The 72,089-nt window shown below is 37.3% G+C and overlaps 1 protein-coding gene and 2 pseudogenes across 1 annotated transcript; 2 read left to right on the top strand and 1 right to left on the bottom strand.

Annotated features, from left to right (window-relative positions):
- Positions 1 to 17,510: 17,510 nt before the first annotated feature.
- Positions 17,511 to 36,920, top strand: Slc10a2 (solute carrier family 10 member 2). The gene is made up of 6 exons (XM_052162789.1): positions 17,511 to 17,887; positions 24,333 to 24,451; positions 30,208 to 30,296; positions 31,432 to 31,607; positions 33,931 to 34,088; positions 36,793 to 36,920. Exons 1-6 carry the CDS (start codon positions 17,511 to 17,513, stop codon positions 36,918 to 36,920), a joined length of 1,047 nt encoding a protein of 348 aa, XP_052018749.1.
- Positions 36,921 to 38,165: 1,245 nt separating this feature from the next.
- Positions 38,166 to 39,215, top strand: LOC127668952 (40S ribosomal protein S2-like; annotated as a pseudogene).
- Positions 39,216 to 51,623: 12,408 nt separating this feature from the next.
- LOC127668767 (ezrin-like) lies at positions 51,624 to 53,363 on the bottom strand (annotated as a pseudogene).
- Positions 53,364 to 72,089: the final 18,726 nt, after the last annotated feature.

Genomic DNA, 72,089 nt, shown 5'->3' with positions numbered 1-72,089 from the left:
AAATATCTTATTCCCTAATTCTTGATGGACAAGATTTCAAGAAACTATTTCATGATATAGATGTCTATTCTCACAATGAAAAAAATGAAGGAACAGTGACCAAATATATTTGCTCAATCAAGAAATAAAAGTCTTGCCCTTGCTGTCGGATGTGGGAGACCTGTGCCACATCTGGCATGGAGAAGACACCACTTTCTGATACTCTCTAGAGAGCCGACAGGAGCAGGGGTATTAGAGAACCTACAGAGGCAGGGCATTTGAGAATTCCAGGACCAGGGCATTCGACCCTTGCCAAATCTGCCACAGGGGAGACCCCATCGCCTGATACTTCCTGGAGAATCAGCTGTTTGCAGGGCATTGGACAGAGAGAGAATCCCAGGAATACAGAAACACAGGTCTGTAGGATAGAGAAGATAGTGTCAGCAAGACCAGCTAACACCAGAAATAACGAGCTGGCCAAAGGCAAATGCAAGATCATTACCAACAGAAACCAAGGCAACATGGCACCATCAGAACCCAGCTCTCCCACAACAGTAAATCTTGCATACTCCATCACATCAGAAAAACAAGAACCAGATTTAAAATCACATCTCATATTGCTGATGAAGGACTCCAAGAAGGAAAATATAACTCCCTTAAAGAAATACAAGAGAACATGGGTCAACAGGTAGAAACACAAAAATCCCTTAAAGAAAGACAAGAGAATATGGATCAAAAGGTAGAAGCTCTTAAAGAGGAAACAGAAAAATCTCTTAAAGAAATACGGGAGAATATGGGTCAACAGGCTGAAGCCCTTAAAGAGGCAATACAAAAATCCCATAGGGAATTATGGGAGAACATGGGTCATCATGCAGAAACGCTTAAAGAGGAATCACAAAAATCCCTAAAAGAAACACAGGAGAATAAGGATCAACAGGTAGAAGCCCTTAAAAAGGACACACAAAAAATCCTTAAGGAATTTCAGGAAAAAACAAACAAGTGAAGGAACTAAACAAAACTATCCAGAATCTAAACCTGGAAATAGAATCAACAAAGAAATCACAAAGTGAGACATCTCTGAAAATAGAAAACCTTGGAAAGAATTCATGAGTCATAGATGCAGGCATCAACAACAGAATACAAGAGATAGAAGAAAGAATCTTGGATGCTGAAGATTCCATAGAAATCATTGACTCAACAGTCAAGGAAAATGCAAAATGCAAAAAGCTTGTGACCCAAAAATCCAGGAACTCCAGGACACCATGAAAAGACCAAACCTAAGGATTATAGGAATAGAAGAAAGTGAGGATTTATATCTTAAAGGCCCAATAAATATCTTCAACAAAATTATAGAAGAAAACTTCCCTAACCTAAAGAAAGAAATGCCCGTGAACATACGGGAAGCCTACAGAACTCCAAACAAATTGGACCAGAGTAGAAATTGCTCCTGTCACGTAATAACCAAAACACCTAATGCACTAAACAAAGAAAGAATATTAAAAGCAGTGAGAGAAAAAGGTCAAGTAACATACAAAGGCAGACCTATCAGAATTACATCAGACTTCTCACCAGAGACTATGAAAGCCAGAGAGCCTGGGCAGATATATACAGACCCTAAGAAAACATAAATGTCCGCCCAGACTACTATACCCAGCAAAACTTTCAATTACCATAGATGGTGAAAACAAGACATTCCATGACAAAAGCAAATTTACACAGTATCTTTCTACAAATCCAGCTCTGCAAAGGATAATGGGTAGAAAATACCAACACAAGACAGCAAACCACACTGTAGAAAAATTAATAAGGTAATCTTTCATCAACCCCAATAGAAGATAGCAGCTACACAACCAGAATGTCACCTTTAACTTAGAAGATAACAGTAAGCAACAATCACTTTTCCTTAATATCTCTTAATATCAACGGTCTCAAATCCCTTATAAAAAGACATAGACTAATGGGCTGGATACATAAACAGGACCCAATGTTTTGCTGCATACAAGAAACCCACCTCAGTGACAAAGACAGGCACTATTTAAGAGTCAAAAGATGGTTTCCAGAGTGGTTGTACCAATTTGCAACCCCACCAGCAGTGGAGGAGTGTTCCTCTTTCTCCACACCCTCTCCAACACCTGCTGTCTCCTGAATTTTTAATCTTAGCCATTCTGACTGGTGTAAGGTGAAATCTTAGGGTTGTTTTGATTTGCATTTCCCTAATGATTAATGAAGTTGAGCATTTTTTAAGATGCTTCTCCGCCATCCGAATTTCTTCAGGTGAGAATTCCTTGTTTAACTCTGTACCCCATTTTTTAATAGGGTTGTTCGGTTTTCTGGAGTCTAACTTCTTCAGTTCTTTATATATATTGGATATTAGCCCTCTATCTGATGTAGGATTGGTGAAGATCCAGAAGATCCTGCTATACCACTCCTGGGCATATACCCAGAGGATTCCCCACCATGTAATAAGGATACATGCTCTACTATGTTCATAGTAGCCCTATTTATAATTGCCAGATGCTGGAAAGAACCCAGGTATCCCTCAACAGAAGAGTGGATGCAAAAAATGTGGTATATCTACACAATGGAGTACTATTCAGCAATTAGAAACAATGAATTCATGAAATTCTTAGGCAAATGGATGGAGCTAGAGAACATCATACTAAGTGAGGTAACCCAGACTCAAAAGGTGAATCATGGTATGCACTCACTAATAAATGGTTATTAACCTAGAAAACTGGAATACCCAAAACATAATCCACACATCAAATGAGGTACAAGAAGAAAGGAGGAGTGGCCCCTGGTTTTGGAAAGACTCAGTGAAACAGTATTCGGCAAAACCAGAACGGGGAAGTGGGAAGGGGTGGGTGGGAGGACAGGGGAAGAGAAGGGGGCTTACAGGACTTTTGGGGAGTGGGGGGATAGAAAAGGGGAAATCATTTGAAATGTAAATAAATTATATCGAATAAAAAAAAAAGAAAGAAAGAAAAGAAAAGAAATAGGGAGAAAGCCAGAGTTCTATTGGCCAGCTAATGTAGATTCTTTTTTCTTATGTTGACCATAAGGAAAATGACTATATTGAATTTGTCATGAATAATCTGTTATTATAATACTCAGTAAACAAACCCAAATTTGCTAAAAAAAAAAAAAAAAAAAAAAAAAAAAAAAAAAAAAAGAGTCAAAAGATGGAAAACAAATTTCCAAGAAAATGGTCCCAAGAAACAAGCTGGAGTGGCCATTCTTATATTGGATAAAATTGACTTTCAACCAAAAGTTGTCAAAAAAGATAAGGAGGGACAATTCATACTAGTCAAAGGAAAAGTCTACCAAGATGAACTCTCAATTCTGAACATCTATGCTCTGAACACAAGGGCACCCACATTCATAAAAGAAACGTTACTAAAGCTCAAAGCACACATTGCACCCCACACAATAATAGTGGGAGACTTCAACACCCCACTGTCAAAAATGGGCAAGCCATGGAACCAGAAACTAAACAGAGATACAGTGAAACTAACTGAAATTATGGACCAACTGGGTCTAACAGATATTTATAGGACATTCCACTCTAAAGCAAAAGAATATACCTTCTTCTCAGCACCTCACAGTACCTTCTCCAAAACTGACCATATAATTGGTCACAAAACAGGCCTCAACAGATATAGAAATATTGAAATTATTCCATGTATCTTAAGAGATCACCATGGTCTAAGGCTGGTCTTAAGCTCAAACAAAAGCAATGGAAAACACAAATACACATGGACTTTGAACAATGCTCTTCTCAATGATAGCTTGGTCAAGGAAGAAATAAAGAAAGAAATTAAAGACTTTTTAGAATTCAATGAAAATGAAGACACATCATACCAAAAGTTATGGGACACAATGAAAGCAGTGCTAAGAGGAAAACTCATAGCTCTGTGTGCCTCCAAAAAGAGAATGGAGAGAGCTTACATTAACAGCTTGACAGTGCACTTGAAAGCTCTAGAACAAAAGGAAGCAAATACCCCCAAGAGGAGAAGACGGCAGGAAATAATAAAACTTAGAGCCAAAATCAACCAAGCATAAACAAAAAGAGCTATACAAAGAATCAACAAAACAAAGAGCTGGTTCTTTGAAAAAATCAACAAGACAGATAAACCCTTAGCCAGACTAACCAGGAGGCACAGGGACAGTATCCAAATTAATAAAATCAAAAATGAAAAGGAAGACATAACAGAAACTGTGGAAATTGAAAAAAATAATCAGATACTACTACACGAGTTTATACTCAACAAAGTTTGAAAACCTGGATGAAATGGATAACTTTCTAGATACATACCAGGTGCCAATGTTAAAACAGGATGAGATAAACCATCTAAATAGTCCCATAAGCCCTGAGGAAATAGAACCAGTCATTAAAAGTCTCCCTTCAAAAAAAAAAAAAAAAAAAAAGCCCAGGACCAGATGGGTTTAGCAGGAATTCTATCAGATCTTCAAAGAAGAGTTAATGCTGATACTCTTCAAACTTTTCCACAAAATGGAAACTCAAGGAATACTACCCAATTCATTCTATGAAGCCACAATCATACTTATACCTAAACCAAACAAAGACCAAACTAGGAAGGAAAACTTCAGACCAATCTCCCTCATGAACATTGATGCAAAAATACTGAACAAAATCCTGGCCAACCGAATCCAAGAATGCATCAGAACTATAATTTACCACGATCAGGTAGGCTTCATCCCAGGGATGCAGGGATGGTTCAATATACAGAAATCCGTCAATGTAATTCACTACATAAACAAACTAAAGGAAAAAAACCACATGGTCATTTCATTAGATGCTGAAAAGGCTTTTGACAAAATTCAGCATCCCTTCATGATAAAAGTCTTGGAGAAATCGGGAATCCAAAGCCCATACATAAACATAGTGAAAGCAATTTACTGCAAACCAGTAGCCAACATCAAACTAAATGGAGAGAAACTAGAGGCAATCCCACTAAAATCTGGGACCAGACAAGGCTGCCCACTCTCTCCCTATCTATTCAATATAATACTTGAAGCCCTAGCCAGAGCAATCAGGCAGCAAAAAGAGATCAAAGGTATATAAATTGGAAATGAAGAAGTCAAACTATCACTATTTGCAGATGATACGATAGTATACTTAAGCAACCCCAAGACTTCCACCAAAGAACTTTGAAAACTGATAAACAACTTAAGCAAAGTGACTGGATATAAAATTAACTCGAGCAAATCAGTAGCCTTCCTCTACTCAAAGGATAAACAAGATGAGAAGGAAATTAGGGAAATGACACTCTTCACAATAGTCCCAAATAATATTTCATACATAGGTGTGACCCTGACGAAGCAAGTGAAGGGTCTATATGACAAGAACTTTCAGCCTCAGAAGAAACAAATCGAAGAAAGTCTCAGAAGATGAAAAGATCTCCCATGTCGTGTCAATCCCAATCATGGATTGGCAGGATCAATATAGTAAAAATGGCCATCTTGCCAAAAGCAATCTCCAGATTCAATGCAATCCCCATCAGAATTCCAAATCAATTCTTCATAGATCTAGAAAGAGCAATTCTCAAATTCATCTGGAATAACAAAAAACCCAGGATAGCAAAAACTATTCTCCACAACAAAAGATATTCTGGGGGAATCACCATCCCTGACCTCAAGCTCTACTACAGAGCAATAGTGATAAAAACTGTTTGGTATTGGTATGCAGACAGGAAGGAAGATCAATGGAATAGAATTGAAGACCCAGAAAAGAACCCACACACGTATGGTCATTTGATATTTGACAAAGTAGCTAAAAACATCCAGTGGAAAAAAGACAACATTTTTAACAAATGGTGCTGGATCAACTGGAGGTCTGGGTGAGAAAATACAAATCAACCCATTCTTATCTCCTTGTACAAAGCTCAAGTCCATGGGGATCAAAGATCTATACACAAAATCAGACACACTGAAGCTTACAGAGGAGAAAGTGGGGACAAACCTTGAACACATGGGCACAGGGGAAGTATCTGAACAGAACACCAATGGCTTATGCTCTAAGAACAAGAATCAACAAATGGGACCTCATAAAACTGAAAAAGCTTCTGTAAGGCAAAGGACATAGTCAATAAGACAAAACAGCAACCAACAAATTGGGAAAAGATCTTTACTAACCCTATATCCTATAGATGGCTAATATCCAATGTATACAAAGAACTCAAGAAGTTAGTCTCCAGAGAATCAAATAACACTATTAAAAATGGGGTACAGAGCTAAACAGGGAATTCTCAAGTGAGGAAGCTCAAATGGCTCTAAAGCACCTAAAGAAATGGTCAGTATCCTTAGTTATCAGGGAAATGCAAATCAAAACAACACTGAGATTCCACCTTACACCAGTCAGAATGGCTAAGATGAAAAACTCAGGGGACAGCACATGCTGGAGAGAATGTGGGGAAAGAGGAACACTTCTCCATTGTTGGTGGGAGTGCAAGCTGGTAAAACCACTCTGGAAATCAGTTTGGCGATTCCTCAGAAAATTAGAAGTAGTATTTCCTGTGAACCCAGCTATACCACTCCTGGGCATATACCCAGAAAGTGTTCCTACATGTAATAAGGACACATGCTCCACTATGTTCATAGCTGCCTTATTTATAATAGCCAGAAGCTGGAAAAAACCCAGATGTCCCTCAACAGAGGAATGGATACAGAAACTGTGGTATATATACACAATGGAGTACTATTCAGCTATTACAAACAATGAATTCCTGAAATTCTTAGGCAAATGGATGGAACTAGAAAGTGTCATTCAGAGCAAGGTAACCCAGTCACAAAAGAACATACATGGTATGCACTCATTACTAAGCGGATGCTAGTCCAAAAACTCAAAATAAACAAGTTACAATTCACCCAGCACAGGAAGCTCAAGAAGAAGAAGGACTTAAGTGAGGGTGCTATGGTTCCTCTGAGAAAGAGAACATAATACTCACAGGAGCAATAAGGGAGGCAATGTGTGGAGCAGAGTCTGAAGTAAAGGCCACCCAGTGACTGCCCTACCTGGGGATTCATCCTGTGAACAGTCACCAAACCCCAACACTATGACAAGAAGCATGTACCAAAAGGAGCATGCCATGGCTGTCTCCAGAGGGGCCCTGCCAGAGCCTTACAAATACAGAGGCAGAAACTAGCAACCAACTATTAGACTGAGCTTGGGGTCCCCAACGAAAGATCTGGAGGGTAGTCCGAAGGAGCTGAAGGAGTTTATAGCCCCATGGTAAGAACAATGACTTTGAACACCCAGACACCTCAAGACTCCCAGGGACTGAACCATCAACCAAGGGGTACCCATGGTTCCAGCCAAAAATGTGGCAGAGGAATGCCTTTTTGGGCATCAGTGGGAGGAGTGGTCTTTGGTCAGGTAAAGGCTCAATAGAGGCAACAACAAAGGGAAATGGACGAAGGGGGGGGGGAGTTGGGACTGTGTCAGGTAGAGGGGCATATACATGGAGGCAGGGGGTGGGAGGAGGGGCAGGGAATCTTTGGGGAGGGGGACTTTTTGAAGGGGGAAATTGGGAAAGGTTTTACCATTGGCAATGTAAATGAAGAAGATACTCAATAAAAAAAGAGAAAGAAACTTTAAAATAAGATATAACATAAAAAAAAAGAAAGAAAGAAAAGTCTTCAGGGTTTAGTCTCCATGTTCACACCCTTCTTTGCTGCATTACAAAGAAAAAAAAGAGCATTTTAGTGTAGACTTAGTGGTTAAGATACAAAGAAAATCCATTCATCCCTAAAAAGAATATTGACATCAAAGTAAAATCACTATTAGTATTTTCTAAATACTCTTAACTGTAAAATATAATTTATGTTCTTCTACTTTCAGAGTCAGAAGATAAATACAGAAATTGAAAGTAAGTTGTGTTTATTGTCTTTATAAATCAAAAGTTTCTAAATAACCCAAACCTTCTTGTTTAGTTTAAATTGTTCTACATATAATTTAATAAAAACATAATATATATAATTGGTAAATGTATGATATTTAGAAAAGTATAAAGTGTCAACCAAAATATCAACATGCCACAAAAGTCTATGCTTCTAATAAGGGTATAAGGACTCTGTGGAGTAGCAGAGTTCAGAAACTGAAACTAGCCAACTAGTTTATTGAAACATTTTCTGTAATATTTTCAGAATCTGACCTACACCTGGGTGAGGATAAAAGTGGATACAAGACCTCTAAGAATCCAATAGATGATCCCTACACAAGACTCATCAGTAGGACTGACTTATTAACAAAGAAGGAAAAAATATGACTAATTATGAGGTTTTGTAAAACCTATCCTGCAATAAGAAAAGCCCTCTCTTCATTCTTATTTTTTAAAAACTTTTCAGCCCTTATTCAATACTTATGGAAACAAAACTTTTTGAATTGAGAACTAGGACAAGGTAATTCATGGAGGTCAGAGCAATGTCAGGAAGAGATGTGTGAGTCAGTGAAACAGTGCCATATTCTTAAGGAGTGACCAGCGTTTCTATTTTATAGTTCTACAGCTGTAGAGCTGTGAAAAAGCTATATGACCAATAATTTGTTTTGAAAAATATATAAAATATACCACTATATCTTTGTGCAATTCATTCATGTTAATGATATCTATATGTCTTTGCTACCAATCTCAATAATTGCCCCAAATTATAACACTGAAACTCCTTGCCTTGAGAATAGTAACCCTTTGCTTCCACTCCCTCAAATCTTGATAACTATCATTTAACTTTATGTCTCAAGTTTGATTACTTTGAAAGTTTATTGCAAATGAAGCACATAACACTTGTTTTTATACCTCAGTTATTTCACTCAGCACAGTGTCCTCAGGACCCATCTACATTGTTGTGTGTGACAAGTTTTTCCGTGTTTGAAGAATGATATCCAGAATTTATATATGTATAATATTTCTTCATCAATTAATCTGCCAATGGACCTTCAGGTTGATCCTACTTCTGGATGATTGTGAATAAAAAGCTTAGGCATGCAAATGTCTAGATAATTTGTGTTCAGTTTGGGGAATAAATACATAGGATCACAGAGTTCTATTTCTTCTTTTTCCTTTCCTTCTTTCTTTTTAACTTATGACTTAAAGTTTATTGCTATCATTTTTTCACCTGTTTGTTGTTTTACTCTAGATTCACAGATAAGAGCTATTAATCTCTGTGGCCTTTTGGGAACAACCTCATGTTCCTTCCTGCTGGGCAGTTAACAAACCATACTGTTCTATGCTTCCTTTTCCACAATCCCCAGAGATGAGACCAATTCTGTTTAATTTTCTCTTAGTTCCTTGGGACAAGTAATAATGCTGTTCACTCCTGATCATTATTTCATTTTTGTTTCAACAATTTAATAAAAGTTGCCAAGGACATGAACACAAATTATTCTTTTCATATGAGACAAGAACATGTATTTAAAGAAAAACTAATTTGGTGATATTTAATATGAAATAGCTATAAAATTTTTATTTTTGTATAAATTTGTAAGTATTACTCATAAAATCAAATGCTTCTAATTAAAATTCTAAGGTGAAATTTGCCCCCTGAAAAAAATGGTTTTCTCCAAATGAGTATCGCTAGGTTTCCCAACCAGACTCCAGAGCAGCTTCAGGCTCAGGGGTAGTTGGCCAACCTAAAACAGACTCCATGATTTTTGTAGGGTCTTAACTTCATTGTATTATTTTTTACTTTTTTAATTGTTTGCTTACTTGCTTTGATCTAGAGATTTTATTTTGTTTGGGGATTTGGGAGGTAAAGAGAGAAAGAACATGAAGTTGAGGAGTAGAGATGGCCTGAGACAAGTTCAAAAGCATGATCAAAATAAATTGTATTAGAAAATTCTTAAATAAAAAAAATAAAAAATGAAAGGATACACAAAAGTTGTCTCCCAGGAGCTAAATTAGGGAATTACTTAAAATTTGTTACAAAGATCTACTAAAATTTTTTTTATTAAAACTCTAAAAAAAAGTGGGATTTAGAAGCTAGTAAATAACCAGGTTTAAAGAAAATAATCACAAATATTACATGACCTATCACTATCATAACATATTTTGGCTCACAGCTTGAGAGGGTATTATCCATGATGGAGGGGAAGGCTCTAGAAGTGAAGAATGTGGGAACAAAAGTTTAAGGCTGTTGTTAACATTATATCCAGAGTCAGGAATATTGTGGAGTTGAATGCTAGTGCTCAGCTGAATTTTCCTTTTTCCTTTGTATTTGTTCTGATATCCCAGACCCTGAGATTCTGCTGTCCAGATTCACAGTGCCCTGTCTCCTCACTTAAACCTCTAGAAATTGTTTAACAGATACACACAGAGACGTGTTTCCTAGGTGATTGGAAATCCACTCAAACTGGCCATAAAATTTAATCATCATATCAGGGGTAATATTTTACGTAAACTGAATGAATAAACACCAAGGGAATATTTAGCAAGTAGCCAGAGAAAAATGAGTGCAAAAAAATTCTTCAGAATTTATCTGGTATCAGATGAAACTAATTTTGAGCTGGTAAGAAATTCTGTTTTCCCTAAAAATATCTGGAATAGAAAAATATAAAACCACAAAGAACTATAATTATTTTCTATAACCTAGAAAAAACTCAGCCTTTAAGATCATTTATTTACCTTTGTTCCACATGAATAAACAGAATTTGAGCATCTCCTAATGTGCCTGACACTTCAGAGAAGCCATGTGTACTGAGGCCACCAAAAATTCTCTTCATTGCAAGTAATAATAATATGAGTCTTTATACTTTATACTTAGGTTCAATTTATACTTAGGTTCAATTACCATGTCCTAAATTACCGATACAATAACAATATTTAGTATACTTAATATATAAAAATCAACATCTTAGCATTAAATAACATATATCATTTCTCTGTAACTCTCTAATGTCTCTTCTTAAGAGTCCTAAGGTGATTATATGTATACGTAGATGTGTGTGTGTGTGTGTGTGTGTGTGTGTGTGTGTGTGTGTATATATATATATATATATATATATATATATATATATATATATATATCAATGTGTTACAATGTGTTATAAGAAAAAGTAGGAATGGATTGAACAGATATCTACAGAATATTTCATCCCCCAAAAAGAATATACCTTCTTCCCAGGAAATATTTTTAACAAAATCATTGAAGAAAATCCTCTTAACCTAATGAAGGAGAGGCCTATGCATGTAAGAAGCTTACAGAACGCCAAATAGATTGAATCAAAAGGAAAATCCCTCTGCCACATAATAATCATAACACTAAACATATACAACAGAGAATATTAATTAATTAATTAATTAATTAATGCTGCAAAAGAAAAATGCCAAGTAACATATACAGTCGTATGTATTATAATTATACTTGACTTCTTAATGGAGACACTAAAAGCCAGAAGGACTTAGATGTCTTGCAGACTCTAAGAGACTACAGATGCCAGACCAGACAACTCTACCCAGTAAAACTTTAATCACCATAGATATTCTATGACTAAGCCAAATTTATACAATATCCACCAAAAATACAGCCCTACAGAGGTACTAAAAGAAAAACTCCAACCCAAGAAGGTAAACTATATCCATGAAAACATAGGAAATAATCTCACACTAGAAAAATTAGAAGGGAAACACATAGACACACTTTACCATTACCATTACCAACAACAACAAAATAAAAGATAATAACAATCATTGATCATTAATATCTCTGAATATCACTGAATCAGTTCCTTAAAAATATACAGCTAACAGAATAGATATAAAAACAAAATCCGCTTCTGTTATATACAAGAAAAACGCCTCAACATCAAAGATAGGCATTCCCTCAGAATAAAGGATTAGAACCAGATTTTACAATCAAATAGAATGAAGAAACAAACTGGTGGAGTGATTCTAATATCTAATGAAATAGACTTCCAAAATTAATCAAAATAGATGGGAAGGATACTTCATACTCATCACAAGAAAATATACCAAGATAATTTCTCAATTTTGAATATTTATAATTCAAACATAAGGATATCCAAGTTTGTAAAAGAATCATTACTAAAGTTTTGAACACCATACAATAATAGTGGGAGACCTCAGTATCCTATTCTCACCAATGGGCATATCAATCAAACAAAAACTAAATAGAACAATAACAGGATTAACGTGTTATGACTCAAATGGACCTAAGATATCTACAGAACATTTGGCCCACACACAAAAGAAAATAATTTCTCAGCACCTCATGGTTTCTCCAAAACTGACCAGATAGTCACAAGTCTTAACAGACACAAGGAAATTCAAATAACCCTCTGTATCATATCAGACTACCACAGATTAAAGCTAGATTTCAACAGAAACAACAGAAAGTCTACAAACTCATGAAAGCTGAATTGAATGAAAAATATGACAATACAGAAATTAAACATGTCTTCCACTTCAATGAAAATGAATGCATAGCATTGGAGGTTTTGGTTTTTCAAAACCTACTTTAATAGGGTTTTTTTTTTTATTTTTATTCATTCTTTAATCTGCTTTTACAGTCTAGACTTTATCTCCCTCTTGGTCCACCCTCTGACTTTTTCACATCCCACACCTTCTCCCCCTGTCTTCAAAAGAATGCCCACAACCACACCCACCCCACCAGACTGCCCCACTCACCAAGGCCCGAAGTCTCTTGAGGGTTATGTGCATCTTCTCTGACTGAGTCTAGACCTGGCAATCCTCTGCTGTATATGTGTTGGGGGCCTCATATCAGCTGGTGTATGCTGTCTTGTTGGTGTCTCAGTGTATTAGGGATTGCGCAGACCAGGTTAGTTGAGACTGCTGGTCTTCCTCCTATAGGGTTGCCCTGGTAGAACACAGTAGAAGATCAATAGAAAATTATTTGAACTTTTGAGAAGACACACTGGCAAGCTACTAAAGCCCAGACCCTGGCAACTGACAAGTAAGAAGGGAACCAAGATGCAAAACCTTATGTGTCAAATAAATGCACACTCTCCATGTTCCCACCAAGGATGCTGGGGCAATGAGGTGCTGCTTTCTCTCATGCACACGCACAAGCATGTGTTCTTGTGTGTGTGTGTGTGTGTGTGTGTGTGTGTGTGTTTTACCTTCTCTGTAGCACATCTGCAGTTCCCACAGAGACCAGAATAGGGTCTCAGATCCCCTGGACCCTGAGTCACAGACACTTATAGGCTGCCAGAGGGGTGCTGGGTTGAAACCCAGATTCTCTGGAAGAACATCTAGTGCTTTTAACTACTGAGCAAGCTTTCCAACGATCTGAAGTGCTGCTTTCTTGAGAATCACTAGGAACTGAATTTCATGTGAGGAACCTCAGAACCATGACAATAGAAAACCAAGCTTCAACATGCCACCCTTCCCTGTCAAATGTGCACCTGTCACACCATTCTGTACATGAGTAGTTTTTTTCTATGTGTTTAAACATTTGCAGTGTCTTAGAGCTGTCTCTAAAGTTAAGTATACTCATTAATTGTGAATCATTCCAGCACTTGAGTATGGCCTCTCAAGCCTAATGTGAAAATTTATGTAAAAACAATGTGAAAATTAGATATGCATTGACATATTTTTTAAAGTCAGAATTGTAGCACTCTGTTTAGTCAAACAGACTGCTCATTTGCAAGTTGTCTACACACAAAGCATTCTGCCCTTGGAAACTTAAGATCACTTCATCAAGTAATCTCAAATTAACAGCTTTGTTCTGGCCTTGCTTTCTGCACTCATTTTTTCTTCTCTGCTTCCAACACTGTGGCGAAAAAAATAAAATATAAAATCAGGGAGAGATTCCTCTAAAAGCAATGAATATAACTCCTTTCTGCCCCAGCTGATCACTCCTGGGTGGTTATCCAGAAGACTCTAAGTCAACACACCACAGGGACAGTTTCAATCCATCATTATTGCAGCATTACCCACAATACTCCAGTTATGGAATCAGCCTAGGTATGCCAAGAGAAATGGATAACAAAACTGTAGAATTATGCATTAGAATTTTATTTAGCCAGAAAAAGGAATAAAATTACATATTTTGCCAGATGTAACTAGAGATCATCATATTAGACAAAATAATTCAGATTCAGAAAGACAAACATCACATATTTTTCTCACTGCAGATCCTGGAGTTTATATAGATACATAAACTCATCTATTCTTATGACAGAAAAACGAAGCTAGATTGGAAGAAATTGGAGTGAAGGAAGGGGAGTGATGGGAGCCAACATTCTTTTTTTGAAATTTTTTATTGGATATTTTATTTATTTATATTTCAACTGTTATCCCCCTTCCCAGTTTCCCCTCCACAAACCTTCTATCCCATTCCCCTACCACTGCTTCTATGAAGGTGCGCCACCCACTCCCACCTCAACACTCTAGCATTCCCCTACACTGGGGCATTCACAGGACCAAGGGCCTCCCCTCCCATTGATGCCAGATAAGGCCATCCTCTATTGCATATGCAGCTGGAACCGTGGGTCCTCTTTGGTTGGTGGTTTAGTTCCTGGGTGCTCTGGGAGATCTGGTTGGTTGATATTGTTGTGAGCCAACATTCTTAATCTACTTAAAAGAAAATTCCTTTATGAATCCTGTCACCATGGGCAACAAGTATACACCAATTAAAATATATTGACAATATGTAGCCATAAAAAAACACAATTAGAAAGCTTCTTTATATTACACATGGAAGGACCTATGGCTCCAGCTACATGTATAGAAGAGGATGGCCTTTTCAAACATCAGTGAGAAGAGAGGCCATCAGTCCCGTGAAGGCTTGATGCCTCAGTGTAGGGAAATGCCAGGACAGGAAAGTGGGAGTGAATGGGTTGGTGAGCAAGGGGAGGGGGAATGGGATAGGGGGTTTTCTGAGGGGAAACAAGGAAAGGGAATAACATTTGAAATGTAAATAAAGCAAATATATAATAAATATTCTTAAAAAGAAAGTTTCTTTATTAGAAATAGTCTGATCATTTTACATGGTTAGTAAGCCAAATAAACACATTTATATGAAGAAAAAAGAAAGATGAGGATAGGATTAGTTGCAAATGACCAGCCTAGCCACAAACTCAGTTCTAATCACAAAGTTTGCTGCCTGCCCTGGCATTCAAAGGAAGGAGTCTTAAAGTTAGGTGCTTTGACTTAATAGTGAAGCCTTTCAACTTAGAAGAAATTTACAGATCTAAATCCTTCCAGGCTAGGGCTCAAATATCCTTTGGCAGAAGAGACTTGATAAAATGAATAGGCCAAATAGAGTCAGATCCTAGGTTACCTTTCTTTTTTTTCTTTTCCTTGTTTTCTTTCTTTTTTTTATTTTAATTTTAATTTTATTTTATTTTATTTTTATTGGACATTTTATTTATTTATATTTCAAATGTTATCCCCTTTCCCGATCCCCCCCCCAGAAATCCCCTATTCCATCGCCCCTCCTCCTGCTTTTATGAGGATGTGCCCCCACCCACCCACCTACTCCTGCCTCCTGTCTTAGCATTCCCCTACACCGGGGCAGAAAAGAACTAGCGCTGGCAGGTACACAAAAGCAGCAGCAGGAGGCGCACCTTATTCACAGTCCTTGGAGCTGACTGGCACCAGGTGAGGAAGTGAGCCAGAGGTCAATCAGACAGACGTTTAGAGAGGCACAGCCAAGAATGGGAGGAGAGGCCTTGCTGGGAAACCTAGCTAATCATTTAGCCGCAAGGCTGGGCAGGTAGTGGGAGAGAAGAAAGGAATTTCCAGAACCTAGCCTCTAGCCAACTAACTCCAATCTGGGCAATCTGAAGCTAGATTTGGCAGGGCCAATTATAAACCACCAACAGAAGAAAGCACAAGCAAAGCAACCTAACAGCTTAAAAGGACTTTCCTAGGACAGAAGTTATAATCAGTTATCAGTTAAGGAAAAGGCCCTGATATTGACATTAACTCAGTCATAGATTAAAAGGACAGTATTCTAGCAGCATCATGACCAGTGATTTAAAAAAAAAAAAAAAAAAAAGGACAGTATTCCCAATCCCACTGACTAATAGGACCTGGTTTTCTTCTGCCTGGTGATCAAGTGGTGACAGAAGGCCATTCTTCCTGTGCAGAGTTGTTCTTCACAGGTAGCTTCTGAGTGTGAGCAGTCAGACTTCACTATTGTGATACAACTAGTGAAACAATCAAAGCCCTACCCAGTCTAAAGGGGTGCCCTGTTCAGCATCATGACCTTCAACTGTGAGCTCCATAGAAAAACAAAGTTGAGCCCAGAGTCAGAACCTACGTTTTAAAAAGGCCCCCTGAGTATCTTGAGCATATTAAGTTCTAAGAAACTGTTCTAAATTGTTTGTATTAGTGTATTTGTCTTTCTGGGAGAGATGGAGACAGAATCTCATTCTCTAGTCCATGGTGGTCTTGAACTTCACATACTCATACTTCATCATCTTCAGACTCCTGAGTCTACAGGCATAAGCTAGAACCCAGCCTACTCTAATGTTGGGTTTAAACACCTTAGAACTGGACCATTTGTCTTCTGCCTATTTTTGTGCCTTCCCTACATACCTAACCACAGTGTTCTGTGCATCAATCATAAAAATAACTACTTATTTCCAACAACCCCTTATAATACTTTACATTTTATACACACTCACACACACACACACACACACACACTCACACACACACACACACAAATTTTAATTCCTGACTCTAAACACAAGGAGATATACTGTCACTTTGACCTAATCTAGAGTTCATGCCTCTAAATAACTGTAAATAACTATAAAACACTTTGTTGCCATGTCAATATATGTATAATTCATGTGTAAGTAATTGAGGGTGGCTCCATATGACAGACTACAGCAGAAAAACACTCTGTACTTCAAGGCTTAGCCACCCTTCCCTAAGTTTTCTTTTAAGCCCTAGAAGTCTCTGAAACATATATATGTTTTCTGGACACCATAGTTCATTTAAGAAAGAATGACCACTTGGGAGCTATTGTAAGAAAGCTGAAAACTTCTTCAGTCTGTTGTCAATTTGCAATGTAGTTTGGCACAGGGTTATTGATTTTTGTTTTTAATACAAATTTCAAAGTTTTATTCCTCCCTACTTAAAGTGGGGGGAGGAAATAATACACTTTCCTACACTTCAACTCTTAGAATGTTCTACACAATTCAGAGTTTAACTAAAATTATTCTCAGCAAACTTTCCTGGAATTAAACATTAACATGGCTATTTCTGTGTAGCACAGTTCATTATCATGCCAATAAATGATTAATTATAACTTTCTGTCTTGGCCAGTAGTTTTTCTGGACTTTTTATGATTCATTATTTGTGCTATGTTGTAATGCAGCCTCTCGAAACTGACATACTAGCATTTATTGTTTTTTATTGCTTCTCTAACGTGGCTTTTGAAAGAGACACCAAGTACCACATGTTTAGAAAGGGTTTAAAAGTTTGGCGTGTTGAAAGTAAGCATTACTCAGCTGGCAGTAGAGACAGAACCAGGGGACTGGTGCTTCTGTGGACTTGGCCATTTGCACAGCACAAGCAGTGATGGATAACTCCTCCGTCTGTTCCCCAAATGCAACTATCTGCACAGGTGATTCCTGCCTAGTACGTGAGAGCGACTTCAATGCAGTTCTCAATACAGTGATGAGCACTGTGCTCACCACCCTACTAGCCATGGTGATGTTTTCTATGGGGTGCAATGTGGAAATCCACAAGTTCCTAGGACACATAAAGCGGCCATGGGGCATCTGCGTGGGCTTCCTCTGTCAGTTTGGAATCATGCCTCTCACAGGCTTTATCCTGTCTGTGGCCTCTGGCGTCCTTCCTGTACAGGCTGTGGTGGTATTAATTATGGGTTGTTGCCCTGGAGGAACTGGCTCCAATATTCTGGCCTATTGGATAGATGGCGACATGGACCTCAGGTAAGATATAAGAATCTGTAACTGCTGCAGCATGCTGGGATTAAGATTAGAAAAATCTGTATCTTTTTCAACATTCATTTGATCTGCTGCACTGACTAAATGTCTAAGGAGTTAAGTGGGAAGAGTAAGTGTATCCATGTGCCTTTTGAGACAGCTGCTTTGCTGTTAGAATTGACTTTTATTTTGTACCTGTGTAATTTTTTTAGTTTTCATCCTAAACCAAACAGTAATTTAGATTTTAATTTTTTATTTGTAATATTTTAGTTAGCACACAAAGTAGTAGGCTTCTGTGTGACATTTGGATGAATGTATTGTGCTTTGTTCCTAATCATCTCTCACTACCATCTAGTTTCCCTTTCTCCCTCCTGCTGGTCCACTCCCTGTCCTGCTTTCACATTACATACATTCTATCATCTTCTCTATTCCCTCCCTGCTCTGCCCTAATAGTTCTCTATCAAGAGATCAGCCTCTAAGAGGAAGACTCAGTATTCGTCTTTCTTAGTCTTTATTACTATGCTTGCACTTTGAATTCTAACTCAGTTAACAAGAAGTTGTATTACCTGTGGGAAAAGATTTAAAGATTTTCATTAAATAATTCTTCCCCAATCCACAAACTACAACTGAGAAAGTCTTGATGCAATGGAATAAGGATAAACTTTCTGTGTGATGATAAGTCGGTCTTAGTGCAAATACAAGCTCAAACTTCTCATCAAATGTTAAACTCTGCTCCACCAAAAAGCCTGTTCTTTGAACAAATACTTCTTGGTTAAAAATCTAATGAAGAATTAATCAATTCATTTTAAATCTGGTGACATTAAAAGGAAAAAGTCTTCAGTATTTTTAATTATGCTTACTTCTCTATAAAATAAGGAGATAATAATTTCTTTTTCAACGGAGTAATCTAGCTGTAATGTTTGTCCAATACAACTTGTGCTAATTTTAAATATCACTGGGTTGGAGAGAGGACTGGTGACTAATAGAAGCAAGAAACATTGCTTGGAACTAAATCGGGAGTTTGAGGGATTTTGTTGTTGTTGTTGTTGTTGTTTTGTTTTGTTTTTACTGAATCACTTTACATCCCAATTACTGCCCTGCTCTCAGTCACCCATCCCAGTCCCACACTCCTTCCCCCATCCCTCCTCCTCTTCTCATGAGCATGTGGGCCACTACTGGATATCCCCCAGGCTGGCCCACTGCAAGTCTCTGTAAGGCTAGATGCATCCTATCCCACTGAGGCCAGACAAGGCAGTCAGCTAGAACAATTGATCCCACATACAGGCAACAGCGTTTGGGACGGACCCTATTCCAATTGTTTGGGACCCACATTAAGCTTAAGCTGCACTTTTGCTATGTATGTACATGGAGGCCTAGGTCCAGCCTTGTATGTTCTTTGGTTGGTAGTTCAGTCTCTGTGAGCCCCAATAATAATACTCTGTAGGTATTCTTATGGTGTCCTTGACCCTTCTGGCTCCCTTAGTTCTATCCCTCACTCTTTCACTCTTTCACAAGACTTTTTAAGCTCTGCCTGATATTTGGCTCTTGGTCCCTGCATCTGTTTACAGCTACTGTTAATTAAATGCTGGACAACCTGCCATCAGCTCTGTTAGTCCCTGGGTTCCTAGGGAGCAGCTGGGAAACAGCCACCAACTCCCAATTGGGGCTCTTTTTCTTATGCTTTAGAAAACAAAGAACATGCCTTACTCATTTTTGCATAAGAACATATAATTACTGCCTAGCAACAGATATTACTATTCTTAAAGGAAAGCCCTGTGAAAGAACACAGAATAAATAGTAAGTGCAATTGACATTTAGTTAATCTGTGAACCACAATATAGTAATCAGGACTTTTTAGGCTTCTATACCATTGACCTACACATGCACAGAGAATGAGAGTTCCAGGAACTCACAACTACCAGACTCCAGAAAATGACCCTGAGGCTTTGACTTACACTAAGCAGATTAATATTTGTAAGTTTTAAACAATATAGCCTTGTAACAGTACAACCTGTACCTGAAAATCATACATTATTGCTAAACATGAAATCAGTTGAATATGGTACCATATTAATTCCCCTATATCACTTATGCTAAGGTAAAATCATTCTGTAATATAGTAGCAAATATGCTCTATACAGAGATTAAAATGGACCTCTGTAATTAAGAGGTGATCATGTTATAATGCAAGGTAACATTAGTGGTTAGAGAGATGTCTTAGGAGATACGAGTACTTGCTGCTTTTGCAAATTACCTAAGTTTCACTCCCAGCACCCATATGAGGTGAATCAAAACTGTAACTCCGGTTCCATAGCATAGAATGGCCTCTTTTGGTCTCTGTGGGAATCCATAAACACACTCTCATAAACAAATACAAATACATGTGCAAATACAAACACAGAAAGAGAGAGGGAGAGGGAGGGAGAGAGGGAGGAAGGAAGGAAGGAAAGAAGGAAGGAAGGAAATATTTTTAAAAGATATTACATACTTCATGTTAAGAAAACATCTTTAAACATTTCTTTAAAGAAAGTACAGTGTCAGCCCCTAGGCAACCTCTAAAACTTCATTCTTCTGAATGAATATTGGACAACTTAAGTCTCAGAATAATTTCTATAGATGCAGCATTATCTACAATTTATACTTCTAATTCTATATTCTTAGAACATTGCCTGCTCCATCTCCACTTGAAATTTATTTGTACTAGCTACTGTTCTTTAGACATTGCAAGCCATTAAATATAAGGCTAAGTTCTTAAAGAACATTGGTGTATTTAACTTTCCAAAGAATCTTAGGGTCCTCTCCATTGACAAAAGAGAAAAATTAAGATTTATAACCTCTGACAACATCATCGGGCTGGTGACTATCAGCGTCAAATTTGGGTTCCAGACAGACAATATCTACTGTACTGCTCTTAACTCTTGATCTCTGATCATATTATATCTATCACTTGCCTAGTCTAAAGAGTGAAAGAAAGAGTCTATAAAAACACACTTCTACTGATGTTTCAAAAGTAGAGTTTTGCTTTTGATGTGATTGCAGTCTTTATATTTCCTTATTCTTGATTACACTCAATTCTTCAATATATACCAGATTTTCACTTATGAACTTCTTTCCCCCAAATACATAAAAGATTTCCCTAACAGTTAATAGATGACCCTAAGAAGAATTAAAGCCAAATTATATTTTAATTTTCAAATTCATTAGATATTATCATTCCAATGTGATCTCTCAGAAGTATTTATATTTTCTACACCTAATGTTCTTAAATTTTTCACATAAAATGTTTTTATTCCATTAAGTTATTGTTATCTTAGTGGACAATTTCAACATAATTTTTGTTTGTTCTTGTAGTTAGATCAGATAACATCAACTTGTCTCCTTTCATTTATTCCTCAACATCTTATTTACAAGAGTTTTACCACATCTAAACACATCATTTCCCAACTTCTATCTTTTCTCTCCCATAAAATTTTACTGAGAAATTTCTCACATAAAACTAAGTATCACAATTTCTTAAGTTGGACAATAATTCTCATTCAAACTTTTATGAAGCAAGAGATTTCTAATATTTGTTCTTGTAGTTTGGCCTCCTTCACTTCACTATGAGCTGATAAGGAGTCCTGATACCCTGAAAACCCTCCTCACTATGAGGATATACTAGATGCCCAGCAAAAAAAGGGGGGGGGGGATTATTGTGGAGTAGGTTAAAATAAAGAATGTCAGAACAATGAAAGAAGGAAACTGATGGAGCAGATTTGCAAATTCCAGGGTTTAGTTACAAACAGGATGAACTGCTAGTAATGAATGGATAATTTTATTTGCCATTATTAAATTAATCTCTGACAAAAATTATACTTGTGAGAAACACTTTCATTTTATTAGCATGTAAAGCAGCACATTTCATTATGACATCCAAGTTCATATATTTTCATTGCACTTTCATTAAGATTCACTTCCCAATGTCTTCCCCCAGTTTTACCCTAGTGCTTAGTGCCCTGCTGCTCTTAGATTGTTATATATCATAGTGCAACATTTTTCAGAGGAGATGTGAATAAACAAATACCACATATAGGACACCAACAACACAAGCAAAGATGATTTCATGAAAATCTAGTTAAAGAAACCTATAAGTTTAACTGGGGTTAGTTATAGGAACATCAGTGAAATGCTACTTCCAGGAGCACAGACTAGCTACTGGAAAATGTTTCCTGTCATCAACCAACCATTGGCTGCATAAATCCTTGGGAGATACACAGCTTTATGAGCACACATACCCCAGACATCATAGAAAGTTAATAGGCTTAATATTATATATATATTTCCTTCTGGTAAGTTCAAGAGAGAATTGGCTACATCAGGTCTAATACAGATAGATGATAGATAGATAGATGATAGATAGATAGATGATAGATAGATAGATAGATAGATAGATAGATAGATGATAAATAGATGATAGAAAGAAAGAAAGAAAGAAAGAAAGAAAGAAAGAAAGAAGAAAGAAAGAAAGAAAGAAAGAAAGAAGAAAGAGAGAGAGAGAGAGAGAGAGAGAGAGAGAGAGAGAAAGAAAGATGACAGACAGACCTACAAACGGGGACTGAGACAGACAGACAGACAGACAGACAGACTGGCAGACATTGTTTTATATGTAGGTAGAAACATGATATTAGTCTCCCTGCCTTCAGAAAGTGTTTTAAACACATCCCTTTGTATTGGTTTACTTTCATTGTATTTTAGCTCTATTAACACAAACATTTTAATTGGAATCTTTTATGCCCATTTTAAATTTACTCATATAAAAAGATTTCTAAAGAAGTTAAGACCCCCTGATACACTTTGTTTCCAATGCTGCACAAATTATGCAAATTTATTAACAGATTCATTGAGATTAAATCATTTATCTTCATCTACTTTCATTACCATGGCATACTTATATGTTGTGGAGGAGACAAATACTGTAAATACAACTGAATTTCCTCTTGACATTGTTCTATTAACCAAACTCCACCAAATGGCTATTTAATTCTTTGTAGTATGTGAGGTAACAGTGACAAAGAAAAGTCCAATGCATTGCCCATACCCACAAACTAAGGGACATAAAATTCTCCCAATTCAATGTATGCCTTCAGAACACAGGTATTAAGCCCCTCAATTTTACAAGCAGAGAATGTACCCTTGTTTTCAGAACCTTTTGAAGAAGTCCAGGAAGACCCAGTGCTCAAAACCTCTTTTCCATTCTCATAGTGCTGAAAATAGCTTAATTTAATTTAAGAGATTCTTGCAGATAAAATGCTAAAATCTTCATACTTAATCAAGCACCCATAGTAAACAAAGTGTTTGCTGTTCTTTGATTGTCGATTCAAACTAACTTTCCCAGGGAAAATGTGAAAAATCACCTTGTTTCCCTGATAAGAGACAAAGAAAAGGATTTTACCAAAATTCACTTATGAACCATGAGTTTATTTAACTTACTTACATGGAAGAAGCTACTGCTAAAAGTGTCAATAACACCAAAACATGCATCACCACAAAGTCTACACTATTATGGTCAGAGTCCCACCTGTAATCAACCTTCTGCTTCCTGTGTACTGCAGCAGTTCCCAATATCACTAGTATACGGGGATGGGGCAAGAGGAAATGAGTTTCACACTGGAATTCTGGATGGGATTCTATAACTCTCCCCACATCCTTTCTATAGGAAAATGATCACCACTTCCATTATCATTACCATAGACTAGTTAGCATCATACTCTTCTGCCTATTTTATTGTCATGGTTACTAAGCCAATGTAATTTCTATTCCAAGACAACCTAGTATAATGAGAAGTTATGCTTAAATGAATACAATCACATACAATAGTTCACAAGCCCAGATATCCAATACCTTATTCAATAATTATTTTAAGCATCATTGGCTACCCTCTCTCTTTCAGAACAAATACTGAGTAAAGGATGGTAGAGACTACACGAGACAACACCAAGTTCTGGTAACCCTGCCCAAAGTCAGGCACTTTAGAAACATAACCAATGTATATTTCTTTTTTTTTTCTTTTTTTTCTTTTTTTTTATTATTCGATATATTTTTTATTTACATTTCAAATGATTTCCCCTTTTCTAGCCCCCCACTCCCCGAAAGTCCCGTAAGCCCCCTTCTCTCCCCCTGTCCTCCCACCCACCCCTTCCCACTTCCCCGTTCTGGTTTTGCCGAATACTGCTTCACTGAGTCTTTCCAGAACAAGGGGCCACTCCTCCTTTCTTCTTGTACCTCCTTTGATGTGTGGATTATGTTTTGGGTATTCTAGTTTTCTAGGTTAATATCCACTTATTAGTGAGTGCCTACCATGACTCTCAGAATGATGTGCTAGTTGATTCTGACTCTTATAGAACTTAAAAATGAAAGAGCTTATCCCCTAGAAGACACAGGTAAACGCCTCAAGTTGTTTGTTTCATTTCAGTGTTAGCATGACCACTTGCTCCACACTGCTTGCCCTTGGAATGATGCCCCTTTGCCTGTTCATCTATACCAAGATGTGGGTTGACTCAGGAACGATTGTGATTCCCTATGATAGCATTGGTAAGTAATTCCTCTGCAGGATACTTCTTATAACCCTCAAGTTATCTACTTAGTTCCTGCTAGGATCCCAGGTTAGGCTCCATGCTCTCATCTAAGTATCATTTCCACTAGAATTAGGGCAAATTTTATATTAGATATTTTCCAACATATAATTTCTTTATGAATTTATCCTGGAGTTTGTAAGAGTATTGGTAGAATGTAAATTCCAAAACTTGACTCCACAAAGAAAAACTAAATTTGTCTCAGTTCAAGTTAACATGGGAAAGAAACAGTTTTAGAAATGCAGCTTTTGCCTAGCTGTCTGCCTTGAGGAGAATTAGGCTGCTGGCAGGTATGAGCCACCATTTTTCCTCTGGTGAGTTTATGGAAAAAAGTCTTTATACCACACATCCAAATTAAAGAAATACATACATACATACATACATACATACATACATACATACACACACATTCATAACAAGACTTCAGAATAGTAAATAGTTATGAGTGGCAAAATGTATAAAATGTATTGTTCTCTATCCTTAACTGTGAGCCATATCTTGATATAAGAGTCAATTTAATGGTACTATCCTATTTTCTTTCTTTTAGCTTAAATTTTTTAATATCTTAAAATTTTTATTTAATCTTTTTTACACTCTAGATTATATCCCTGTCCTGGTCCACCCTCTGACTGCCCCACATCCCATACTTCTTCTCCCTGTCCCTGTCTCCACAAGGATGTCCCCAGTCTCCCACCCCTACCCCAAAAACCTCTCCACTCGCTGGGGCCCCAAGTCTCTTGAGTGTTAAGTGCATCTTCTCTGACTGAGCCCAGATCTGTCAGTCCTCTGCTGTATATGTGTTGGGGCCAGCATATCAACTGGTGTATGCTACCTGATTGGTGGTCCAGCGTCTGAAAATCTCTGGGTTCCAGGTTAATTGCTGGTCCTCCTACAGGATCACTCTCCTCCTTGGCTTCTTCCAGATCTTCCCTAATTCAACCACAGGGGTCAGCTGCTTCTGTCCATTGGTTTGGTGTAAATATTTGCATCTGACTCTTTCAGCTTCTTGTTGAGTCTTTCAGGAGGCAACTATAATAGTTCCCTTTTTGTGAGCACTCCATAGCCTCAGTAATAGTGTCAGGCCTTGGGGCCTCCTCATGAACTTGATCCCACTTTGGACCTGTCACTGGACCATTTTTCCTCAGGCTCTTCTCCATTTTTATCCTTACATTCTTTTCAAACAGTATCACAAAGTCAATTTAATGGTATCCTCCTATTTTCATGTCCTGGGAGTCAAATTTGCTAGTTGTGACTCTACCTCTACTCATTTCGACTCCAATATGCTTTCTTTCCCATTTTAAAGAAGCTTCTTTTCTGTTGAAGAAAAGAAATGATAAAAGATGAAACAACTAGTATAATTCGGAGATGGGGTTAGGGACAGGCTGAAAGAACTACCAGCATGTGCAATGCTCTCAGAAATACACTGACAGAAATGAATTATGGAGAATATAATACCTAGTACCAGTCATCAGGAACAATGCATGAGAGTTGCTTTTAAGCTGACATTGCAAAGCATTCTTCCCTAAGCTGTCTCAGAAAGGCTTGGGTTTACTATTAACAGAAAGAAACACATATCCAAGGTCAAACAGAAACTCTCAACGATATTTAGAAAAGAAATTCCTGTACGAGTAAGAAACTAGTCTAAAAGAAAGATCTTCCATATCAAAGAAAGATTATTTCAATGATTAAATATAGTTCATTCTAGAGACAAGTGGAAATAAATTTTGTGAGGTAGACATCTGTAGTTCAGTTTTTCAGAGTTTCTGCTCTCTCCTACCTCTATTATGTGCATTAAGTTTGGATTCCCCTTGATTTCAATATGGAATTTTGTATGTATAAGATCCTCCTATTGGCCCATGAAGAATTCCCAAATAACAGGGTTTAAAGTGACACCCATGTCCAAGTGTGTATGCTCCTGCTTGGATCTCAAACTCTTCCCTAACTGAAAACCTTCCTTAGAGTGAAATAATCCCATCTGTTTAAACACTAAACGGAACTGTAGGCATCTCAGAGCTGATTAAGCAATTTTCACTGGACACTATTTAGTACTAAAACGAATAATTTAAGGCTTATTCTTTTTTTCTTTTTTTGATATTCAGTCCCTTCTGAAAAATGTCCCATGGGAATATTAACAAATCTGAACTACTATTTGGATAACTTATACTTTATATTTTAAGACAAATAAACATTGAGTTGGATTTTGTTTTCTTTGTTTTGCAACAAGGTATCACAATACCTTGCTGTCCTGGAACTTGCTATGTAAACCAAGCTGTTCTCAAACTTACAGATTTCTGCCTCTCTCTGCCTCCTGAATTCTGTGAATCATGGTGTATGTCATAGTGGCCAGTAAGTAAAATAAATTTTGAAAGAAGAAAATAAGAAATGGATTGCAAATCCATGTGGAATGACCTCATAAGTGGTCAAAAGAAATCAAGAATAGAAACATGGCTGGGCAGCAGTGGTGTACACCTGTAATCCCAGCACTCTGTGAGGCAGAAGCAGGTGGATTTCTGAGTTCGAGGCCAACCTAGTCTACAGAGTGAGTTCCAGGACAGCCAGGGCTACACAGAGAGACCCTGTCTTGAAAAAACCAAAATCCCAACCCCCCCCCAAAAAAATAGAAACACAGAAGATATTTAAAAAAACAAACAAACAGAAAAACAGAGTTTTGAACACAAAAATTATTTGTTCCCATTGTCTTCCTAGGCTGTTCTCTACGCTGACCATTTTCCTGTTTATTTTTAATATTTTAATGAATATAAAAATGAGCTGAAAGCCTCATGAGATGTTGTCATTATTTATAAATGAGGTTGTTGAGGCTTGGGGGTAATAATTTAATTTGCTGAAGATTATTGGCGAGCTGTGAATAGATACTGGCAAGCTCACCAGCCTATTCTACAGGCACTATGCTTCTGACAGTTTATATTGCTCAGTGTGCCTCTCCAACTCTAAAAGTGCTGCTGAACCTTAAAGATGCTGACATGTGGCTGAAAATCAATCCCAATGGAGCCTGAGCCACTGAACTGTACTGTGTCAGGGAGTGAGTGCCTGATGTCAACATTACTAAACATATCACCACAGCATGGTGATGCAGGCATCATTCCATCCCGTTGTTTTGTACAGAAATTTAAGGAAGCTACAGCTTTCAGTCCACATTATCTTCTCATCCTTCCTCCTCTCCTTGCCTTTCATTCTTCCTATTACCACTGTGTAGTCTTAAATAAAGAGCACATGATGGTTTTGATATGTGTAAACATTTCCTTTTGGATATGTACAGACAGGCATCTTACACAGAGAGTATAAAAAGTCATTAAATCAAGAAATCTGGAGAGGAGAAACCTAGCTCCACAGTATCTGGAGACTAAGCTTCCAGTACCTTCCCCTCATGGCCAGGGCCCATACTGCTGGGTGTGAAGAAAAACCAAATTGGTCTTTGAAATCACTGAAACCTTAATTGGCTCTACCTGGCCCAGAGAGTAAATGCTTCTGCCAGGAGGATTCCAAAGTTCTCTTCATGCTGCACTGTCACCAGACACTCCTCCAAGATGGGAGAATTCTAAAAGGAGTCAATTGATTATATCAACATAATTTTAATTCAAAGCCTAGAAACTTAATAGAATTTATACTGTGGTCTACATATCCAAGAAATAAAATCTCTTCAAAATGGTGGATACAGAAATAACCAAAGGAACTTTGTAGAAGACCTGACTACTAGTTCTAATACCCTTTTCCATAGGTCTTCCTTTTCTCCTGAGTAGGAGTAGCTTTTATCTATCTTACTGTTCCTCATTTCTTTCTTTTTCTCTATTTTCTATCTTTCTCTTAGTTATTATTTTAATTCTGAGCAAGCAATAGTAATTGTCAATACACTGACAGGAAAGCTAAGATGCTATGAAAAATATGTTTTTATAATCATAACCTTAATATGTACATGCTTTCAATCTATAGTCTGCTGGCCAGACCTGGATTAAGCTATATAATACTATTCTCAAAATTTTACCATTTGGTTTCACTTTTTCACACTTGTTTAAAAGAGTATTTGAAAAAGAAACTGTTCAAGAGAAGTCGGAAGTCTACAATGGTCTGTTAAGAATAGGGACTACTGGGCAAACAAGTATTAAATAATGTATGTCACAGGAAAGGCAGTAAATCTCCCATGGTGAAGTTGAAGTATGACTCTTTTATCTTGTTGGGTGAACACTGAGCTACAAAGAATTATAATTACGTGAGAGGTTGCCAGATATATTATCTCACAGAAAATTTAGGCTATGTTTTTCATCTTATTTTCTGACAACTCTGTTATAAATTTGAATAACTGAAATGAATTTTAACTAGAGTTTGTTAGCCTTCAAAATTCTTTTTTATTTTTTTTATTTTCTATATTCTTTGTTTACATTCCAAAAATGATTTCCCCTTCCCAGTTCCACCCTCCCCATAAGTCCCATAAACCTTCTCTCCACCTATTCTCCAAACACCTCTCTCCTTTTTCTTTCTCCTGATACTCCCCTCCAATGCTAGATCAAGCCTTTCCAGGATGAAGACCCTCTCCTTACTTCTTCACGGGAGTCATTTGTTATGCTAATTGTGCCTTGGTTATTCAGAGCTTCTGGGATAATTAATATCCACTTATCAGAGATTGCATTCCATGTGTATTCTTTTGTGATTGGGTTACCTCACTTAGGATGATATTTTCCAAATCAAACCATTTGCCTAAAAATTTCATGAATTCATTGTTTTTAATTGCTGAGTAGTATTCCATTGTGTAAATATACTACATTTTCTGTATCCATTCCTCCATTGAGGGACATCTGGGTTCTTTCCAGCTTCTGACTATTATAAATAAAGCTGCTATGAACATAATGGAGCATGTGTCTTTATTGCATGCCAGGGAATCCTTTGGGTATATGCCAGGAGAGGTATAGCAGGGTCCTCAGGAAGTGTCATGTCTAGTTTTCTGAGGAACTGCCAGACTGACTTCCAAAGTGGTTGTACCATTTTACAATCCCACCAGCAGTGGAGGAGCGTTCTTGTTTCTCCACATCCTCACAAACACCTGTTGTCTCCTGAGTTTTTAACCTTAGCCATTCTGACTGGTGTGAGGTGAAATCTCAGGGTTGTTTTGATTTGCATTTCCCTAATAACTAATGATGTTGAGCATTTCTTACGGTGCTTCTCAGCCATTAAATAATTTTTTATATATTCTTCTATTTTAAAAATGTTTTTATATATTCTATTTTAAAATTTATAAAGATTTATTTCTATCACCATGAAGCAACAGGCTACTGCAAAATATAATCTATCTACACCTTAAGAACATACACACACACACACACACACACACACACACACAAAGTTTGGGAAGGTACTTTTTCTGACTAAATTGTCAGAAAAGAAGACCTGATAGACTAAAGAAGCAAAATTTTTGACAAATAGAATGGAAATAGGTTATTAATATTAGGAAATAATCATCCCTAGATTTAGGCAAATTATATCATCATTTTCTACCTATTATTAACTGGAATGGAGAGGGCTGTGTATAGATATATGTGGATGTGTGAATTTGTGTGTGAGTGTGTGCATGCATTTGTGTGTATCTATATGCACATAATTCTACATTCTGTTTTCAGTATTCAAGAAGACAGAAACACTGCTAAGCTTTTTCAAGCTACTTACATTTTCTTTTCCATGTGTTAATGTTGTTTTCATCTTTGTTAGGCATTTCTCTGGTTGCCCTTGTTATTCCCGTTTCCATTGGAATGTTTGTAAATCACAAGTGGCCCCAAAAAGCGAAGATTATACTTAAAGTAAGTATTCTTTGCATAGAACAGAATATACAGTTCAGTGCTCTGTAGTCAGAACTGGAATAAAATGGTGTTTTCATCTCCTCAGCTTTGCTATTCTCAAACTACCTTTTGGAGGACTTGCCATTGTCAGTCATAAAGTCTTATCCTATAGAATGCCCTTTTTGAGGGACAAATTTCCATTCAGTCTATATATCACAAAATCAATTGTGACTCTTTAATTTTAAGCTATTCTCAAATGATCTTGTTGTTGTTATATTGGTTGAGTTTATGATATAAAATATATCTAGGCAGCTTTTTATAGAATGTATAGCATATTTTTTATAACTAGAATAACACAGAACTCAGTGCTCAAAAACTGGCAGATATTAGTTTGTAGGATGTGGAGGGATAAGGTAGTTGGTATTTCTTGTTTTATAGGGAAAAACAAAGTCCTCATCTGCAGATGATTATAAGTTTAATTAAAAAAAAAAAGGATAACTCAGACATTAAGAGTGTGCACTCCTCTTGCAGAGCACCAACATCAGGCTGATCAAATCCACCAGTAACTTTAGCACCAGGGGATCCAAGGCTCTCTGTGGACATATACATAGCAAAATTATGTACACATTGACATACACATAGCAAAATTAAATCCTTTTAAAAGGAAAAGTAAAGAGAACAGCTTATTTTTAATCTTACTGGACTTTTATGAAAACCTTTTCCATATTTTATGACAAAAGCATAAAATATGACTGAGGATGGATCTTATCCCCAATAACAAGTGATAATAAATCAAAATTGAAAAAGGTTCATGACTTACTAAAGGACTTAAAATAGAAAGAAATCTGACTGGGGAAAAAATATAAGTCTTCTAGGCTCTTCCTAGAATAGATTTTTCTTCTTTTTAATACAGGAGTGCATGATCTTTTAAAAGTTCAGAAATCTTCCTTGGGCCAATTAAGCATGAATACTTTGTTCTGATGTTTTCTTAGTCTCTAAAACACAGAAGAAGCTCTTCTCTTACTGTGAAGCTAAAGGATACAGAAAGCTCTATTTTTCATTTCCCAAAAATTACAGACATCCCAAACATCAGCCATAACAAGCATCTCTGGACTTACCTTGAAACAAGTGTGTTTACTTGTGCCTTTTCTTCCAGATTGGATCCATTGCAGGTGCAATTCTCATTGTACTCATAGCTGTGGTTGGAGGAATATTGTACCAAAGTGCCTGGATCATTGAACCCAAACTGTGGATTATAGGAACGGTATATCCTATAGCTGGCTACAGCCTGGGTTTCTTCCTGGCTAGACTAGCTGGTCAACCTTGGTACAGGTATGAGGTTTAGATAAATGAGTTTGAACATTATAATGATATAAACATTTCATTTATAACAGCTTTTGCAATATTTTTCTGTGGTTTCATTACAAAACAACCATGGGGCATAGAGAAATAGCTCAGCAATTAAGAGGACAGGCTGCTATTTTGAGGACTCAAACCTTTAGGACTGCTCATAATCACCTGTAATTTCAGTGCTGGGATACTCAACACTATCTTCTGACCTCTACAGACACCAGGCATACATGTGGTACATAAGTATATCTGCAGACAAAATATCCATTCATATAAAATATTTAATTATAAAATAAGAAAAACTACCCTAAGGTGAATCATTTTAGCAACAAAAAGGCACATTCTTACTATTTCACAAGTAATAAATCATTAAGGCATCATGTAGCTGATTTCTGAGGTCTGTGGAGCAGGATTTATTTGAAGTCTTTCACTTCCAATAAATAGGTTTTAATGACCATCTTCTTCTTGTGTCTCATTTTTTATTACTTCTGTGAATGCATTCTGAGTTCAAATTACCCCCTTTTTAATAAGTACATGAGTCATATTAAATTACAGGCCACCCTAATAACATCATCTTAACTAATTACATCTACAGTAGCCCTGTTTATACATAAGGTCACTTTCTTAGATACCAAGGGTCAGATACAGGTTGGCAATATTTGAAATTTGGTGAGAGACATACTCAACCCATACAAGCAGAAACTATTGGTGCCAAGTTCAAAAGCTTTTATCTTCAATCACTAATTACATCATTTAAATAGCATGATTTGTTCAAACATTATGCAAATCTATAAAAAGTACTGGCTGCTTTTGTCCTCAACTCCATAATATTCTTCTTCATTAGTCCTTATTCCATGAAGTAAAGCTATTTTCTTTGCTCATACTCTGGTTTAATAAGCAGAATAAGTTTCATTCAAATAGTCAATTTAGTCTTGCAATATATATATATATATATATATATATATTCCTCCAACCATCTCCAAGTAAACTCATTCCCTAAAGGTGACAAACACTAAAATATTCTTGTCATTTATCTAAAAACATTTATGTTTTTAGATGATCCATCTAAGTTGAGAGATAGTCAGGAAATCAGGTAAAGAAACAAGTAGGAGTATGCAGTTGAGAAATCGGTGAGCACACATGAACAGTTTCAGGCACAAGTGTTGGGCTTGAGCCAGGCAGACTCATACTTCATTCTACCCCTGCCTTTCACTCACTGAAGGAGTTTGGACTACACATTTACTTTATCTTAGTTCTCTTTATTGAAGATTAAGAACATTAATTTTTATCTTGCATATTTTTAATTAATGCTCAATTATAACAAAATTTATTTTAAAATAAATGTCTATGAAAAACATTATAGTTCAATATTTTCTGAGCCTTGATCTCTCTTGTATACTTTTACTAAGGAAATAATTTGAAAAGGGTGAAATGAACCTCCTTTGCAACCTATGAAATGTTGTTATAAATGAATCTACTTCTCATGTTATAAATATATTGGGAATGGTGAAAAGGCTAAGTAATTAAGAACATGTACTGCTATTCCAAAGAAACTGAGTTTACATCCTAGCATCACAACCCCCTGTAACTCCAATTTCAGGGGCACCCAAGTCTCTGGTTACTATGTGTACCTTCACATGCATGAATATACCCACATGCATGCTCAACATTAAAATTAAAATACTATATAATAGTTTTTATATATTAATGTACTTATTCAATGTAAGGTTATATGTTAAAGTACATACACCAAATATGTATGTTAAAGCAGAGATAAAATTTAGGTACATGCTTGTAATCTCCACAGCAGGGAAACTGAAGCATGAGGATTGCCTCAAGTTAGAAGAATCTAACTTGGTGAAACATATCTTGAAACGATAGAGAGAGAGAAAGAGAGAGGGGGAGAGGAGGGATAGAGAGAGAAAGAAAGAGAGAGAGAGAGAGAGAGAGAGAGAGAGAGAGGAAGGAAGGATGGAAGGAAGGAAGGAAGGAAGGAAGGAAGGAAGGAAGGAAGGAAGGAAGGAAGGAAGGAAGGAAGGAAGGAAAGAACAGAAAAAAGAAAAAAGGGAAGCAGAAAAGTAGAGAGAGAGAAAGGAGAGTGAAGGAGTAAAGAGAAGAAAGGAAATAAGGTAGGGAAGGAGGAAAGGAAAGAAGGGCTGAAGGAAGGGACAGAGGAAGGGATGGGAGGAGGGAGGGACAGGGAGGGAAGACAAAAATCACAATTTGTGCACCTTATTATACCATCCTTTTGGGTTATATCACAATAAGACAAATAACAGATAAGACATATACATCTTACTCCCAGGTGCCGAACAGTTGCCTTGGAAACCGGAATGCAGAACACTCAGCTATGTTCCACCATTGTACAGCTCTCCTTCTCCCCTGAGGATCTCAACCTTGTGTTCACCTTCCCACTCATCTATACTGTTTTCCAGCTCGTCTTTGCAGCAATAATATTAGGAAGTAAGAAATAATGCTAATCAAATTCTATGATGATGTTCTTTTTGGATAAATACCGGATTTGATAAAAGCAGATTTAAGATTCTCCATTTTGGGCAGTAAATTGTTCAAATCGAAAGAAAATGTATTCACTGAAGTTACTTACCATGACCTCACACATATGATGATGAAAAGACTACAATTTTATATAGGTCTTAGTGGGGCTTTTTAAAGAGAAAAGCAAAGCAGATGGATTATCTTTGTTGACTTTCTTTTCCTCAGTAATAAGATTTATTAACATCTCAGGAACATTTCCTTGTGAACCTTTTTAAATGCTTCCAAGGACCCCAGGTTTTAGTGATGTTTCCTCCAAAGACTTGTCTTGATATGATTTGTAAATAGGGTATTTATCAGAAAGTGGCAAACCATGTTTATCATGTAAAATCATGTCAGGTGTATGTTTAAGTTAATGCATATCAATTTTAAAGTCCATATAGCTGAAGACCTATAAGAAAAGATAGATAGCTCAGTTTTTAATTTTATTGTTATAGCATAATTTCATCCTCATTTGGTCCATACCAACTGGCCTTAACCAAACTGAAATTTTCCTTACATTTGACTATCCAAAGCTTAATGTTACTTAACCATAATTTTTAAAGTCTTATTTAAAACAAAGAAAGAAACTTTCTTTTAATGTTTCATGACATTTTAATAGGAAATATAAAGTAGAGGTGCATGGCAAAATCACTGTGAAGATTAAGTTGTGAATTGACCAAAGATGTTTTCTCTTATCTTTGCTTTATTTTTCTCCCCAGTTCTAGTATGTATCCATGTGCCTACAGGTACCCACCACACTCATATCTCAGTGTTATTTTTCAGACACCATCACATGGATCCATTAGTGGTCTGGCTTTGAGGATATGCAGATAAGTAGGCTTGAGCTTTCTGGTCAGCCAGCCTAGCCTAACCAGTGAGATTCAGAGTAGTGGAAAAGTTATCTTCCAGGGGACATCCCTGGCAGGGGTCAGGTACTGATGTGGGACACAGCGTTGGATGAAAGCCAAAGACTGATGATCCCTGGCTTTGTAACTTTCTCTCACTGATCTGGAGTTTAGAAGCCATCTTCTGGCAATATAAGTCTTACTTTTCTGGAGCCAAGAGCTGATGACTTTTGGCAATTTCACAGAGAAAGACAAAAAAGTCAGGCATGCACACTTACATACAAACACACACACACATACATACTGGTCAAACATGATCACCTGACTCATCAATTTTACAAATGCAGATGCAAACTTATATGCATACACATATAACTACATATGTATATAAATACATACATATAGACAGACAGACATATACATATATACTGTTGGTGGATTCAGATGAGCCTCAAATGCTACAGATACATATTTTGTGCGTGGGGCAGAGTCCCAAAAGCCATGCTTTATTTCTTCTCTCTGGCCTTCTTATACCTTCTTAGACAAAAGTTCTTTATAAAATTACCTCATAGACAAAATGTTACACAAAAGCAAGTTCAAAGGAGTATTTCATTCTATAAGCTGTAAGTTTAAAGTAACAATTTTGCATGGCCTTGCTTTATCATAGCACATACTATGGCTTCATCATGGGATCTGACCTATAATGAATACTTTTCCTTGATCACAAACTTGTTTCAACACTGCTTTCTTAATATCCTAGTACAATTAGCCCATGACACATGAAGGTTTACAGGGCTCTAGTTACAGCTTTATTCTACAGGGGATTTGGGATTGCTTGTATTGGTTTAAGAGTTCTATAAAAATCATTATCAGGAATTATAAAATCATTAAATCATCTATTATGAAATGAGAGTTAATTGATATGTTGATCTGCAGGAAATCTGCCCAATAGAGTGGGCTAATAAGGCCCAGGAATCATTAGGTTATGTAATAGCAACAGAAAAGGCAGATCAGCAGCGAGAAGCAATCCTGGGATAAAGTCTCTGGTGACCTTGCATCTCAGAGCTCACCCATCATAGGTCATTCAAAATGGTGGGCCATCTCTTTAAAACTCATTTACATATCTTAGTCTTTTCTAGATGGCTTCTGACACCTTTTTCAACAAGCAAGATACATAACTCTTGATGAGCAACATCCAAAGATGACCCCTGCCCTCTACAAATTACACACATATACAAAAATGAATCTGAATTCACACATTACCTGAATACAACATATACACATATAAGTTCACACAGGTTTAAATGGACACAAAGAAAGACAAAACATGTTGAGAACAACTTGCACCACAGGAGAGATAAAGTTTGATCAAAACAGGTAGGAATAGGTGAGGACTAAAGACCAGGCATACAATTCTGATCCAAGTCTCTCCACGAGGAATGATCAAACCAAGGCCTTGGAAATTGGGTATACAGTATATTTAGTTGAAGACTACTACATTAACTGGAGTGGAATAACCACAAAATAATTTTTTCCTTACTGTTAAGGAAATGTACTGCACAAATATCCTCTGAAGTTCTCCACCCACACTTTTTGAGTACAGTCATTGCTGCCGTACCAGTAATCATAGAACAACAACAGCAACAACAACAAAGAGAGTTGGTTTCTCACGATTACTCCAGTCTGTAGAAATGCAAACTGCTTTCTGAGCTGTACATTGTACTCACTGTTCAAAATAAGTTTTCAAGGTACCATTCTGAAACTTCCCCATGTATTGTTTTTTGCAGTTTATGTCACATACAAGAAATGCTGTGGAAAAAATGATACTGAGTTTCTAGAGAAAACAGACAATGAAATGGACCCCAGGCCATCAATTCAAGAGACAAACAAGGGATTTCAACCAGATGAGAAGTAGACAAGAAACAAAAGAAAGCTTCCAGAATAACATTCATTAAACTAAAACTGAAATTATTTCTTTTGGTGGAATAATCAGTAGATAAACAAATTCAAAAAAACTAATTCAAAAGTTAAATTCAAATTGAAATTATTGTTTTTTGTATAAAGGGACGAGTGATCCATTCTTTAATGTGACAAAGATCCAAAAATGTGTGTGTGTGTGTGTGTGTGTGTGCGTGCGTGTATACATGAGTCGGTTTTCTGTATCTATGGTCAGATTGGTCACAAGATATTCCTTGATTCCAAATTCACAGAAACTTAAGCCTCTGTAATAAAAAGGCAAAGTGTTTGTATTAATCTCATATATACTTCATATCAATATTATCTTACTAAAATATTTAACATGATGTAAATGTTGTGTAAATAATTGTTTCATTGTATTGTTTAGGAAATGATGTATTTTAAAGTCTATGATAATTTATGTTTAGTACAGGTATCATTTATCAGATATTTTTGGGCCATAGTCAGTTAAAATCATAGATGTCAGTCTTATCCTTTGGAGGCCAATGCATGTACATAGAATGTGTAGATAGATGATAGATGATGATGATGATAGATAGATAGATAGATAGATAGATAGATAGATAGATAGATAGATGATAGATAGATTAGATAGATAGATAGATAGATGATAGATAGATAGATAGATGATAGATAAATAGATAGATAACTAATTATCATTAATATATTATCAGAAAACATCTATAGACCTAACTTGATATAGGTCAAACTAGAAACTTGGTCATATGTAAGCTGAACTCAGAAGCAAGCACTTTTGTTAGTTAAAACATCACATATTATTACTGTAAAATGATATTTTCTTCAGTGTTTATGATTGTAAAATGACTGATGTGAATGAATGCATTCCTTTGACATTTTAGTCATGAGTTTGAAAATTCATAACATTTATTTGTGATTTTGCACTAAACTCTGGCAAATATCTGTATTTTATACAATAAAACAAGTAGTTTCCTCAAATGACATTCCAGAAGTAGAAATGAAAGTATTACTAATTAATTCAAGAACAAATTAGAATTATATTAACTCGAGAATATTTTATATCCATTCACATACCTCTAGGGCCAACTGATACCCATTTTATTTTTCAAGAAATAGAGCTCATTCAATACATTTGAATTTGACAACTAATTTTTGGAACACTTGAGAGGTTTATTCAAATATGATCTATATGAAACAGGTCCAAATGGGCCAGTATGATAGATATTCAGCTCATATGAAGTGCCACGACAGCCACAATGAGCAGAGAGGTATGAAAAGTTACAAAGGAAAATTGGTATCAGTCTAGAAAATGACATAATACAGTCGAGAGACAAAGAAACATAAGGAAGCTTCTCCTGGGGGGGGAGGGGATCACCAAATGGTGCAGCGGGAGGGCCCGGAGGACCAGAGGGACCCAGGATTAGGAGGCCTCTGCGGCTTCCGCGGAGGATGTAGCGGCCTTAGGGGCAGGGGCTGTGGTCGAGGCCGCAGGGCTCGTGGAGGTAAAGCTGAAGACAAGGAGTGGATCCCCGTCACCAAGCTGGGCCGCCTGGTTAAGGACATGAAGATCAAGTCCTTGGAGGAGATCTACCTGTTCTCCCTACCCATTAAGGAGTCTGAGATCATTGACTTTTTCCTGGGTGCATCCCTAAAGGATGAGGTTCTGAAAATAATGCCAGTACAAAAGCAGACTCGGGCTGGCCAGAGGACCAGGTTCAAGGCATTCGTCGCTATTGGGGACTACAATGGTCACATTGGTCTTGGTGTTAAATGCTCCAAGGAGGTCACCACTGCCATTCGAGGGGCCATCATCTTGGCCAAGCTCTCCATTGTCCCTGTGCGAAGAGGCTATTGGGGAAACAAGATTGGCAAGCCCCACATGGTTCAGTGTAAAGTGACAGGCCGCTGTGGCTCTGTGCTGGTGTGTCTCATCCCTGCCCCCGGAGGCACTGGCATTGTCTCTGCTCCTGTGCCCAAGAAGCTCCTGATGATGGCCGGTATAGACGACTGCTACACATCAGTCAGGGGCTGCACTGCCATCCTGGGCAACTTTGCCAAGGCCACCTTTGATGCCATCTCCAAGACCTACAGCTACCTGACCCCGACCTCTGGAAAGAGACTGTGTTCACCAAGTCTCCTTATCAGGAGTTCACTGATCATCTTGTGAAAACCCACACCAGAGTCTCTGTTCAGAGGACCCAGGCTCCAGCTGTGGCTACCACATAGGGGTTTTTATACAAGACAAATAAATGAATTAAGAGTCCAAAAAAAAAAAAAGAAACATAAAGAAAAGCACAGATAAAAGAAATATTGTCAAAAACTTAATATGGCAAATCTGATATATAACAAGAAGTATTTGTGTCAGAAAGTGAGATTTGAAGATGAGAAGTCCCCAGGCAACAAAGTAGGAAAAGCATCCCTCAGATGTCATAGATATACCTATCCATATACCTATCTATAACTAAAATGATAGAAACCAAATAAGACTTACTAAAAATCAGCAAGATTTTATGGCTGTTATAGGATTGGAATTTGTCACATGCTTGGCTTTTCCCTTGAGATTCAACTTGATTTACTTTTCTTCATTTTGGAGCAGATATATGTTTTTAACTAGCCTTTAGTGCTTGGTCTTATGGAAACTTTTGATATTCCCATAGTCTTGTGAATTCCTTTAATTTATAAGTGGTTTTGGCCCCAAAGAATATACTGCTTTTGAATGATCTGATTTTAGATCACAATGAGGGTTTCTAGTTGTAGACTTAAAATATTTTGGCTGGAGATATTGTCATAGTCTGTATAGTGTTTGCTCTGATCACATGAGAATCTGACTCCAACACTCATATAACAATGCCAGGTATGATAATGTGCAACTGTAATCCCAGTGCTAGAAAGGAGAAACCAGGAGGATTAGAGCCAGTCTAGCCAATCAGTGAACTCTGGTTTCAATGAAAGACCATGTTCCAAAAGCTAAAATGAAGAGCTACAAAGGAAGATACCTGCCATTGACCACATATACATCACATACACACACAAACACACACACATACAAACACACACACCAGAGTGGGAGAGAGAGCAAGAGAAAGAGAGAGAGAGAGAGAGAGAGAGAGAGAGAGAGAGAGAGAGAGAGAGAGAGAGAGATATGAACTCAGAATGTCTTAAGGCATTGGACATTGACTGATAAACAGAAGATTGGATTTTCTTCTCAGTAATGTCAAGAAAGAACATCCAAGCATGGAAAATGAAGTCTAGCTAGCAAGTACCTTGTAACTTTCCTCATCAAGAAGAAAACAGACAGATGCACTAAAGACACCCTGTGAATTTCTATCAAGTTTTCAACACACCCAAAGTCAAGGGCCTGGATGCCAGAAGCTGAATCAGCTGGGGGGTTTTCCCTAATGATTAAAGAATGTGAGTGACATAGAACTTTGTTTACTTACCAGATGTGGTGGTTGGCCCTAATATTCTACAAGGAAGGAAAATAGTTAATCTGTCTAAAACTACAAAACTCAATTTTTAAATGATTTTGAAAAGCTGATTAAATCATGTATATTATTGCCTTTGTTTCATATTAAATAAATATTTTTATTTTAAAGGCATGCATGAGTAAAAAGTGATTTTGTACTATCTGGTTAGTCTTTGTGAATACTGTCAAGAGTTTTTCAGTGCACAGTCCTAGGGATATAAATAAGATGCAGTTTATGAGTTCTCAAATTGCTCATTGAAAAGAGAATGAAAGAAACTCTTAATAAAATATTCTAATAATTGGATCTCCCACTGACACTAAGGTTTTCCCACAAGAAAATATTGCAGGAGTAACATTAATCAAAGGCTCTTAAAGGTGAGGTGACAATGCTTGCTAACTTAAAATAATAATAAAAGTACTTCAAGGACTCACTAATAAATCCATCACCCTATATGGGAGATGTGTGTGTATGTGTGTGTGTGTGTGTGTGTGTGTGAGAGAGAGAGAGAGAGAGAGAGAGAGAGAGAGAGAGAGAGAGAGAGAGAGAAATCAATTACACATGTATTGAAATCTCTCATTAATACCAATAAGAAACTCAGAGTCTCAACCTTATTCAACTCCTCAGACAAACTATTTTACATTAATATGTAGGAGACACTCATTTTTTTCTAACAAATAAATTACCTTCTTTGGGATGCTTAATAGCCCACTGAGGCAACCATAGAAAGACAGTGGGATATTGAATATCTCTTAGTGAGATTATTTGATAAGGACTCACACTTAAAACACAAGTACTCAAACTATCCCTTAGGTACTCATAGGAACTCATAGGATTTTCAAAATAGTATGAACACATGAAAAGATAACCAATTTCCCATTTTATGTTTTTTGTATTGCTGTTTTATAAGTCTTCCCTGTCTGATACACTCAGTGCTTGATTTAAACAATATCCTTCTTTCTCAACTACTGTCCACAGCCAGCTCTCAGCATTCCTAATCTTACTACAAGGCATTGACCCAAAGAAGAAAAAAACTTTTAATATCAACAAATCCATTATGTGACAGGAGGTATTTCTGTTCTGGTCCAGAAATGCAGTCACTGATAAGTGGATATTAGCTCAGAAGATCTGAATACCCAAGACACAATTCATGTATCAAATGACTCCCAAGAAGAAGGAAGGAGAGATCCCTGGTCCTGGAAAGGCTTGATCCTGCATTGTAGAGGAGTACCAAGATAGAGAAGTAGGAGGGGGTTGATTGGAGAATGGGAGGAGGGAAGAGGGCTTATGGGACTTATGGGGAGGGGGGAACCATGAAAGGGAAAATCATTTGGAATGTAAACAAAGAATATAGAAAATAAAAATTTTTTTAAAAAATTAAAAATTAAGAAAAAAAATTTTAAAAATAAATACATACATTGAGGGACCCAATAGATGGTGCAGCAGTTTAAAAAACAAAATCCATTCAACATATTGATATCTGGAGGAAAGATTCATATCTTTTTCTAGTTAAACACATATTAAAGAGTTTATAAGAAACATACTAAATGCAATATACAACAAACCAGTAGCCAACATCAAACTAAATGGAGAGAAACTTGAAGCAATCTCACTAAAATCAGGGACTAGACAAGGCTGCCTACTCTCTCCCTATCTATTCATATAGTACTTGAAGTTCTAGCTAGAGCAATCAGACAATAAAAGAAGGTCAACAGGATACAAATTGGAAAAGAAGAAGTCAAATTATCACTATTTGCAGATAATATGATTGCATACTTATATGAACCCAAAAATTCCACCAGAAAACTCCTAAACTTGATTTAAGAAAAAAAAAACTTCAATAAAGTGACTAGATATAAAATTAACTCAAACAAATCAGTAACCTTCCTCTAATCAACGGATAAACAAGTTGAGAAAGTATGGAAATGAAACCCTTCACAATAGTCACAAATAATATTACATACCTTGATGTGACTCTAACCAAGCAAGTGAAAGATCTGTATGACATGAACTTCAAGCTCTGAAGAAAGAAATCAAAGAAGATCTCAGAAGATGGAAAGATCTCCTATGCTCACAGATTGGCAGGATTAATATAATAAAAATGGCCATCTTGCCAAAAGCAAGCTACATATTCAATGCAATTCCCACCAAAATTCCAAATCAATTCTTCATAGAGCTAGAAAGAACAATATGCGAATTCATTTGGAATACCCAAAAACCCAGGTAGGGAATACTATTCTCAACAACAAAAGAACTTCTGGGGGAATCACCATCCCTGACCTCCAGCTCTACTACAGAACAATAGTGATAAAACTGTATGGTATTAGTACAGAGACAGGCAGGAAGATCAATGGAATAGAATTGAAAACCCAGAAATGAACCCACACACCTATGGTCACTTGATATTTGACAAAGGCACTAAAAACTTCCAGTGGAAAAAAGATAGCATTTTTAACAAATGGTGCCAGATCAGCTGGTGGTCAGCATGTGAAAAAATGCAAATCAACCCATTCTTATCTCCTTGTACAAAGCTCAAGTCCAAGTGGATCAAAGACCTCCACATAAAACCAGATACACTGAAGATTATAGAGGAGAAAGTCTGGAAGAGCCTTGAACACGTGGGAACAGGGGAAATTTTCCTGAACAGCACACCAATGGCTTATGCTCTAAGAACAAGAATTGATAAATGGTACCTCATAAAATTGCAAAGCTTCTGTAAAGCAAAGGACACTGTCAATAGGACAAAACAGCAATCAACAGATTGGGGAAAGATCTTTATTAATCCCACATCAATAGAGGGCTAATATCTAATGTACACAAAGAACTTAAGAAGTTAGACTCCAGAGAACCAAATAACCCTATTAAAAAATGGGGTACAGAGCTAAACAAAGAATTCTCAACTGAGGAAACTCAAATAGCTTTGAAGCACCTAAAGAAATGTTTAACATCCTTAGTTATCAGGAAAATGCAAATCAAAACAATACTGAGATTCCACCTCACACCAGTCAGAATGGTTAAATTCAAAAATTCAGGAGACAGCAGATGCTGGTGAGGATGTGAAGAAAGAAGAACACTCCGTTATTGCTGGCGGGATAGCAAGCTGGTACAACCACTCTGGGAATCAGTTTGGCAGGTCCTCAGAAAATTGGACATAGTACTACCTGAGCACCCAGCTATACCACTCCTGGGTATATACCCAGAAGATGCTCCAATTAAAAGGACACATGCTACATTATGTTCATAGCAGCCTTATTTATAATAGCCAGAAGCAGGAAAGAACCCAGATGTCCTTAAACAGAGGAATGAACACAGAAAATGAGATATATTTACACAATGCAGTACTACTCAGCTATTAAAAACAATGAATTCATAAAATGCTTAGGCAAATGGATGGAACTAGAAAATACCATTCTGAGTAAGGTAACCCAATCACAAAAAAACACACAAGGTTTCCACTCATTGATAAGTGGATATTAGCCCAAAACTCAAAATAAACAAGATATAATTCACAGACCACATGAAACTTAAGAAGAAGGAAGACCAAAGTGCAGGTGCTTCGCAATATATGGCTGATATGGCTGTCTCCTGAGATGCCTTGCCAGAGCCTATAAATACAGAGGCAGATGCTAGCAGCCAACCATTGGACTGAGCAAAAGGTCCCCAACAGAGGAATTATAGAAAGGATGAAAGTAGCTGAAGGGATTTGTAACCTCATAGGAAGAACAACAATATCAACCAACCAGACACCCCAGAGCTCCCAGGGCCTAAGCCATCAACCAAAGGGTACACATGGCTCCAGCTGCATTTGTAACAGAGAAATACCTTATCAGGCATCAAAAGGAGGGGAGGTCCTTGGTCCTATGAAGGATCAATAGATCCCCCAGCCTAGAGAATTTGAGGGAGATGGGAGTGGGTTGGGTGGAGGAACATATTCCTAGAAGCAGGGGGAGGGATGGGATAGGGGTTTTTTTCTCAGCATTTTTTTATTGATATATTTTTTATTTACATTTCAAATGATTTCCCCTTTTCTGGGTCCCCACTCCCCGCAAGTCCCATAAGACCTCTTCCCTCCCCCTGTTCCTCCATCTACCCCTTCCCACTTCCCTGTTCTGGAATTCCCCTATACTCTTGCACTGAGTCTTTCCAGAACCAGGGGCCACTCCTCCATTCTTTTTGGACATCATTTAATTTGTGGATTATGTCTTGGGTATTCAAAGTTTCTAGGCTAATATCCACTTATCAGTGAGTGCATACCATAATTGATCTTTTGAGACTGGGTTACCTCACTTAGTATGATGCTCTCCAGCTCCATCCATTTGTCTAATAATTTCATGAATTCATTGTTTCTAATGGCTGAATAGTACTCTATTGTGTAAATATACCACATTTTCTGTATCCATTCCTCCGTTGAAGGACACCTAGGTTCTTTCCAGCTTCTGGCTACTACAAATAGGGCTGCTATGAACATAGTGGAGCATGTGTCCTTATTGCATGCTGAAGAATACTCTGGATATATGCCCAGGAGTGGTATAACAGGGTCCTCAGGAAGTGTCATGCCCAGTTTTCTGAGGAACCACTATACTGATTTCCAAAGTGGTTGCACCATCTTGCAATCCCACCAGCAGTGGAGGAGTGTTCCTCTTTCTCCACATCCTCTCCAACACCTGCTCTCTCCTGAGTTTTTGATCTTAGCCATTCTGACTGGTGTGAGGTGAAATCTCAGGGTTGTTTTGATTTGCATATCCCTAATGATTAATGATGTTGAACATTTCTTAAGGTGTTTCTAAGCTCTCCGAAGTTCTTCATGTGAAAATTTTTTGTTTAGGTCCGTGCCCCACTTTTTAATGGGGTTATGTGGTTCTCTGGGTTCTACTTTCTTGAGTTCTTTGTATATATTAGATATTGGCCCTCTGTCAGATTTAGGGTTGGTGAAGATCCTTTCCCAATCTGTTGGTTTCGTTTTGTCCTTTTGACAGTGTACTTTGCCTTACAGAAACTTTGCAGTTTTATGAGGTCCCATTTGTCAATTCTTGATCTTAGAGCATAAGCTATTGGAGTTCTATTCAGGAACTTTTCCCCTGTGCCCATGTCCTCCGGGGTCTTCCCCAGTTTCTTTTCTATTAGTTTCAGTGTGTCAGGTTTTATGTGGAGGTCCTTGATCCATTTGGAGTTGAGCTTAGTACAAGGAGATAAGAATGGATCAATTCACATTCTTCTGCATGCTGACCTCCAATTGAACCAGCACCATTTGTTGAAAAGACTATCTTTTTTCCACTGGATGCTTTCAGCTCCTTTGTCGAAGATCAAGTGACCATAGGTGTGTTGGTTCATTTCTGGGTTTTCAATCCTATTCCATTGATCTGCTTGCCTGATATTGTACCAATACCATGCAGTTTTTATCACTATTGCTCTGCAGTAGAGTTTAAAGTCTGGGATACTGAATCCCCCTGAAGTTCTTTTACTGTTGAGAATAGTTTTCGCTATCCTGGGTTTTTTGTTATTCCAGATGAATTTAAGAATTGCTCTTTCTAGCTTTATGAAGAACTGGGTTGGGATTTTTATGGGGATAGCATTGAATCTCTAGATTGCCTTTGTCAAGATGGCCATTTTAACTATATTAATCCTGCCAATCCACGAGCATGGAAGACTTTTCCATTTTCTGAAATATTCTTCAATTTCCTTCTTCAGAGATCTGAAGTTCTTGTCATATAGGTCTTTCACTTGTTTGGTTAGAGTCACCCCAAGACACTTTATGCTGTTTGTAGATATTGTGAAGGGAGTCATTTCCCTAATTTCTTTCTCGGTCTGGTTATCCTTTAAATATATAAAGGCTACTGATTTGCTTGCATTGATTTTGTAGCCAGCCACTTTGCTGAAGTTGTTAATCAGCTGTAGGAGTTCTCTAGTAGAGTTTTTAGGGTCCCTTAAGTATACGATCATATAATCTGCAAATAGTGATAGTTTGACTTCTTCCTTTCCAATTTGTATCCCTTTGACTTCCTTATGTTGTCTAATTGTTCTAGCTAGGACTTCAAGAACTATATTGAAAAGATATGGAGAGAGGGGGCAGCCTTGTCTAGTCCGTGATTTTAGTGGAATTGCTTCAAGTTTCTCTTCATTTAGTTTGATGTTGGCTACCCGTTTGCTGTATATTGCTTTTATTATGTTTAGATATGGGCCTTGAATTCCTGTCCTTTCCAAGACTTTTAGCATGAAAGGATGCTGAATTTTGTCAAATGCTTTCTCAGCATCTAATGAAATGATCATCTGGTTTTTTTTCTTTGAGTTTGTTTATGTAGTGGATAGCATTTATGGATTTCCTTTTATGGAACCATCCCTGCTTCCCTGGGATGAAGCCTACTTGACAGTGGTAGATAATCGTTTTTATGTGTTCTTGGATTCAGTGGGCAAGAATTTTATTTAGTATTTTTGCATCGATATTCATAAGGGAAATGGGCCTGAAATTCTCTTTATAAGTTGGATCTTTGTGTGGTTTTGGTATCAGCATAATAGTGGCTTCGAAGAAGGAGTTGGGTAATGTTCCTTCTGTTTCTATTTGGTGGAAAAGTTTGAAGAGTATTGGTGTTAAGTCTTTGAAGGTCTGATAGAATTCTGCACTGAAACCATCTGGTCCTGTGCTTTTTCTGGTCAGAAGCCTATCTATGACCCCTTCTATTTCTTTAGGGGTTATGGGTCTGTTTAGATGGTCTATTTGATCCTGGTTTAATTTTGGTAATTGATATCTGTCTAAGAAAATGTTCATTTCCTCCAGATTCTCCAGTTGTGTTGAGTACAGGTTTTTGTAGTAGGATCTGATGATTTTTTATATTTCCTCGGTTTCTGTTGTAATATCTCCGTTTTCATTTCTAATTTTGTTAATTTGGATACTTTCTCTGTGCCCTTTGGTTAGTCTGGCTAAGGGTTTATCTATCTTGTTGATTTTCTCAAAGAACCAGCTTTTGGTCTTGTTGATTCTTTGTATGGTTCTCTTGGTTTCTACTTGATTGATTTCAGCCCTGAGTTTGATGATTTCCTGTCTTCTTCTCCTCCTGGGTGAATTAGCTTCTTGTTCCAGGGCTTTCAGTTGTTCCGTTAATCTTCTCGTGTATGCTCTCTCAAATTTCTTTTTGGAGGCACTCAAAGCTATGAGTTTTCCTCTTAGCACTGCTTTCATTGTGTCCCATAGATTTGTGTATGTTGTGCCTTCATTTTCATTAAAGTCTAAGAAATCTTTGATTTCTTTCTTTATTTCTTCCTTGACCAAGATCATTGAGTAGAGTATTGTTCAGTTTCCATGTGTATGTGGGCTTTCTGTTGTTTTTACTGTTATTAAAGACCACTTTTACTCCATAGTGATCTGATAGGAAGCATGGGATTATTTCAGTCTTCTTATATTTGTTGAGGTCTGTCTTGTGACCAACTATATGATCTATTTTGGAGAAGGTACCATGAGGTGCTGAGAAAAAGGTATATTATTTTGCTTTGGGATGAAAAGTTCTCTATATAACTGTTAACTCCAAGTGGTTCAAAGCTTCGATTAGTTTCACTGTCTCCCTGTTTAGTTTCTGTTTTCCTGATCGGTCCAATGGTGAGAGTGGAGTGTTGAAGTCACCCACAATTATTGTGTTAGGTGCAATGTGTACTTTGAGCTTTAGTAAAGTTTCTTTTATGAATGTGGGCGCCCTTGTATTTGGGGCATAGATGTTCAGGATTGAAAGTTCTTCTTGGTGGATTTTTCCTTTGACCAGCAAGTAGTGACCTTCAATGTCTCTTTTGATGACATTAGGTTGAAAGTCAATTTTATCTGAAATTAGAATGGCAACTCCAGCTTGTTTCCTGGGATCATTTGCTTGTAGAATTGTCTTCCAGCCTTTTACTCTAAGGTAGTTTTTGTTTTTGACACTGAGATGTGTTTCCTGTATGCAGCAAAATGTAGGGTCCTGTTTACGTAAACAGTCTGTTAGTCTATGTCTTTTTATTGGGGAATTGAGTCCATTGATGTGAAGAGATATCAAGGAGTAGTGGTTATTGCTTCTTATCATTTTTTATTTTAATTTTATACTTGTGTGGTTATCTTCTTTGGGTTTGATGAAAGAAGGTTAATATCCTGCTTTTTCCAGGGTATAGTTTCCCTTGTTGTAATGGTGTTTTCCCCCTATTATCCTTTGTAGGGCTGGATTTGTAGAAAGATATTGTGTAAATTTGGTTTTGTCATGGAATATCTTGGTTTCTCCATCTATAGTAATTGAGAGTTTCACTGGGTATAGTAGTCTCGGCTGTCATTTGTGTTCTCTTAGAGTCTGCATGAGATCTGCCCAGGATCTTCTAGCTTTCATGGTCTCCGGTGAGAAATCTGGTGTAATTCTGATAGGTCTTCCTTTATATGTTACTTGCCCTTTTTCTCTTACTGCCCTAAGTATTCTTTCTTTGTTTAGTACATTTGGGGTTTTGATTATTATGTGACGGGAGTTATTTCTGTTCTGGTCCAGTCTGTTTGGAGTTCTGTAGGCTTCTTGTATATTCATGGGCATCTCTCTCTTTAGGTTAGGGAAGTTTTCTTCCATAATGTTGTTGAAGATATTTACTGGCCCTTTAAGTTGTAAATCTTCACTCTCATCAATGCCTATAATCCTTAGATTTGGCTTTCTCATTGTGTCCTGGATTTCCTGGATGTTTTGGGTTACAAGCTTTTTGCATTTTGCATTTTCTTTGACTGTTGAATCCATGTTTTCTATGGTATCTTCAGCATCTGAGATTCTTTCTTCTATCTTTTGTATCCTGTTGTTGATATTTTTGTCTATGGTCCCTGATTTCTTCCCAAGGTTTTCTATCTCCAAAGTTGTCTCCCTTTGTGCTTTTTTAGTTGTTTCTACTTCTGTTTTTAGATCCTGGAAGTTTTTGCTCAGTTCTGTCATTTGCTTGTTTGTGTTTTCCTCTAATTCTTTAAGAGATTTTTGTGTTTCCTCTTTCATGACTTCTGCCTGTTGATCAAGGTTCTCCTGTATTTCTTTAAGTGATTTTTGCGTTTCCTCCTTATTGGCTTTTGTATTCTCCTGACTTTCTTTCAATGATTTTTGTGTTTCCCTTGTAAGGGTTTCTAATTTTTGATCCATTTTCTCTTGAATTTCTTTAAGTATGTCCTTCATGTGTTCCTGTACTAGCATCATGACCAGTGATTTTAAATCCAAATCTTGTCTTTCTGGTATGTTGGGGTATCCAGGACTTGCTATTGTTGGAGAATTGGGTTCAGATGCTGCCATAATGCCTTGGTTTCTGTTAATAACGTTCCTATGTTTGCCTTTAGCCATCTAGTTCTCCCAGGTGTTAGATGGTCTTATTGTCACTGGCTGGTGCTTCAACCTACTGTGGATCTTTAAGGTTATCTCTGCAACACTGGTGACTTGGTTTCTGCTGGCACAGATTATTGATATGCTGCCTTCCTCTTTTGTGCCTTTGGAGCCCTTCTCAGTCTTACCTCAAGCAATGTTATACTTAGGTTGTCAAGGCCAACCAGGTGTTCTCTGTTTGCTCTATTATGGACCGAAGATGTTGTGGTGGGGGTCACTCCCTCTGTTGATTCTCACATAGGACACAGGTCACACGATTGACTGGCTTGCAGATGAACCTCCTATGTGCTCAGTTCCTGAGTGTAGGCAGACCCCTGCTGGTTTGCACCACCAGAGATCTAAAGCTCAGGGTGATACAATACCTAGTGATCCTTTTCTGTCCTGCCAGGCAGCGAGTATGGCCGTGGGGCTTCTCTTCTTCTTCAGCTCCCTGGGCAGGACACGGGCACCGAGCCCGGTGGGCTGGCAGATAAACCACCTATGTGCTCTGTTCCTGAGTGTAGGCAGACCCCTGGCAGTTTGCACCACCAGAGATCTTAAGCTCAGGATGACACAGTACCTAGTGACCCTTTTCTGTCCCAGCAGGCAGCGAGTATGGTCGCGGGTCTTCTCTCCTTCCGCAGCTCCCTGGGCAGGACCGGGATAGGGGTTTTATGGGGTCAGGGAACCAGGAAAGGGAATAACATTTGAAATATAAATAAAGAATACATTCAATAAAAAAAAGAGTTTATAAGAAATGAGGGTTTGGTCCTATTTTGGAATAATTTTTAATGGTGAATCCTTTTATTCTGTGAAAGGTAACAAAATACACAGAACAAAACTTTCCTTTTTTAAAACTAATGTTACAATCCCATATTATCACATATATAAATATTATTCTCTATAGCAGATCATTAGGTATATAAGTCCAGCAATCTATGCTAACAGGTAAGCATGAGAATTTTGTATTGGAGAGTCCTGTGCCCTATACGCTGAAGGACTGCAGTAGACTCTGCCAGCAATCTGGAGGAAGGAGAGTGTGTGAGGGGATGCTTTAGACTCAAATTTCAAAATCATTTTCACCCCTCAATGCACAGAGATGGATCCTTCATAGAAATCAAGAACAAGGTCTATTTGAGCTTATTGTAAAACCAGACAAAGTATAGCACCCATGTGTGAGGCACAGTGCTATCCCCAGTGTAGTGGCTGATTTTGTGTGTCAACTTGATACAGGCTGGAGTTATCACACAGAAATCTTTAGTTGGGGAAGTGCCTACATGAGATCCAACTGTGGGGCATTTTCTCAATTAGGGATCAAGGGGGGAGGGCCCCTTGTGGGTGGTGCCATCCCTGAGCTAGCATTCTTGGTTTCTATTAGAGAGCAGGCTGAGCAAGTCAGGGGAAACAAGCCAGTAAGGAACATCCCCCCATGGCCTCTGCATCAGCTCCTGCTTCCTGACCTGCTTGAGTTACAGTCCTGAGTTCCTTTGGTGATCAACAGCAATGTGGAAGGTGTAAGCTGGATAAACCCTTTTCTCCCCAACTTGCTTCTTGATCATGATATTTTGTCCAGTAATAAGAACCATGACTAAGACACCCAGTCACACCGAATCTTGTGTCATGCAGGCCAGCTAACTGAATTCCTCCTCCAAAAAGGTAGTGATTTTGTAACTGTCATAAAATTCTGGTCTTTTGGCACTATGTGATACAATTGAAAGTAACCAGGGAGGATTCCACTGGTTCTTGGATCAGAACGTTGGCCAGGTAACTGGTCTTTAAGGGACTAGAACATGGCAAGGTAGTTTCTAGACTTAAGTACTAAAGAGCCAATTGTGGCACCTACCTGTTGTGAGGTTGGTTCTGACCTGGCCTCTACATGACCTCGAACTTGTCGATGTGCTACTTATTGTTGCACTGCCTGGTCTACCACAGCGTCTTATATTAGTTCCAGCTTTGCCGCCATGTTCTTATTGTGGATGATGTCACTATGGGTCCTGGTCTCATCCAGAGCCTGGAGCAACTTGTTGCTCAGAATCAGCAGCTGCTGCTCCACATGCTCATTCTTCTCTACCTCAGTGATCTGCTTCTCCTCATTACTGTTATCCAGGATGGCCTAGCTGGAGAGCTCAGCACTGTAGCCCATGGACTCTGTCCCCTTATCCTGTGGTCCCTCCTGTGTGTGGTAATTCATGGGCTAGTACACTGGGGGTGGTGATGGTGAATGAGCTGTCATCACACCAGGTGCAGCTCTACCTTGTTCTTCAGCAAGTCATATTGGGCTTCTTTAGCTCAGTGCTGCCACTCCTCCAACTCCTCTTCCTTGCATCTCTGTGCCTCTTCCAGGAGTGCAATCTTGGCACTGTACTCTGCCAGCTCTGCAGCTAGATGTTCCTGACTCTTTATCTGATCCTGTGCCTGTACCTCCAGTTCTTCCTTGGGACACAGGGTGGCCATGTGGTCAGGTTCCAGACATTCAGCCTCCTGAGTTTGCCTCCTCTCTTCCTGCAGCTGGAGAGCCTTCTCAGTCTACTCCAACAGCTCTTTCTCTGCCCTGTTTGCATTGTCCTGTAGCCAAAGCAACAGTTCCTTCTTCTCCTGGAGCATCTGTTCTTTTTCTATTTCTACAGTCTCTCTCCTCTTCTTGATTTTCAACTGTTGTCACTCCAGCTGCTTCTGGTGCTTCTCCTCCTGAGCCTGGGCCTTCATTTGCTGCACCTCTAAGGTGTCTAGCTTCCTGTGGCACATGTACAGCTCATGGTTCCCCATGCAGAGATGTAGGATCTGCTTGTTAATTCTCAGGTGGGGAGCACAGAATACAAAGTCAGGTGCCTTCTTGTCGATGGGCTTGATGACAAATTTCTTGTCGTTCCTGATTTCACTCCAAGGGAAGCCAATCTTCGGGGTCAACTTGTCATGTTTCTCATAAATGTTAAGTCCAAGGGCATCAACTCCAAGTCAAAGGTCTATTTCTTGTTTTTGATCTCAAAATAGTTGATCCCATACACTTCCAGATCCTGGTCAATCTTCAGGTATGCTAACATAGCACTGTCCTTGAGCATCCCTTGGTGTTCTGGATGCCACATCTGGATCCGATCCCCCCACATACACACTGGTCTCTGCTGAGCTTGTGCTGGTCCATGACTCTCTGAGGGATCAGTCGTTCAGAGTTGAGGTACCCAGACTTGCACATTTCCTTGTTATAATCTCTGAACTAAACCACATAGAACCCCAGGAGCACAGTTGTCTCTGAGGGGCAGTAGATCTTATCACTCAGAATCCCTTCCTTGACTTGCAGGAAGAAGAGCTTCTGGGTGATGTCCTAGATGAGCACCTCAGTCATGTCCTCAGGGTAGAACTTGGCCTGGATTTTGAACTGGACCGGGTTCTCCTTTTGAACCTCCTGTGCAGAGACCTTTTTATCAAGTTTCAACCTGGTAGGAAATCCTTTATTGTCTACATACTGGAGAATGAAGTACTACACTTCCTGGAGACCAATAGTCTTTACCACCTGATCAAAGAGCTGCCTGCTTCCAGGTGGGTGGTGTTTGGCTGGTTGGCAAACTCCAGCTCTGCATCCATGGTAGTCTCCCAAATGTTGATTGGCTTGAGCATTTTGGCTGGCTGGTGGCTCTGCATGGGTCCTCAGTAAGTCACCTGTACAGTGCCATGGGAGATGTGTCAGGACCTGAAGGTGGAGGGAAGCCCTCTATTTTGGAATATCTTAAATAATAAAAACACTCTGTGGTAGGAGCGGAAATATTTTTGTCAACCAGAGCTACTGTAATTCTCCAAAAACTTTGGAACATAACTGAAACATTGAAAGAAGATATGTGGACTTTTTTCCTGTAAAATACACTAAACAAATGGCTGAACCTTATCTCCCTTAGACTCAGCATTTAAATTTGAGATATTTTCTATAGTGTTCTACAATGACATTTTTTTCAGTTGAAGACCGAATTCAATATTTTATTCTGTTAGAAATATCTAATTTGGTTACTTGTTCTGACAAGATCCCTTGACTTCATCAAATACTGGCAACTGGAACAAATGAGCAGAAGATAATGACAAACAATGAAAAGATGCTCACCATGACAGTTAGGTAAGCATGAATTAAATCACGGTGAGGAACCACTACATGTCCAAAGAAATAGCTAGCAAGATAAGACAACAGAGATGACAAGAGGGAAACAGCTGTTCTCATAGACTCCTGTTGGTACTTTAAAAAACACTTTGCAGTTTCTTTAAAAGGTAAAAACAAGCTTGTAATCTCATCCCTATGTACTGCAGCAGTATCACCTGAAATAAACATTATCACAAAAAGCTAATCTTCCTGGCATGTAGAGAAGAGATTGAATGCAAGGAAACTTGAAGGAGCATTATAAAATCATTTTGATTTTGGAGGAGGGTTCGTATCTGTCATAGTTTATGTAGTATACATACACAATAGAGTTTATGAAAAGAATGTAATCTATAGGAAAATAGATGATACAGAAGATCATTTCATTACAGAAAGAAAAATATTACATGTTTTCTCAGAATTTAGATTTTAAAAAATAATAATGATTCATGGTAGCAGAAGGGGGAATATTTGGAGAAAATGAAAGGACATTCATTGAAGGGAGCAGAAGTCCAGGGAGGGGAAGGAGGTTGGAAAATGAGCAAAGCATGGAGTATGATAGAAATATGCAAATGACCCAATGATACTCATTATTTTGTACAATGAATATAAACTACAAATTCATAAAAATATACTTTTAATTTTTAACATATTATTTATAATTACTAATTATAAATAATAATGGGTATTCTTATTCTAGTTTATATATATATATATATATATATATATATATATATATATATATATACAGAATGTATCCCTTACTCTCTCTTGCTCCCTCCTTCCTTCCTCTTCCAAGTAGTGTATCTGCTTTCATTCCTTTTTATGTGTGAAACTCAATACCTTTTATTATAGTTGTATAGAGGAATGTGGGAATCTTATCAATGTCTATACATGGTGATTTGGATGAAAGTTGTACACATAGCCTTATGCATTTGAATTTGGTCCCAGGATGGTGGTGCTATTTAGAGAGGTTACAGAACTTTTAGGATGTAGAAACAAGAGAGGACACACATCACTTGGAATGGTCTTTGAGAGTTTATAGCTTCATTCATCTTCAAGTTCACTCTCTCTGCTTACTTTGTGTGGTTGGAGATGGTACCTCTTGGCTTTTTATTTCAGCAGCCTGATTCCATGCCTCTCCCGCCAGTATGGATTCTCATACCATGGAACCATAAGCCAAATAAATTTTTCCATAACTTGTTTTTAGTCATGGCATTTTTTTCACAGCAACCAAAAGTAATTAATAGAATACCACTAAAAAATGTTTCTCCCTTCATCAAATATTAATTCTATATGGATCTTCAGGGAGGAGCTAGGTCTTATGAACTCTTCCCCCTTCTTTAACAGAGTGTTGACAGATCCAATAGTGTAAAGGTCTTGGGTGTGTACTCACAGCTACTGTGAGTTCAAGAGTATAAATACATCATGCCCAGAAGTCAGCATTCCATACCACACCCTCATCCTTACTTCAGCTTTTAGCACAATCTTCCATGGTATTCTCTGGGCCTTAGAGAGAATGACATGAATGTCCAATTTATGGCTGTGCCTTCAATAGTCATTTATTCTTTGAACTTTGGCCAGTTAGAAATATCTGAAATCACCACCCACCACAGCAAAATAAAGCTTCCCTGTCCAAAGCTGACATTAACACTATTCTGTGGGTATAAACAGTTATTTTTAAGCCAATTTGACAGGAACATCATGCCCATTTGGCATGACAATAGCAGGAGCTTCCCCACTAATGGCCTATACCCTCCTTATTGGGAGATTTTAACTGAGTTTATAGCACCAGATATAAATACTTCCTATAAAGAAGACCTCAAATACAATAATAATGTTAATGGTTACCCCAATAACTGACTAGTGCAGTCATCTTGGCTGGCCTATCAGTATTGCTGCATACAAGGTTCACAGCTGAGTAGGAGTGTTGGTAACAGCTCTTCCCAACATTCTGCATAAGCTGTTAAAAGTATAAAAGCTAGCATCAAGACAGATGTTTTCAGAATAGTTCAAGCTAGATTTCTCTATCTAATATGATAGAGAGGCATATGGTATCTTCAGTCATAATGTCTTACCACCTTAAACAATTATACTTTTAAAGCTGGTGGATCTTGCTTTATATAGGTTTTGCCATAATAAAACTGACTGAAAATTTCATTGACAAAGACACAGCAGCAAAATTCACTCAGTATTTTTTCCTGCACTTTCAAGGAACATTACACTAAAATTGGAGCCTCTAAATAAAAAATAGCAGAAACTAAGAGCTATTTTTAAAAACAAAAACTAGTAAATTCTTTGACTGCCAACTTTCCAGAAATTAAAGTGATGAATACCTTTGGTTAAAGAAACAGTTTGAAAACTCCAATTCTCTAATTCCAGTAAGAAATGGTAAAAAATATACCATCAAATTGTTCATACATTTTTTTTAAAAAATCAGTTTGAAAAACCCAGGTATGGCAGAATACATACACAGTCCTAGAACTTGCAATGTTGAGACAGGAGTACAAAGAATTCAGAGCATCCTGTAATAATGCTAAAACCCTGTCTCAAAAGCAAAAATAATCAACTAATTGTTCTGATGATGGATCGCTGTGAGGATCTATCTTAAGACAGATCTCCATCTAACTTGAGAAGTTAAGGGATGAGACATTAAACATATGCTCAAGCTCTCCCATACCAACTAATTCTTTATGTAAACAAAATTATTCTCAAATTATTAAATATAAAATATGTCTCCAACTAACAACATAAGACTTCAACATAATATTACCACTACCCCTGACTTTCTTCACAAATGCTTGAGGAATCAGTGAGGACAAGAGTAAAAACAGTGTAGAGGGTAATGTGAAGATATTATTTGCACAGAAATACTCAATTAGTCCCCACAATAATTCCATATCATATTATTCCCTTTTACATTTGGGGGAATTTAAGTACAGGAAGACTAAGTAACACTTTTAAGATCTCTCAGCTGAAAAGTGACAAAACTTGAACTAAGAAAATCAGGCTCTAAATTCTGTAGATTGACCATATTATTAAACTGTAGAATATCCACAGGCAAATAAATATCAAAGCTTGCAATAGTACATTAATTCTTTCCTGAATTAGAATAACAGTTGGTAAAGTTTCATTCCTTATTTACCAGGAATGAAACACTTTTTCAGTACCACATAATCCAGCTATGGTGGCACACCCTTGCAATCCCAGCACTCAGGAAGAGGAAGCAGCAGGATCTGAAGCTTAAGGTCATCCTTGGCTACCTTTGTGTTGATGTTATTAAAAGGCAATATATGTTGGCATTGCTACCCTTCTACCTTCTGCTTTTAAGATAAAAGGCTGCCTGCTGATGCCTTCTTGTGATTAGGAAGGCAGGGACAGAAACAGTATCCCCTACTAAGTGAACCACCATGGAATCACAGCCAGTAGCTACCTCTAACTATATTAACCCAAGAGCAAATTAAACATCTGTTTACTTAAGCAATAGATGTCCACAGCCAGTTGCACTTGAAACTAGTATTTTTCAAATTAAAATCTGCTGAGCTCTTATAACCAGAGTTGCCTTAAATACCACACCTTCACAAATGCTTGAGGAATCAGTGAGGACAAGAGTAAAAACAGTGTAGAGGGTAATGTGAAGATGAAGTTCTATAAAAAAATTTTTTTCTGAGAAACAGGATGCAAAATTTCATAAATAACATGATTGACATTTAATTCACCACATCTCTCATCATCAGAAAAGGAGTTTAATTACATTTGTGAAATTAAGAATATTGGTCTTGAATTAGATTATCAAATCCTGCCCACTTTCAAAACAATCCTCATAGACATACCAAATGGTAATTAACACAGAATTAAAGGTAATTAACACAGGAATTAATTTGTATTTCTGAGCAGTTAATTATAGGAGAATTTTGTCTTCACATTACTCTCTACATTGTTTTCACTCTTGTCAGCCCTCACTGATTCCTCAAACATTTATATAGTACAATTATCATGTCTTTAATTACCACTTCCCAAATATACACATTTATTTGAGAGGGAAATACACAATTTATTTGCTATATGGAAAATTAAGTTCCTATCAAATAGAAACTAGATGGGGATGGGACAGAACAGAAAAACAAACAAAATAAAAATGATGAATTCCTAATGCTTAAATTTCTGTACATGGGGTTTTTTTTAACTTTTTAAAGATTTTTGAGTCATTTGCATTAGGTGTAGGTTTCAAGTACTTATTATTATAAGCTCAGTCAACCAGAGCAAGACCATTAACAGGAAGCCTATCCAATTTATCAAGTGAATCTAGACTAGATTTTTGGGAATGGCTCACATGTTAAATTGGTTCATTAGAGTTCTATAAAATCCTAAAGTAATATGTTTATTATACCATGGATTTTTAATACTGTATCAAATGGTGGTCTTCAAAATTGTGAAGCAGTATAGCACAAGGGTCAATTTTAGCTTTTAAAAACTTTTTTATTTATAATTATGCAGGTTGTATATGCACATGTGTTCAGTTCCCATAGATACAATAAGAGGTTGTCAGAACATCTGAATCTAAAATGGCAGGTGGTTGTAAGTCACCATATGGGTTTTGAGAACCACTCAGATCTTCAACAACAGCAGTACATACTCTGAGCCATTTCCTGATGTAACACAATACTATCCTCTGCATATAACAGAGTTATTATCTTCTTAATCAAAGTTAATATAGTAATCTAAATGATACTCTAACAAAAAGGGCCTATTACATTCTTTCACATAAAAAAAGAGGAATGCGGAAAGTCATTAGCTTTCTGACTAAGATTCCAGCTATTGCCTTCTTCTGCACCTTTCTACCAGCTGTCTCAGCATTTCAGTAAGGCATACAGGCATGTAGATTAACTGAAGATTGAGACCCCATCAATACAGTTTGAGGAGACCATCACCCATACTGGGATGGAACTTTTCAGTGATCCGGCTATTATGAGGTCATCAGCATTCACAAGCAAGCTCTCAAAGATCGTTCAATAAGTTAGCACAATAAACTTACTGGTTCAGTAAGCTAGACCCTCTTTAGGTTAAATAAATGTTCATTCATGTCTCCCTAGAGAAAGTTGATACAATGTCTACTATTTTCTACCTACCCAAACCCTTCATAACTTTTATTATCTGCACAATCATTTTAACACTTCTTATAGTGTTATTAGTTTTCTCACTTTTTCCAAACTTCATAAAGTTTGCCAAATAGTCCTTGAGTAATGGATGCTTTAAAGTCATTAAAGTATCTCAATCTTTCTAATGCTGTGGTCTTTAAATACAATCCCTCCTGTTGTGGTGACTCCAAAGCATAAAATTATTCTATTGCTATTTCATAACTTCAATTTGCTACTGTTATGAATCATACAGTAAATATATGATGAACAGGATATCTGATATGTAACCCCCCAAAGACTTTTATTGACAGGTTGTGAGTGGGGGGCTAGAAAAGGGGAAATCATTTGAAATGTAAATAAAAAATATATTGAATAAAAAATATTCTGAAAAAAAAGTATTGTGGGTTTAAAAACCTATTCTTAAATCATTTCTATAGTTAGTTAAAAAATTACAGATTTCTTTTTTTGGGGGAGGAGGTTATTTCATTCGATATATTTTTTCTTTACATTTCAAATGATTTCCCCTTTTCTGGTCCCCCACTCCCTGAAAGTCACATAAGCTCCCTTCCCTCCCACTATTCTCCCACCCACCCCTTCCCACTTTCCTGTTCTGGTTTTGCCTTATACTGCTACACTGAGTCTTTCCAGAACTAGGGGCTACTCCTCTGTTCTTCTTGTACCTCATTTGATGTGTGGATTATGTTTTAGGTATTCCAGTTTTCCAGGCCAATATCCACTTATTAGTGAGTGCATACCATGATTGATCTTTTGAGACTGGGTTACCTCAAAGGTAAATTGTCTTTCTTTTCAATCACACAGCAAAATGTTCTTGTCTTTCAGATAATCATTAGCCCTAAAGTATATTATTACATAATACGAAATACATTTTGGTTTCACATTAATCAAGAGGCCATTCATAATTATCCTTACTATATATGCCAAGTATTTCCAGCTATAAAAACATAACATAGAGGTTGGAGAGATGGTTCAGAGGTTAAGAGCACTGACTGTGCTTCCAAAGGTCCTGAGTTCAAATCCCAGCAAGCACATGGTGGCTCACAAACATCCATAATGACATCTGATGCCCTCTTCTGGGGTCTCTGAAGACAGCTCCAGTATACACACATATAATAAATTAATTAATTAATTAATTAAGTCTTTTGGCTGGGAGAAAGAGGGACCAGAGTGAGCAGGACTGGAGAGAGTGGAGCTGGAGAGAGCAGGTCCAGAGAGAGAGAAGAAAAAGTGTCTGAAGACTGCTACAGTGTACTTACATAAAATAAATAAATATTTGTAAAAAACATAACATAGAACTCATAATAGACCCTTCTTTAGATAAAGAAAGTCCTTGCAAAGACTATGAAGTATAATGCTGTTTACCAATGAATGAACATTGAATGTGCCTGTGAAGGCATAGCTGTGCACGTGTATAGGTGAATGTTTCATGTGTCTAGTTACTATATAAAGGATCCTGACAAGTGTTCTCCCAGAGATAAAATACATTTATAAAAAGGAAAGACCTCTCTATTATGAGTTTAGTACATTATTCTGCTATCTGAGTATTGTTTATCACTTTTCTGCCAAAACACTAGAGGTCAAAGCTAGTGGTTAAAACTTACTCAACAGTTTTATTTCTCAAGGGATCATGTCTTAAGTACCTTGTCTTAAGCCTTCTCCCTGCCACACCCCTTCTACAACCACCCGTTTTCAAGGTCTCAGGCATTTTATGGTCCTGTAAAGAAATTGTATGCTATCTGATGATGGTTGAGATACATATCAGTCATAAACATAAAGTTCTGTACAATCCTCACTTCCTTATATCTTCATTTTATAGCTAGTTTCTTGTCATTAAGTTATGGAATCGTAAACTTAAGTGGAAAATGTTTTATTTAAAAACATTTTTATATTATTAGAGTTGTATGCTTATTCTGAATGTTCAGCAAATATGTCCTGGCATTTAATTAAAATGTCTGTTATATCACAACATAGAAATATTTTATTTTTTCTTGAATTCACCTACATGTATGCTCATTTAACACTTAACATAATGCTTCACCTGTATAAGGCAAACAATAATATTTATTAAATGAAAATCTGAAACAATTTATTGTTGAAATTTTCTATTTCTATAATCCAATAGTAGCCCTTATTTTTCATATCAGTTAATTACATCATCCACCAAATTCCCCTTATCCCTTTCTTTCTCTTATACAATCTTGTATACTCAACACTTGACATTATGTCTATCAAATATTAAGAGCCATGTACTATTTGTTTAATGTATGAAATAAATAACAACTGACAGACAACAATGGCACCATGTAAATTATATATGGAGTTCTCCATAGTCGCTCTAATTCTAGTATGTCTTAACCCAGGATTCAAATATGTCTATGATATGTCTCTAACTTCTGCCATATATTTCCAAACTAAGATACTGTCCCAGGAAGCTTTACCTAAGCAATGGAGACTACAGTTTACAACATCTAGAAAGCATGCCCCTTTCTTTCTACACTTGTAAAATGTGCCCTATTGCCTCCCTTGACAGGTGTCTAGAATGACTTCTGCTCCTCCTGAGACTCCATCTTCTCTGAATTATGTAACATTTTGTAAATAATAATAATCAATTTTGACATTCTGACTTATCTTTTGCATCAGCGAGATCTACATAATCATGGCAGACCTAAATTCTGTCTCAAGGTCTTTTCTTGGCTGACTTTAATGATTTAAATACCTTAGTATTTTTTTAACTGACTTCATACTTCATTTTAGATTCCCACAGTTTCTTGAAGCCAACTTCAAGGCAGGAAAAAAATCTGTACATAGTAGACTACTGAAAGGAGAGAAAACCACACATTCTGTAATTCTATATCAATTAATTATGGATTACATGGTTCACAGGGACCTTGAGAAACAGTGCTCCCTACGTGTTTACACTTCCAGCTACAAGACTTGTGACAGGGAAGTCAAACACCAGAATCTGAAATAGAATTTTTTTCTCTTTTTACTATTCCTTCCTTACAGAAGTGCCCAAACTGACTGCTAACTCAAAATATTAACAATTAGCTGCAACCAGAGAAAACCGATGCTTTTGATTCCATTTTTGTATAAAAAAAACGAAATGGATGTATTTTGTTAGTTTTTTAATACACTTAAGAATAAAATTTCTCCACAACCTGTTTCCTCAAAGAATCCAGTAATAGTAAGTCAAAGGAAAAACAATCATCAGAGATAAAATTCATGTATTAAAGAATAAGTCATAGAACTTTTTTAAGGATGCTTTTTCTTGCAGTGGGAAGTAGAAAACACTCTTATTGGATACATCCCAAAAATAAGTATGGACCAAGATAAAAGTTTATTTTAATCCTCCAAAATATAGTGAGCAGTTTGAAAAATATTAACTATAATAAAGAAAATAGATCACATTTTTAGCCACAGGATACATTATGCTGTTAAGGAAACATTTCCCTGAGTTTTAATCTCTGTTTTGTTTTGCTTTCAGATAATTACTGCAGTATTCACTTAGCGTTAATACTTTATAATTAGAGGTTTTGAAGAAAAGCGTGAGATAAAAACATAATTACATAAACAGACTGAACTCAAGATAACCTGTAAGATAAACTTCAAATGCCCCCCTTGCCCTATATCATGGTTCCCTCATCATGCAAGGTTTTCACTATGTTTATTAAATTCTCTTGAACAATTTCATTAAACATACTCCCTAAAAAGACAACTAAGTATTTTACAATCACTTTTCATACATACTTTATGTTGCTTCTTTACCACCTGTGTCCATTTCTGATCTCATTAGTCCATGATACAGATCTGAAGACATGTAACATGGGGTGAAGTGCTATGCCATCCCTTAGGTACTATGCTGGCTAGTTTGATGTCAACTTAGCACAAGCTAGAAACATTTGGGAAGACATTATTTGGAGAAATGCCCCCATCAGATTTGTCTTCAAGCAAAACTGCCATGCATTTTCTTGGTTGATGACTGATATAGAAAGGCCATTGACACTCTATCTTGATTAGATTTTGCTTAAGTATGATTTAATCATCTTGAGGAGAGCATAAGCACAAGTTCAGTTGGGGATTATCTTTTATTTTATGGCTCAGTGACCAGTACCATTCCATATTCATATATTAAGAAAAAAAAGACCTTTATAAGCATCTCTTTGGTGCACATCTTATGGTCATCTGAGTTGTAAAAGGCTGGAATCAAATCATAGGTTTCCCACTTCTTTATGTCCTCCTGACTGGTTTTGTTATTGTTCTAGTTTCCTTTCTGTTGTAGTTACCAAATTTGCTAACCAAAAACACTTTTGGAAGAAAGAGTTTATTTCATTTTATGATTCCAAACCACAGTCCATCACTAGAGGAAAGCAAAGCAATAAACAAACCCAAGGCAAAAACCATGGAAGAATGTTTCCTTGTGACTCACTTATGCTCTTATACTGTACTCTTATACAGCTAAGAACCATCTGCCTAGATGATAGTGCCACCAACAGTAGATTAGGCCTCATATGTCAAAAATTAAGACAACCCCACTTAGATATACCCACAAGTCAATTTGATCTAGAAGGATCCTCAATTGGGATGTCCCACAACTGAGGAATGGATACAGAAAATGTGGTATATTTATACAATGGAGTACTACTCAGCTATTAAAAACAATGACTTCATGTAATTTTCAGGCAAATGGATGGAACTAGAAAATATTATCCTAAGTGAAATAACAAAGTCACAAAAGAACACACATGGTATATACTCACTGATAAGTGGATATTAGCCCAAAAGTTCAGAATACCCATGATACAACTCACAGATGATATGAAGCTCAAGAAGAAGGAAGACAAAAGTGTGGATACTTCAATCTTACTTATTTTTTTATTTATTTATTTTTATTTATTCAGTATTTTATTTAAATTTCAAATGATTTCCCCTTTTCTGGCTCCCCACTCCCCGAAAGTCCCATAAGCCCTCTTCCCTCCCCCTATTCCCCCATCTACCCCTTCCCACTTCCCTGTTCTGGTATTCCCCTATACTGCTGCACTGAGTCTTTCCAGAACCAGGGGCTACTCGTCATTCTTCTTGGACATCATTTAATATGTGGATTATGTGGTTCCTCAGAAAACTGAACATGACACTTCCAGAGGACCCTGCTATACCACTCCTGGGCATATACCCAGACCTAACCCTAACCCTAACCCTGATTCCCCAGCATGCAATAAGGACACATGCTCCACTAGGTTCATAGTAGCCCTATTTGTAATAGCCAAAGCTGGAAAGAATCCAGGTGTCCCTCAACGGAGGAATGGATACAAAAATGTGGTATATTTACACAATGGAGTACTATTCAGCCATTAGAAACAATGAATTCATAAAATTGTTAGACAAATGGATGGAGCTGGAGAACATCATACTAAGTGAGGCAACCCAGTCTCAAAAGATCAATCATGGTATGCACTCACCGATAAGTGCATATTAGCCTAGAAACTTGGAATACCCAAGACATAATCAATCCTACTTATAAAACAAAATAATTATGGGAAGTAGAGGGAGGGAGGTATCTATGAGGGTAAGAGGGGAGAATAGAGTGGAGCAGGATCAGGTGTGGGAGGAGATAGAATTTCAGAGGGTCAGGTAATTGAACCTGAAGGTATATAGCAGTGAAGGATGGGGAACTGGGGCTAGCCACTAGAAAGTCTGAAATGATAGGTAAGTAAGAAGTTCCTGGGACCCAACTGGGATGACCTTAGCCAAAAACCGAACACAGGAGAGATAGAACCTGTAGAGATGATATCCAGTGGATAGGTGCAGCCCCTTTTTGAGGGATGAGGCTGCCCACCCATCTTAAAAATTTTAATCCAGAATTGCTTCAGTCTAAAGAAAAGACAGGAAGTGAGTAGATCACGGGAAAGGCCATCCAAAAATTGCCCCACATAGGGATCCACCCCATCTGCTGCCAGAAAACCCTATGGCTGTTGCCAAGAAGCACTTGCTGACAGAAGCCTGGTATAGTGGTCCCCCTACAGGCTCTGCCAGTGCCTGTCCAATACAGATGTGGATGCTTTCAGCCAACCATTAGACTGAGCACGGGGACCCCAAGGGAAGATTTAGAGGAAGGACTGAAGAGGCTGAAGGGGATTACAACCCCATAGGAAGAACAACAATATCAACTACGCTGACACCCCCAGAGCTCCCAAGGACTAAACCACTAACCAAAGAATGCACATGTAGGGACCCCATGGCTCCAGCATCAGAAAAAGCAAAGGATTGTCTTATCTGGCATCAATGGGAGGGTAGACCCTTGGTCCTATGTAAGCTCGTTGCCCCAGCATAGGGGGATACTAGGATGGTGAGGTGGGAGTGGGTAGGGGGAGCACCCTCATAGAGATAGGTGGAGGGGGGATGGGATACAGGGCTTTCAGAAGGGAAATCAGGAAGGAGAATAACATTTGAAATATAAACAAATAAAATAACACACACACACACACACACACACACACGTATTGTTTTGTCAATCATCAATCCTTTCTCTCAATCTGAGGTAATTGGACACAGTTTTTGTGAATATATTTCATACAGACTTTAATGCCATGTTCACAGTCCAGAATGCTTTTATATTGAAAAGTTTCTAGATTTCTATGAATTGTTTAAAAATAATATTTAAGGCTGCAAAGTGAATATTTAATGAAAGAGAAATTGATCAACAATCAGTCTGTTCAGAAATTCCCAAAAGGATGACAAGGTAGCATAACTAGTTCTTATCCATCTGAGCATCAATTGCTTATTAGGCAAACAGGGTACTCCAGGAAGGGAAAATAGATCAATTGACTTTCATTAAAACACTATAAATTATAGTTTATTTTCATAATCATTAATTAACACAATTAAAGAGGAAACCATTGCCCCTCCAGAAGATTCATTTATTAATTATTTTTTCTTGATGTAAAAAATACATAACAAAAAGTAACTTAAGGAAGAAGGATCTATTTTCAATTTATCTGAAAAATACAATCTACCACCATGACTGGGAAATCATACACAGGAACATGAGATAGCCAGGCACATGCTACTACTAATATACAGTGAATCTTCCTTCTTCTGTTAAATCTTTCTAGAAATGATTTCATAGGAATTCCCAATGATGTGTTTCTGTGGTAATTATTAACCTATCCAACTGACAATGGAGGTTTATCTATCACAATTGGCCTGAATGTGAGTTAGGTAAAATCAACTCTGAATCATCCATTCAATGCTATACCATGGATTTTCTAGTTGTGGTTCACAATAAACCCTCTCCAACATCATCTGACTCAGAACATCACAAACAGTGCTTTAGATTAACCCAGCTAGTCAAGCTTCCATGCTATAAATCCATACTTGAATTGGGCCTTTTAAAACTGTCACAATACTTTTGCCACTAGATTGCTCCTGAGAAAATGTGTTTTATACTTTTCCTAATAAAGTAAATCTATTTTTCCTCAAATTTGAGCAATAGATTCATTTCTCCCAAGAAACCCCTCAATGTCAATAATGACGCTCACTAAAATAGAAGGTAGAAGTCCAATCAACTTCATATGGAACCTACATCATTCTAAAATATAAATGTCTTCAGTAAATATGCATTTGTCATTTACTTTGCACACAGCAGCTATAGAATTGATAACTAATGAATGCATAAAATTTACTTCACCTTCCCATCTCTACTTTACAGTCTACTATTGTTCTGTACTTGTATAAATTTTAACACATCTAACAGATTCATTATAAAAGAAAGCATTGCAAAGTTTAAAACGCCATTAACAGCATTAAAGAAATTGAGCACATGGAATGTACTTTCAGAGACTTATCAAATAGAGGCCACAACTCCTGCAAGCAAGCTTGATGGGGACAAAAAAATATGTCAAATCTTTTCTAGATTACTTTTAATAGCTGATATAACAGAAGCAATTATGCTGGTAGCTGTTATACTGCATTGTTAAGGGAGCAATGGTTAAAAAATATAGACGTCTGTACATATTCAGTATAAATATAACTTTTCCCAATATTTTTGATACATGATTAAATGAACAGATCTAACAACTGCAAGAATGAGAGAAAAGACTGCTACATACAAGGGAGTTTCAGTAGTGTTAGCAGCAGACTTTTCAGCAGAAACTGGTTAGACCAGAATAGAGTGACAAGTTCAAAGTACAGAAGGGGAAAAACTGTCAAGAATACAGTATCAACCCAAAAGAAGTTAAGCATTCAAATTTAAAAAATAACGTCAAAAATGATAGGAAGTAACAATCACTATTCCTTAATATCTCTTAACATCAATGGACTCAATGCCCCAATAAAAAGACACAGACTAACTGAATGGATACGTAAACAGGACCCTACATTTTGCTGCTTACAGGAAACACACCTCAGGGTCAAAGACAAACACTACCTTAGAGTAAAAGGCTGGAAGACAATTTTACAAGCAAATGGTCTCAGGAAACAAGCTGGAGTAGCCATTTTAATATCAGATAAAATTGACTTTCAACCCAAAGTCATCAAAAGAGACCCTGAGGGACACTTCTTGCTGGTCAAAGGAAAAATACAAAAAGAAGAACTGACAATCCTGAACATCTATGCCCCAAATGTAAGGGCACCCTCTTTTGTAAAAGAAACTTTATTAAAACTAAAAGCACACATTGCACCTAACACAATAATTGTGGGTGACTTCAACACTGCACTTTCCTCAATGGACCGATCAGGAAAACAGAAACTAAACAGGGACACAATGAAACTAATTGAAGCTTTGGACCAATTAGATTTAACAGATATATATAGAACATTCTATCCTAAAACAAAAGAATATACCTTTTTCTCAGCACCTCATGGTACCTTCTCCAAAATCGACCATATAATTGGTCACAAGACAGACCTCAACAAATATAAGAAGATCGAACTAATCCCATGCCTCCTATCTGATCACTATGGAGTAAAAGTGGTCTTCAATAGCAACAGAAACAACAGAAAGCCCACATACACGTGGAAACTGAACAATACTCTACTCAATGATACCTTGGTCAAGGAAGAAATAAAGAAAGAAATTAAAGACTTTTTAGAACACAATGAAAATGAAAACACAACATACCCAAATCTATGGGACACAATGAAAGCAGTGCTAAGAGGAAAACTCATAGCCCTGAGTGCCTCCAAAAAGAAAATGGAGAGAGCATACATTACCAGCTTAATGACACACCTGAAAGCCCTGGAACAAAAAGAAGCTATTTCGCCCAGGAGGAGTAGAAGGCAGGAAATCATCAAACTCAGGGCCGAAATCAATCAAGTAGAAACAAAGAGAACCATACAAAAAATCAACAATACCAGGAGCTGGTTCTTTGAGAAAATCAACAAGATAGATAAACCCTTAGCCAGAATGACCAAAGGGCACAGAGAAAGTATCCAAATTAACAAACTTAGAAATGAAAAGGGAGATATAACAACGGAAACTGAGGAAATCCAAAAAATCATCAGATCCTACTACAAGAGCCTATACTCAACACAACTGGAGAATCTGGAGGAAATGGACAATTTCCTTGACAGATACCAAATACCAAAATTAAATCAGGACCAACTAGACCATCTAAACAGTCCCATAATGCCTAAAGAAATAGAAGGAGTCATAGAAAGTCTTCCAACCAAAAAAAGCACAGGACCAGATGGCTTCAGTGCAGAATTCTACCAGACCTTCAAAGAAGAGTTAACACCAATACTCTTCAAACTATTCCACAAAATAGAAACAGAAGGAACACTACCCAATTCCTTCTACGAAGCCACAATTACGCTGATACCAAAGCCACACAAAGATCCAACAAAGAAAGAGAACTTCAGACCAATTTCCCTTATGAACATCGATGCAAAAATACTCAATAAAATTCTTGCCAACCGAATCCAAGAACACATCAAAACGATCATCCACCATGATCAAGTAGGCTTTATCCCAGGAATGCAGGGTTGGTTCAATATACGGAAATCCATCAATACAATCCACTACATAAACAAACTCAAAGAACAAAACCACATGGTCATTTCATTGGATGCTGAAAAAGCATTTGACAAAATTCAGCATCCCTTCATGCTTAAAGTCTTGGAGAGAACAGGAATTCAAGGCCCATACCTAAACATAGTAAAAGCAATATACAGCAAACCGGTAGCCAGCATCAAACTAAATGGAGAGAAACTTGAAGCAATCCCATTGAAATCAGGGACCAGACAAGGCTGCCCCCTTTCTCCTTATCTTTTCAATATTGTACTTGAGGTACTAGCTCGGGCAATTCGACAACATAAGGAGGTCAAAGGGATACAAATTGGAAAGGAAGAAGTCAAACTATCATTATTTGCAGACGACATGATCGTCTACCTAAGTGACCCAAAGAACTCCACTAGAGAGCTCCTACAGCTGATAAACAACTTCAGCAAAGTGGCAGGTTATAAAGTCAACTCAAGCAAATCAGTGGCCTTCCTATACTCAAAGGATAAGCAGGCTGAGAAAGAAATTAGGGAAATGACCCCCTTCACAATAGCCACAAACAGTATAAAGTATCTTGGGGTGACTCTTACCAAACATGTGAAAGATCTGTATGACAAGAACTTCAAGACTCTGAAGAAGGAAATGGAAGAAGACCTCAAAAAATGGGAAAACCTCCCATGCTCATGGATCGGCAGAATCAATATAGTTAAAATGGCCATTTTGCCTAAAGCACTATACAGATTCAATGCAATACCCATCAAAATCCCAACTCAATTCTTCACAGAGTTAGAAAGAGCAATTATCAAATTCATCTGGAACAACAAAAAACCCAGGATAGCTAAAACTATTCTCAGCAACAAAAGGAAATCTGGGGGAATCAGTATCCCTGACCTCAAGCAATACTACAGAGCAATAGTGTTAAAAACTGCATGGTATTGGTACAGTGACAGGCAGGAGGATCAATGGAACAGGATTGAAGATCCAGAAATGAACCCACACACCTATGGCCACTTGATCCTCGACAAAGAGGCTGAAAACATCCAATGGAAAAAAGATAGCCTTTTCAACAAATGGTGCTGGTTCAACTGGAGGTCAGCATGCAGAAGAATGCGAATTGATCCATCCTTGTCTCCTTGTACTAAGCTCAAATCCAAATGGATCAAGGACCTCCACATAAAGCCAGACACTCTGAAGCTAATAGAAAAAAAACTGGGGAAGACCCTTGAGGACATCGGTACAGGGAGAAAGTTTCTGAACAGAACACCAATAGCGTATGCTCTAAGAGCAAGAATTGACAAATGGGACCTCATAAAATTACAAAGTTTCTGTAAGGCAAAGGACACCATCAAGAGGACAAATCGGCAACCAACAAATTGGGAAAAGATCTTCACCAATCCTACATCAGATAGAGGGCTAATATCCAATATATATAAAGAACTCAAGAAGTTAGACTCCAGAAAACCAAACAACCCTATTAAAAAATGGGGTACAGAGTTAAACAAAGAATTCTCACCTGAAGAACTTCGGATGGCGGAGAAGCATCTTAAAAAATGCTCAACTTCATTAGTCATTAGGGAAATGCAAATCAAAACAACCCTAAGATTTCATCTTACACCAGTCAGAATGGCTAAGATTAAAAATTCAGGAGACAGCAGGTGTTGGAGAGGGTGTGGAGAAAGAGGAACACTCCTCCACTGCTGGTGGGGTTGCAAATTGGTACAACCACTCTGGAAATCTGTCGGCGGTTCCTCCGAAAACTGGGCACCTTACTTCCAGAAGATCCGGCTATACCACTCCTGGGCATATACCCAGAAGACTCCCCACCATGTAATAAGGATACATGTTCTACTATGTTCATAGCAGCCCTATTTGTAATTGCCAGATGCTGGAAAGAACCCAGGTATCCCTCAACAGAAGAGTGGATGCAAAAAATGTGGTATATCTACACAATGGAGTACTATTCAGCCATTAGAAACAATGAATTCATGAAATTCTTAGGCAAATGGATGGAGCTAGAGAATATCATACTAAGTGAGGTAACCCAGACTCAAAAGGTGAATCATGGTATGCACTCACTAATAAGTGGATATTAACCTAGAAAACTGGAATACCCAAAACATAATCCACACATCAAATGAGGTACAAGAAGAAAGGAGGAGTGGCCCCTGGTTCTGGAAAGACTCAGTGAAACAGTATTCAGCAAAACCAGAACGGGGAAGTGGGAAGGGGTGGGTGGGAGGACAGGGGAAGAGAAGGGGGCTTGCGGGACTTTCGGGGAGTGGGGGGGCTAGAAAAGGGGAAATCATTTGAAATGTAAATAAATTATATCGAATAATAAAAAAAAAAAAAAGAATACAGTATCTACCAAAATTATAGTTGAGAAATGAATGAGCAATATACATTTTTCCAAAACCAAAGCTGAAAGATTTCATTGACACTAAATCTTACGTACAAGTAGGGTTCAAATTAAAAAGAACACCAGATGCTGACATGAAACAAATAGAAGTATACAGTTCCATTATTTCCATAAGTATTTGAAGGTCAGAAGGCACAGGTGCTTTCAACCAACCCTGGTGAATGAATTCATTATTCCATATGGTAAAAGAAGATAACTGACACTCACAAGTTGTCCTTTAATCTCCACATTTGAACAGTGGCATGCACACCTGTACATACACTTACCATAAATAATATTTAAATTATTGTAAGTATATAGTCAAATATAAAATAATTTGATACTGTGATATTAATATGAATATCACTTACATATTTATAAAGAAAGTTGAAAAATCAAATTGCTAAGTATGATAATAACCACAATAATTTATTGAGATATGTGTGGAGATAAAGTTAAATTAGTTTTATTCAAAGACAGTTAAGTTTAATCAAGTAAAATTAGTCTACTCTAACTATAAAGTATCTAATATAAGCCTCATATAAAGACAGTGAAATTTTTATAGTAGACTCAAAAAATGCTTTAAAAATATTCAGGGAATAGCAATAGAAAGAAGCATTCAGTCATAAAGGAAGATAGTAAAAGTGGAAGAAAGGATGGAAAGGTCTAAAAAATA

Source organism: Apodemus sylvaticus, chromosome 18 (assembly GCF_947179515.1).
Source record: "Apodemus sylvaticus chromosome 18, mApoSyl1.1, whole genome shotgun sequence".
Taxonomy (NCBI): Eukaryota; Metazoa; Chordata; class Mammalia; order Rodentia; family Muridae; genus Apodemus; species Apodemus sylvaticus.
Note: the sequence above shows the minus strand (reverse complement) of the source record. Positions and strands in the feature narration are given on the sequence as shown.

Excerpts from the sequence above, each read along its gene's own strand:
- Slc10a2 (XM_052162789.1), top strand. The coding sequence starts at position 17,511 with ATGGATAACTCCTCCGTCTGTTCCCCAAATGCAACTATCTGCACAGGT. Across the intron at positions 31,608-33,930 it reads GCTGGTCAACCTTGGTACAG|GTGCCGAACAGTTGCCTTGG; the intron begins GTATGAGGTTTA and ends TCTTACTCCCAG. Across the intron at positions 34,089-36,792 it reads TGCAGCAATAATATTAGGAA|TTTATGTCACATACAAGAAA; the intron begins GTAAGAAATAAT and ends TGTTTTTTGCAG.